Genomic DNA, 72,089 nt, shown 5'->3' on the forward strand with positions numbered 1-72,089 from the left:
GGAAAAAGTTTTTTTTTTTCTTTTTTTTTAAACGTTTGAAATAACTTTTGTGGTAAAAAAAGTCTATAAATTATTTTTTAAAGTTTTTGACTTATATATATATATATATATATATATATATATATATATATATATATATATATATAGATGAGGTGGGTTCAATTGAGAAAATAAAAAAAAAGGTTAAGAATGGGGGAATCATTCTCAGTCACTCATTTAGTTAGCCTCTAAACATAAAGAACACGGTGACAAACTTGTAAATATGATATAATAGCTTTCAATCACAAATACGAATAGTTGAAATTCATTCGTTTTTTTGCTGTTTCAATCAAACATTCAATTCTATTTGAATACGAATATATCTTCAACATCTACGATTAATTATACTCACAACATCATTAGAACAACATCAGTGATAATCAACAAAAAAATCAATTCGTATCATTCATTCAACATCGTTCATCAAATAAAACATCGTAATTAAGGTTAGAAAAAGATCAAATCATTTTTTGTTTGAAATTTTCATATACTTCTCTACCAATCTACTATTTTGTAAGATTTAAGTAGTCAAAGTATCATATTTATCACATTTTAAAAAAAGTTAACTTGTATGCACTCCAACTGTTTGATGAAATACATAAGCTAAATTACCACGTTATATTCACATATAAATATGTTTTCTCACATGAATCAATATGTGATTATTAAAACACAAAACAAGTATGCAAGTCTGTATGTTATTCATATGTGAATAATATATAAAAATTATATATATTTCTGAAAACACATTGTAATATTCATATATGAATATACTGTGCAATATTCACATATGAATATACCAACTATTATTCATAAGTGAATATATGATCTAATATTCACAAGTGAATATACTATGTACTATTCTCATGTAATATACCATGTAATACTATATAATATTCATATATGAAAATATCATATAATATTCAGAAGTGAATATACCATCTAACATTCACAAATGAATATACTATATAATACTCACAAGTGAATGCATCGTCTAATATTTAAATATGAATATACTATGTTTAGTATATGCTATATTCATATATGAATGATACTTAAATTGTAAAAAAAAAAAAATTAATCATAGTTTTTATTCATAAGTGAATAACGAATGTACTGTAGTAAAAACCATATTCATTTTTATTCACTTATTAATAACGATAGCTGAAAATATATAAAAAAATTATTTTATTTTAAAACTATATCAATATGGATGTTTATTTGTAGAGAATAAAAAATCATGAATTTTGATATATTTAAAATCATTTTTCGATAAAAATAGCTTCTTAAAAATTAAAAAAAAAACGAAAAAACTATGTTTTTGTATTATAGTAATGCTTAGCATAGTTTAAGGAAACATATTTTGTTGGAAAACACATGTGCATTCATTTCCAATTTCCGCCGGTACGTTGGAGACTTTTGCGACAAAAATAAATGATTGGCTGAGAATTCCCCATTCTCTGCCTTTTTTTTTTTTTTTTTTTTTTTTCAATTGAACCGTCATATATATATATATATATATATATATATATATATATGTATATATATATATATATATATATATATATATATATATATATATATATATATATATATATATATATATATATATATATATAGGGTATTTTAGTTATATTATAAGAATTTTTGAAAAATTAAAAATCTTCAATTATTTAAATCTTATTTTTAAAGGACCGATGAAAAGTTAATTCAAAAGTAATTTTATATTTTCAAACATTTTTTTTATTTAAATTAATAAGTTAATTTTAAATGAAATTCCAAACACCTTGTTTTTTAGACTTAATTTTTTTTTATGCCGATAAAGTTATTTAATAGAAAGATCCCGTAAAAAAATATATTTAAATTAAAATCTATAGTGGAATTGTAGACTAGAGGTCGTGGGAATGTATCGTGGAGGAGAGGGAGGATGCTGCTTTGATAAGCAATGAGTATATATGGTTGTTTTCAAGAATTTACAGGTCATGCTTTATTCGTATTTAACACATTCTCTCGTTTACATGATTAGTAGAGAGAGATCGAGGCAGAAGCTGTGTTTGGGAGTGTTTTTTAATTAATTTATTGATTTTTTTGAAAAAGTCAAAAAAAAAAAAATTGCTTTTGGAAAAAATCATTATTTACACTAAAAATTTAATATTTACAAAATACTTTTTTAATTTATTGATATAAAAAAAACAAATATATTAATAAGTATTTGAAAAACTAATAAATTAATAAGTAATTTTGGAATGGACTCCACACACGGCAGAGTAAAAGATGGATTCAGCAAGAGGCCATCGGAAGTTGAAAAGTTAGGGTTAGAGTCCGTCGGGAAAGACAAACAATGGGGCGGATCGAAGATAAGGATTTTCGAAATTAAGAAGCCCCGGCAGCTTTCCGTGCTATGTGACGTCGATGTGGCCTTCATTGTATTCTCCGCCGGCGGCAAGCTCTATGAATCCCACAATGGCGGTAACAGGTGTCTTCATCATTCTGTATGTTACATATTCATTATGATTTTCCGATTTTCTGCATAAAATTTATGTTCCGATGTGTTCAACATATACTTGTTTATACGGACATAACCCTCGATCTAGGTATAACTGTACTGATTCATCTGAGGTCATTAACGAGTGAGTTTCTATGCTTAAAAATGCTTAACAATATGCATGGCTTTGGAATTGGTTTTTATACTCTGTAGTTAGATAGGGTTAGTAGGTTTCAGTCATTGGAGTCGTAATAAGCTATTCTCGGGGGCATTGGTTTTAACGTGGTTTGTTGTGAAGATTATGTTGATTTGATTTTCCTTACAGGTTTTTGGCATGTATGGTATTTTTTTAACATGCTAGCTTTGTGCTGATTTTCATTATTTTATGGAGAGGTAAAGTAAGTATTTACATTCATGCATAATATTAATAACACTAGTTCTTGACTGTCTATTGTAGTACTCGCTATTTAGATTTTGTTGGTTTTGTCTTTTGAGTCATGGTTTGAAATCATTTAACAGAATAATGTATATTTTTGGATCAAGGAATGTTCACTTTGATTGAAAAATATAATAATCTCTCTCAGGTTAGCTCATGTTGAGAGGTGTCAATGATTTAGGGAAACAATGTCATATCTATTAGACTAGTGGGAGTGGTGCCTTTTTTCCATGGACGTCTTATTCTTAGCTCCACATAGGATTTACCACAATCGTATGATTGTCTACCATGGCAATTGGCAAGGGAGAAGATAGAGTAGCAATAGTAGGAGAAAGGAGAGAGACGACACATCATCACACATCATCTTTGTTGTGCTTTCATCAGGCCCAATCCAAACAGTCTTGTAAGTTACATGGCTCTCTTCACACTCTTAACTTTTTGACTCAAAACGAAAACAAGAATAAGGAGGAATACTCAAAAAGGATTTATTATAGAATTTCAAGATGTCTATAAAAGGCTTACAAAACCCTTTTATATAGAAGAAGCTAAATTTGTCATGTGTGCCAAACTTTAGAAAACTAAAATTGACACTAACGTCCTCTACTTTAGTTCCTAAATAAAACAGAAAGAAATGAAAACATATATTTTGTCCTTAAAACAGAATAAAATAAAAATCGAAATTGGAAAAATTGGAATTTGAGGGCTTAAATGGCGGAATTAGGGATCAAAAGTTACATTCATTTTAAGTTGGGCCTGTTTGGGTCATGTTTCCCATTTGTCCATAAAGGAATGGGCTTAGTCCTCAATATCGTCATCCACATAACTTTTTTATATACATGTGTATGAAATATGAATGCGAGAGAGAGTCAATTTATGAACATTATAACCTTTGTTGTTGTAGGTGTCAACAAAGATCATTATTCTTTTAAAAATTGTTACAACCTTGTACATTATGGTTGTAACACACGAGTGCAATTTCAAGACATTTTAGAAAATGGTCTCCCACTAACTAACGACATCAACAATTATTTTATATCTTTTAACATGTATCTCATCTCAGTTATTTATTATCAAAAATTATTTGGTAATATATTAACATAAATATCTTTATTAACATAAGTTTGGTTTGGTTATTATTTTTGGTTTAAAAGAAAAAAGCTGAACAAACTAAAATTTTGGTCTGTTGTCATCTGACCTGTTAAATATCTACAAGTGTAAGTGTATGTGTGCTCTATTACAAACTATGATGAATATTGGTTTGAACTAATTAATAGGTAGAGACTAGAGAAATGGGTTTAAGCCAGGTATCTCATGCATGCTTGATGCTTCAGGGAATAAGGATTAGAATGAAGACCGAAAGTTATTACCACACCTGAAATTTAAAATCAAACCAAATGGGTTAAATACTAAAATCTAACTTCTCTCAGGAATCCTCTAAATATACACTTTTAAATACTACCTACCTATATTGTTATTGTGGTATGTAATTATTACATTGAATTATGGAATTTTTCCTGCAGTGAACATGGCTTAGAACACGGAAACAGCTTCTATAGACCACACCAAATCATGGACATCATGTAGACTGTAGAAACAAGGTCAGTGAAATCTGCTTCTTTGGATCAGTGAAATCTGCTTCATAAAACTCACTAACGACATATTATCAAGTATGAACACAAAAAAAAAAAAAGGGGGTCTGGTCCTATGTGGATGGTTGTGACACTCCGTTAGTCTAAACAAACATTCATGTGCATAAATCTGAAAAAAAAAAAAAAAAAAAAATTGTGCAGTTGGTGATAGACGAAATTACTGGATTGATGATAAGGTCGATCTGGTACATGTTGGGGCTAATTCACCCGGTTAATTGCAAGGTCGTTAAGATGACATCATGATATTCCCATAACCTCCTGTTACAAATAACAAATCATATTAACTAGTATTAATTAATTGTTACTTTCTTTCTCAGCTTCCAGGGATAACTATTGCTACAAATTTCTTTTGGGAAGATCTGAAGCTAAAAACTAATTTACTAAATCTTGTATTACAACATGAAAGGATGAAGCTTGGTATGCAAAATATATCATTAAAAGTTAGCATAAACGTCAGATCTCACTTTTCATATATATTTTTTATTATGTTTATGGTAGTTTAATTAGAACATATGCTGCCATTTAAATTGAAGCAAGAGAAACTAAGCAGATGGAGTATTTGCTTAGACTTACATTAGCACAGATTGGTGTAGAGATTCAGATTCAGATTCAGATGGGGTTGGAGGTCTGAACGGCCTTGCAAGTAACCAGATGAATTCGCCCCAACATGTAACACTCCCTCTTTTTAGTCCTTCTGCAAATCAGATCTGTAGAATATAATGGGAAATTTATGCCAACATAGTTTTCCAATGAAAGAAAAGAATAGGGTTCCTAGATCTTAAAGTTTTCCCACTAACTATCAGATGATTTTTTTTTTTTTTTTTGCGAATTTGCTTATCAAATCCCGGATGGTGTGAGTTTATTATGGAGAGTCGATTGCTCTATCCATCCTTTTGAATGCGAGTGGGTTTGGGAAATGGGAGAATAGAGTTGAATAGTTTATAGAGCAATCAATTTTCAATTCAAGTGCTTGAGGATGAAGTTTTTGATGCACAAACCAGATGGCGGTGACACTGTATCGACATTAGTGCAAAGTGCTGTACTATATTATATTCCCATTGGGTAATGTTAGTCTGTTCCTTCCTTCCCATTGGGTTACATAATAACATAAGCGGTTGTATTATTTAATTCCTTTTTTTCTTTTTTCTTTAATAACAGCTACTTAATGTCACAACGTGTTTGTGATAGAATCATATATTTGAGTGAATTACTATATGATAGAATTGTATATTCGAGTATGGTTCGGTCAAAATTCTATGTTTGGTTTACTCATTAAAGATACCATCCTAATACAAAATTTTGGGAAAATGGTTCTTGAGGTAATTAACTTTTGTGTTTGTACTCATTTGGTCACTTTTTTTTTTTTTTTTTTTTTTTTTTTTTTTTTTTTTTGTATTCAATATACTATTGAACTTGTTGGTTGTGTTCACCATAACCCTTTTGACCGGCTTTTGACCAACTTTTGACCTGTGATAGCTGGTCAAAGGGTTATGGTGAACATAAACAACAAGTTCGATGGTATATTGAGTACAAAAAAAAAAGGAAAGTGACCAAATGACAACAAACTCAACCGTTGGTTACCCTTCTGAGTCATTTTCCTCGAAAAGTTAAATGAAATTAAAGTTGCAAAATTATCAAAGACTGCAACCTTTTTTTGGCTATAACGTATATGAAGAGTGTTTCAGAGGGGTAACTTCATTAAAACATGGTCTATGTCATGCTTACTGGAGTTAGCTGTCAACACTTCTCTTCAAAAGGATATGATTATGTATGAAAGATATATTTATCAGCATAAACGTTTACCTCAAGGTATATTGTGGTGATATGTCTGCAAAAGCAGCATGATATTGTACATATTGATGCTGTATCTCATCCAATGAATTCGATCTTAAAGCTAAGTAAACTCAAAAAGCACAACACATGTGATTCCACTTGTTTGTAGACTTGTTTAGAATCCATGATACGATAAATCATTCGATTGGAAATGTAAATGTAGTAATGAAATGTGTCTGTTTAGTCAAGATTCCCTAATAAATATTCAAGTACATTACAATGTTGTACATGTGTGAATAGTGTTTTTTCGTGGGTTATGTTTTAAAGAGAAGCAAAAATGAATCTCATAAAGTCATTAATATGAGTAGAAGTTGACGTGGGATTTGCTGTAAATAAGTAAAAGGAAAATGACTCAGCAGGGTAACCAACTGTTGAGTTTGTTCTCATTTTGTCCCTTTCCTTTTTTTTTTTTTTTTTTTGTACTCAATATACCATCAAACTTGTTGTTTGTGTTCACCATAACCTTTTGACCGACTATTACATGTCAAAAGTCGGTCAAAAAGGTTTTGGTGAACACAAACAACAAGTTCGATGAATACAAAAAAAAGGAAAGGGACCAAATGAGTACAAACGCAAAAGTTAATTACCCCCAAGAGTCATTTTCCTCAAAAATTTTAAAAAAAGTGATACTAATTATAAAAAACAATAAAAAAGTCTGAAAGGATAATTTGATTATTTCATCTTTGGCGGGGATGAAAGATGCAATAAAAAAATTACATTAAGGGACGACTTGAGTGTAAAAAAAAGGTTTGAGGACCAAACATGCAAGTTTGGTCAAGCCATAATGACGATATCACTAATTTAGTCTAGTTAATAAGTATTTTTAATAATTGGATAAAATAAAATATAGTGTTTCAGAAAATGTATGATTTTATATATGGAAAATGACATTGTAGCATAATCAACCCTTATTTTAGTCCGATTTGATTTTTATTAGTTTTTTTTGGGCAATGTTGGTGATTGGTGGTTGTCGAGGCCAACACAAATAATAACCCTAAATATTACACACTAAAATAGTGTATAGTGGTAAAGGGATCGAATTCACGAAGATTGGTTCAATTTGATAACTCTATGAAAAATCTCTTTGTAAAATACTTGGAATATGACAATAAATTAAAAATGGGGGTTTTGATGTTTTCAAAATACTTGAAACAAACTAGAATTAACTATGATTTAAATAGACAATTGCAACAAAAATAAGAATTTGATGTAAAATCAATAAGGGAAAGATGGTTGACTTAAAGTTTTCTCACTTTGACTTTTGATGAACATATCATTAGAATTCAATGGTGCAATACTTGTTTTAAATCCTTAATTTGGCTATAGTAATCCAAGGAGCTTGAGATTACCTAGACTTTTCTTAATTGTTGAAATGGCTAGAGAAGCTCATAACAATTTCCTTAGTCAAAGTCACTAATTCCAAATAGCATGTAATTAGTGAAAGTCAACTAGCATTAAGAACCAAAAAGTCACCAAATCCAAGAGGGGTCAAATGCTTTCACCACCATGTTGGAGGAAATGTTTTTATGATTGTGTGAAGCAAAACCAACACAAAAATCATTTGTTGCTTGCTAATTTGAGGATCCTTTACTTAATCAAGAAATTAGCCAACTAATCACCACAAACACATTTAAACTCATGAACTAAAACATACAAGTAATGATAAGATGTTAAAACACAAAACATTCCCATAAAGATTCAAGAACATGTTCATGGATTCTTCAACATTCAACAAAAGTTCAAAGGATTAACCAAAAGTCAACCAAGATTAGCTTAGCCAAGCATGGCTAAACACAAAGAAACAAAGTTAGAGAAATTTGTACCAAACATTAAGCAAGAATCAAGAGGTAAAAATATGATGTTCTTCAAGGGTTCTTGGCCTTCAAAAGTCTCCAAAACTCCAGAGAGAATCTTCAAAAATCGGATCTCCAAGAGTATGCAAAAGATGGGCACTAACCTTCCTCAAATAGCTCAAAAGAAGAATTTCCGAAACTACCCCTGCAGGGCCTTGCGCGACCCGCGTGCTGCTGCGCGGGTGGGTTGCGCGGGTGGTGCCTGACATGGGCTTCTTTGAGATTTTGGGCCTCTAAAGCATATCCCACTAGCCCAGATCGAATCCAATCACCTCCTAGCCCATTTTCTTCAAGTTTTTCTTCATTTAAAGCCCAATTTGACCTCTCCAAATCCTCCAAAGCTCGTGAACTCGCCCGATAAATAATTTTCATACGCTTGAATGTTCCCCCGCATCTTGCAAATTTAAAGCTTATTTCTCTCCAAGTCTTCAAATAATCATCAAGATCACTCCATGCATCATCTCCACTACCCATCAAGCCCAACGTCATTTTTGTCTACCAAATCTCATCGCCTCCTATACGTCCCGAACACTCCCGCTCCGCTAGACCCGAAAACCTGCAATTATGCTCACAAGATTCGAGAGTACCCGAAATAGTCATAAAATAATAAAAAGGAAAATATGCATGGAAATTATCTAAGTTATGAATGAAATATGCTAAAATAAACTATAAAAAGAAGTAAATAAAATGAAGCTATCAAATCACCCCAAGCTTAAACCTTACTTGTCCTCAAGTAAGACAAGACTAAATGAACTTGGGATGAACTACCCTAGAAATAAAAAGAATGGATAGAACCATGGAACATGTCCGACGTTAGTCAACATGGTCAGAATTGATTTCGCTGCTATCTCACAACTTTTTCATCCGATGACAATGGAACCATAAACCACAGCCATGACAACTCCTTTAGGTGAGTAAGGAGGGATGAGCAGTCGCAGCCTCAATGGAACATGTATACAATGAAGAACATCTGTAGTAGGGAGAAAGCAACTGGATGGGCTCGGGTGGAGCTCTTCTTTAAGTGCACACTCTGATCTCACATCTGCCGGTTTCTCTCATGTGTAACTAGGTTTAATCGCTCGGGCACCGTTGTAGGAATCAGTTCACTTAGTGTTGGCCCAAACCTCCCGTAGTATCCGACTCGACAGTCTCTCTAACATCACCAATTTGTGAGAAAGAAAAAAAAAATAACAACTCGATCTATATACAATAAAACAGATCTATACAAATGAATATCAAACGTCGGGTGACCAAGATGTTGGGAAATTTGTTCAATAATTGAACCGGCCACCTATCTAAGATAGTTGCGACTGAAAATTTGCATGCTTCATTTTGTTTTTGTTTTTTGTTTTTTGTTTTTTGTTTTTTGTTTTTTTTTTTTTTTTTTTTTTTTTGAGAATTTAAAACCCTTTGACTCAAAATTTGGTTCCCAAAGGTGTGTAGGTGGAACCGAAAGGGTAATGATATAATCCGAATGGCCTAAGTGTGCAAATGACCATGTGTGGAGCATAAAGATGTAATGTAAGCTCCTTTTCAAACTTGTGGTTTTTCAAAGATAATGAAAATGTCCAAATGTGGACTAAAAGACTCTCTAAATTCTAAGAAAATCGCAAAAAGATATGGTGATGTAAAGAGACCGGATATGGATTCTACTCGGGGACAAGCACCAATGCTTCATCCTAACAGTTCAAACATGATCAAGTGTGATCCTCTCCGCGGTAGTGACCGCAAGGCTAAGAACACCCATTGCTATAGTATATCCTACAGTTGTTAGTATTGTATGCATAATTCTTCATGAAAACTACCTGTCCATGATCACTTACCCCTTTAAGCTACCAGCATCTGATCCCAAGTATGAAATCCCAAACTGCAGCTAGTGGTCCCGGTTCGATGGGTGAGATAGCAACAAGATCCTGGACCAATAATGATACAATAACTATGAACCTGTTCCATGGCATCCAAGAGAGGTGAGAATAAACAGACAACAAAAATGCATGAATGCTAATGTCTTAAGCTAAATGTTATGCAAAAATAAAAAGTAGAAAAGAAGAAAATAAAATCTTTTTAAAATTTAATAAAAAAAAAAAATGAATGCAAATTAACTTAAACTAATATGTTATGCAACCTAACTAAAAATGCATGAAAAAGAGTAAAAAAAAAAAAGGGAAATGCCCCACCCCAAGCTTAAGAACAAGCATTGTCCTCAATGCTTAAGGAAATGGCAGAAAGGACCTAAATCGGGGGGTCGAGCGGCGGGAAATGCCCGTGGCGATGGTGGTAGTCCCACATATCCTGGAGCTGGCGGGAAGTGTGAGAGGAGGACTGCTCCAATTGATCAACACGGCTTGCCACATCTAGGATGGCTCTCGAATTCTCTTGCGTTTGGGCGTCGATGCGTTGCACCGTGGAGAACATTGTGGCAAATTGGTCAAAGAACGTGGGAGGGAAATATGGTGGGACTTCGTGTCCCTCCTGCTGATGCGGCTGGTCAAAATGATGTGGAGGGGCCTTGAACTGATCATGCTGAAACATCGGCTGCTGCATCGAGGGTTGGTCAAAATGGTCTTGGGTTGTAGCTTCCGTTGGGATTTGGTTTCCAACTTGAATTATATGCATTTTGGTACCCGGATGGTTTGTTGTGGTAGTTTTGGAATTCTCCCGTGGCATTCACATGCTCCGCATCTTCTTGAAGGATGGGACACATATCCGTAGGATGTCCCATGGTTGCACATATTCCACAAACCATCACTTGTGGAGTTTGTTCCATGGCTAGCTTTTGGACGACGGATGTTAGATCTTTTATTTGAGACTCAAGATTCGATGTTCCCACTTCATTAACTTTGTGTTGTGTGTCTCTCTTCATGTCTTGGCGAGGGCCAAAATGTTGTGAATTTGCGGCTATGGTGTTGAAAAGTTGTCTTGTTTGTTGTGGGGTTTTACTAAAGACATCTCCACCACTTGAGGCATCAACTAATCTTTTCTCCATTGGCAACAATCCCTCATAGAAATGTTGAATGAGGAGTTGTTCCGGAATTTGGTGTTGTGGGCAACTATAGCACAAGTTGTTGAACCTCTCCCAATAATCATGGAAAGTCTCATTTTGACCTTGGCGGATTCCACAAATCTCATTTCGAAGACTTGAGACTCTTGAGGCGGGATAAAACTTGTCAAGGAAGGCTCTTGCCATGTCGGTCCATGAGTTGATCGACCCCGGTGGAAGATAGAATAACCAATCTTTTGCTCTATCGGCCAATGAAAAGGGGAATGCCCTTAGCTTGATTTGGTCATCGGTTGACCCTTGTGGCTTCATGCTAGTGCAAATAATGTGGAACATCTTCAAATGCTTATGAGGGTCTTCATTCTCCACTCCATGGAAAGTCGGTAGGTGATGGACTAAACTTGACTTCAACTCCGAGCCTCCTTCCAAAACCGGGTAATTGATACCGGTTGGAGTTTGTGTAACATCGGTCTCCATCATTTGCCTCAAAGTTCTTTCGGGAACTTCTCCTCCGTCCGCCATTTCAATTGGTTCAATAATGGGTGGATTTTGTTGTAGGGGTGGTGTTTCGGGAATTTCTTGGCGAAGGTCGGGACTAGAATCGGACTCTATGTCGCTTAGTGAAGCGGTTTCGACCTCCGGATCCCCGTGGGGATTAGAAGTTTGACCACGTTCAATTCGCTTTTCCTTTGCCAAACGCCTTGCTTCTTTTTCGATTTCTGGATTGTAAATCAAGTCACCTGTACGCTGAGATCTGGGCATAGAGAAACAAATTGATTAAAAATAAACCAATCCCCGGCAACGGCGCCAAAAATTTGGTGGTTGTCGAGGCCAACACAAATAATAATCCTAAATATTACACACTAAAATAGTGTATAGTGGTAAAGGGATCGAATCCACGGAGATTGGTTCAATTTGATAACTCTATGAAAAATCTCTTTGTAAAATACTTGGAATATGACAATAAATTAAAAATGGGGGTTTTGATGTTTTCAAAATACTTGAAACAAACTAGAATTAACTATGATTTAAATAGACAATTGCAACAAAAATAAGAATTTGATGTAAAATCAATAAGGGAAAGATGGTTGACTTAAAGTTTTCTCACTTTGACTTTTGATGAACATATCATTAGAATTCAATGGTGCAATACTTGTTTTAAATCCTTAATTTGGCTATAGTAATCCAAGGAGCTTGAGATTACCTAGACTTTTCTTAATTGTTGAAATGGCTAGAGAAGCTCATAACAATTTCCTTAGTCAAAGTCACTAATTCCAAATAGCATGTAATTAGTGAAAGTCAACTAGCATTAAGAACCAAAAAGTCACCAAATCCAAGAGGGGTCAAATGCTTTCACCACCATGTTGGAGGAAATGTTTTTATGATTGTGTGAAGCAAAAACAACACAAAAATCATTTGTTGCTTGCTAATTTGAGGATCCTTTACTTAATCAAGAAATTAGCCAACTAATCACCACAAACACATTTAAACTCATGAACTAAAACATACAAGTAATGATAAGATGTTAAAACACAAAACATTCCCATAAAGATTCAAGAACATGTTCATGGATTCTTCAACATTCAACAAAAGTTCAAAGGATTAACCAAAAGTCAACCAAAGATTAGCTTAGCCAAGCATGGCTAAACACAAAGAAACAAAGTTAGAGAAATTTGTACCAAACATTAAGCAAGAATCAAGAGGTAAAAATATGATGTTCTTCAAGGGTTCTTGGCCTTCAAAAGTCTCCAAAACTCCAGAGAGAATCTTCAAAAATCGGATCTCCAAGAGTATGCAAAAGATGGGCACTAACCTTCCTCAAATAGCTCAAAAGAAGAATTTCCGAAACTACCCCTGCAGGGCCTTGCGCGACCCGCGTGCTGCTGCGCGGGTGGGTTGCGCGGGTGGTGCCTGACATGGGCTTCTTTGCGATTTTGGGCCTCTAAAGCATATCCCACTAGCCCAGATCGAATCCAATCACCTCCTAGCCCATTTTCTTCAAGTTTTTCTTCATTTAAAGCCCAATTTGACCTCTCCAAATCCTCCAAAGCTCGTGAACTCGCCCGATTAATAATTTTCATACGCTTGAATGTTCCCCCGCATCTTGCAAATTTAAAGCTTATTTCTCTCCAAGTCTTCAAATAATCATCAAGATCACTCCATGCATCATCTCCACTACCCATCAAGCCCAACGTCATTTTTGTCTACCAAATCTCATCGCCTCCTATACGTCCCGAACACTCCCGCTCCGCTAGACCCGAAAACCTGCAATTATGCTCACAAGATTCGAGAGTACCCGAAATAGTCATAAAATAATAAAAAGGAAAATATGCATGGAAATTATCTAAGTTATGAATGAAATATGCTAAAATAAACTATAAAAAGAAGTAAATAAAATGAAGCTATCAGTGACTTTGGTATTATCAACATATTTTAGTATTATTATTACTATTACTATCGAGACAAATTGAGTTCAAGTTTACAATCTGAGACTAGAGGTGTAAAGTGTATACTCAGATTGATAAATGTGGACTCGAGAATATTAGGACCTAGTGGTAGCGCCTAACTGCCCCTGGGGACATGTTCCAAGGGGTTGCGCCCCTAGGGACAATGTTCCAAGGGGAAACATCTTTAGCGGGTTCAACGGGCAGCGCATCGAAACAAAAATGATTTTTTATAAAAGAAATGACCCGAAAAAAGTATTTTCCCTTGTGACTACCTTTAACTTCCATGTTTAGTTGGCACCATTTTTTCTTGTAACTACCACTAACTATAATCTTCCATTTATTTAAGGAAGATCGAAGTGGCGGGCAACACATTTAAGAATGAAAACATGCACAATTATTTTGTAGAATTTTGTCTCGAACTTCACAAATTACAACAAGTATTATGTGTTTATAGCTTTGATTAGGCCTGTAATCAGAATTGAAGTTCTTGGATTATTCCACTTCAAAATTCGTGTACCTTAGATAATAGGAATGAATCACAAAATTTGGAAAGTCCTTGAAACATTCAATTAAAGTGTTATTTTAAATCCCTAAACTCTAACACACAATAGGTCATTAAAGTTTGTACTTATGTGTCAATTACACTATTTAACGTGGGGTGAAGTGGTTAGCCAATAAACGATGCTAGCCGACTTGACTTTTATTTAATAAGACAATTATTTAGGTATTATCACATAAGAAATTCTACATAATTATAAATGAGGTGCATGATATAAAGTAGGTCTTCTTCTTCTCTATTGTTCCATAATTTTAATAACAAGGAACAAAGAAAAAAGCCAGGGTTTTTGAATTCAAGAATCATCGAAGTAGATTAAATGTCAACTCCTAGATCACGATGACCTTTATTTGATAGTAGAGCTCAACTATCAAAGGGGTATTTCGTGGACATCCCTTCTCTTGTACTAATGATGTGTAATTGCTGACCATGATTTTGCTGGTATGATCTACGCCGAATTTTTTTTCTTACTCGAACATTTCACGCTAAAAGAATATAAAAAACTTTACTGCTATGAACCAAATAGACTCTTATTGGATGGGGTTCACCCTGTTGCTGTTGCAAATGATGGGGGTTATGAAGGTTCCTTTTTTATGCTTATCGGACAAATGGTAAAATATTTGTTTATGTTGACCATATTGGTAAAATATTTCACTTCGGAACATTGTATATTCTACAATATAAGATGACCGTCAATAATGTACCTTCTTCTTATAATACATATTCTGAATTATATTTATGTCAAGTCTCACCAGATTCTATGATTTCCCGGACAAAATAGTAATTTTTCAAAACTTACAAACATTTTATCATTATTGTTAACAAACTTTTTAGAATATCCCTTTAATCCCTACCGTTAAACACTAGACAAATTAATGGTTGACCCCTAGTGATACTCCACATGTCAAGCTATGTTTGTTGAACATATAATTGTGCGGATGTGATTATTAAGAACCTGCATTGTTCGGTAATGTCAGTAGTGACAAGGCTTCGAACAAATTTATATTAAAATAAACAGTACTTTTAGTTAATATTTATAGTATAGTTATATTTATTTTAGAGTAAATTACACGAATGGTCCCTATGGTTTAGGGTAATTTGCCTGTTTGGTCCCTAATTTATTTTTTTAACTCGGAAGGTCCATACTGTTTGTTTTATTACGCGTCTGGTCCTTGTCTCACCTAAAAAGACTATTTTGCCTTTGATTTTTTAACTTATTTAAATGAACACACCCTCAACCCCAACCCCCTCACATTACCCTATCTGCCATACCATTTTTCTCTATTGAAATAATAGTCTTTTTAGGTAAGACAAGGACCAAACACAAAACATAAACAAAAAGTAAGGACCAAGCGTGTAACAAAAACAAACATTAGAGACCTTCCGAGTTAAAAAAATAAGTTAGGGATCAAATGCGCAAATTACCCCAAACCATAGGGACCAAATGCGCAAATTACCCCAAACCATAGGGACCAAATGCGCAAATTACCCCAAACCATAGGGACAAATGCTCATCTCTCAAAGCATTTTTTCCAAGATTTAACTGAAATTTAGTTGGTTCCTTTAAATGTGTATCATACCTCATTGGACATGTTCATTATTTAAATAAGAAATTTTACAACAAATAAAGTCATTGACATATATAACATTTTATTGTGCAAATAAAGTCAAATACCTACATTATTCGTCATAGATCAGATATAGATTAGATGATAGCGAAATAAAAAATCATTACTTTAAAGAAAACTAGATTATAGCCCGCGTTAAACGAGAGAAATGCGTAAAAAAACATATAATCGTTATAGATATTGTATAATGATTATAAAAAAAATATATGGTTATTGGTATTATTGAAATATGTAGAAAATACATTGAAAACGATAAATATATATATAATCATTGAAAGATCTCTTTGTAGATATCATTTTTTGTTTTATTAGTTGAAAGATTTTCCTCGTCTTATATAGTTATGATATTTATATATTTATAAGCATTTTAATTGGACGTTCATTTGATAATAATGTTACCTAATTTAAACATATATTGACAATCAATATACCGTTTTTTCTATTGCATTAAATATTAACAACTATTTCATTTATTCAAATAAAGTTATGTAATATAATTTATAAAATGTTAAATGCTATATAGGTTTAATTTTAGTATATCATCAATGGAGATTCTTTTCTAAATCATGATGGGTTTATTTTAAATTGATTATAAATATAAATGCTAGCTTTTATGTTTGTTCTTATTTATTTAGGGTTCGCAAAAATTTTGCATTAGTTTTAGCGCAACTTTGAATAATTTTAGTATATCAATTTAATTTGATATATCTGTCAATTATATGAAATATCAAATAATGACATTTCATTACTATTGTGATAATTTAGTTAATATATTGTATTTTCACTAATCTTAACGGTCTTATTTTTTCTAATAATCGTAATGCTTTTACTAAATGTACTTTTTATAAATCTCCTAATATCTTATAATTTCAATCTTACTTTATAATTTTTCATAACTATGTTATTTTCAAGATTGACTGCTTTAATAATGTTTTTTTTTCAGTCTATTCAATTTTATATTTCATTGTACAACATTATCGTTTGTATGTACTCTGAAATTTCACTTTAAAAATGTTTAATATTTACACCTTGATATTAATTTTTTTAATAAACTCATTTAATAATTATGGAATATATATCTCATTTTAATTAACACTTACTTCCTTTATTATATAAAATTCCTCATTAAACGGATATACTTTTGGAAAATAATAATTATAATAGGACAGTATTATCTAAAACGTAAATGTTTGATATACTTTTGGAGAAAAAAAAAACATGATCATTAAAAAAAATTATATAAAGAAAATACAAATTTAAATTTGTTGAAATTATGGATGAAATTACTGATGAAAATTTATTTTGGAAGGAGTTGTATTTTGTAAGGTATAATAATATTACAAATTTTGAAATATCTATATTTGTTGTGTAAATTAATAAATTTTATTGTTACTATACGAAGATAAAAAAAGTAGGTTGATATGATATATAAAAACATAATAATTTCAATGATATTTTAAAATAATGCCAAAATTAACCGGATTCTTATGAAATAAAAATTAAAAAAAAATCATAATCATCTCTAATATATAAAAGTAACATTTTCGTAATTAATGTCAATTCTCAGGATAGTTAATTTTTGTTTTGTTAAAGGTACCTAATACATTTTCATGTTTATTTGAAAAGTTTCAGAAAAGTAGTTAACTGATTTTATGTAATTTGTGACAAAGAAAATTGAAATATATGAATACATACATTTGATATAGGAACAAAAAATGATCAAAAAAAAATATATAAAAAGCGAAAGAAGGTACTGACCTTCTAGCGCACAAGAGCGGATGTTGATAGCAGAGAATGATGATTGAAGCTATAAGCAATATTAACGATGTTGTAGAAGAAAAGAAACGATTGAAAATAAATGTGAGTCGCGGATTCAATGGTAAATCGTATATGTATGTGATAATTTGAATATGATTTTTCGGTATTAATGATTTCCTAATAAAAAAGATTTTATATTACTGGTTTACTAATATAAATGAATTTATATTAATGGTTGATATTAATGCCTTGATTGAAATGATTTGTTAGTAATATATTTTTAAAATTGAGCATATTAAAATCTTCATAACTGAAAATTCAAGATGTAAAATATGAAAAACTTTTATTGGAATTAAATACATTCAATTTCAACGAATGTAAATTATTGATTGATGATTGAAAAGCATTTATTGGAATTAAATACATTCCATATGGGGAAGATGATGTAATCAATTTGATCTAAGGGTGGAAAAAATAAGATTGAAATACAATTAATGATCCAGATTATTTAAGATGATGTCATAAAGTTTCTCTTTTAGTAATATTTAAGATTTAGGCTTTTATACCTACTATTTAAGTAATTCAGGAATGGGCAATTTGGAAATTAAGTCGTATAAAATAACTCATATAATTTGTGATATTTTTGTTAATATCCCTAAAATATCATATCTTTCTTATAACGTTTCGTTTCGTTTCTTTATAATTCAAAAATACTAGTTTAATAGTAGTAGTTCTTAATTATACCGTTTCGTTGTTTCCTTTCTTTCAAGCAGAAAAAAAAAATAATAATAATGATATAGTTACATAACGACACATGGACCAACTAGCCTAAACAAACAAAGGGTCCTACTAATTGGACCCCCGATTTTCTTAACGGATCCTCTCATTAATGATTTTTTAGGTATAAATTTCCGTGTATTTATAATATCAATAGCTTGTTTGATTCCTAAAAGCTATTTTTTTGAAACTCGTACCTATCATTTAATTAATATCAATTTTTGATTTATTATATATTTTATTTTTGTATAATCAAATAATAATACAATGTGTCAACATTTCCTATACATTTTAATATTTTTATAAACCAAGAAATAAAAATAAAATGATATTCTCTCCGTCCCAAAATTATTGTCCACTTTACTATTTTAGTTTGTCCCAAAATTATTATCCACTACCAAAAGTAGATATACACTTTTACCATATTACCCCTAACATTTAATAAAGCAAACTAAAATAATTGCAAATGCACAATTCTCATTGCTTTCAGAAAAGGACAAGAGGGTCATTTTATTCAAAAAGACAAAACTAATTATTATTTTTCTTAATATGTGTGTTTTTTATCTGTGAACAATAATTTTGGGATGTAGGGAGTATCAAATATTTAAATGAAAACTAAGTATTATTAATAGAAAATGTAGTGACGGTACATATATTTATAGCGACCATTGTTTTATATGTGTACACAACCATACACTAATCTGAAATGTACACACACCAAAAATCTGATTCTTCTCTTTTATTTAAAAACATAAAAAATAATTAATTTTTTTTATTTAAAATATTTTATGATTTGAAAAAAATAAATATATTTTTATTTTAATACTTTTTTTTTTATAAAAGTGATATATATATATATATATATATATATATATATATATATATATATATATATATATATATATATAAACAAATCTTTATATTGAACCATTTTATTATGTAATTATTAGTTTTATTTAAAGTAAAATATAAATAATCATGAGGGGTCTAATATTATGTTTTTTTTTTTTGAACCAACAAATAGAAGATAATCCGATCCGATAGATCAGGAATGTCTGGTGAACCACAAAAATGGGCACCACTCGCCATCAAAGAGAACCAACAAGGCAACAATCGAACCCACGCAAATCTAGGAAAAATCCCAAAAATGTGTTCAGCCAAGAGTAGAACTCTTGACCTCACCCATTAAAACCTATAATTAATAAAATATAATTATTTTGTAATAATTACTTTATTTTAGGAAAAAAATTAAAATAATTATTTAAGGGTAGAATATAAAAATGATCCAATAACCGGATTATTATTATTATTATTATTATTATTATTATTATTATTTTTTTATTTATTTATTTATTTTTTTTTTTTTGTATGATAGTTATCGTACGTACGTAGGCAGCAAGTAGTAGCTTTCTTTCTTCTTTCTAAAAGACAAAGACGCACGCCTAACTGAAGGAGCTTCATTCAATTCGTCGACAATTAAAGATAAACCTTATTAATTATTGCTGAAAAAAATGTGCTTCAACAACAGCCTACACAAGAGTCTGATCTGGTGATGAATCGATATTAGGATATTTATAATTCCCATTAATTAATTCTAAACATATTTATATTGATTTGTAGGGAAGTAATTGTTAATCCTTGAAGAGAGGGAGTGTTAGAAGTTGTTGGAGTGGATCTGTGGTCTGGTGGCAACAATACTGGTTAGCTGCAGTCTCCCCGAGACCACCTCCTCCACCACCGTCCTCAACATCATCTGTCTGGTTTGCCACCTGCAACTGTAAGTCAACAGCATTTCATCACTTTTTTTTTCTTCAAATAACATAACCTCCAACTATATATACGCTCTTTTAGACATAAACAAGTGAGGAAAATCTTTGCAATTTTCATGTTAATAAGATATTTACGTACGTACGTACCTGCTGCTTCAGTTGTTTCTTTTCCTCGCTTAATTTCCTTTCCTGCATTTTGTCAAGCTTGCTTCATAAGACACGTATTTAATCGTATTTTTATTTTATTTGAGACAAAAAAAAAAAGGAGTCACGAAGGTCATAAAAAAGAAAAACCGACCTTCATTAAAGATAATCAACAATTTCCATATGCATACCTGTTCATGAAAGCTTGATATATATGCGCTCCATCATTACCTGTGTCTGTGCAAACAAAGATTATTGTCAATCCTCAATCAATAAGAATAGATATATAAGAAACATCTATCAGTTCTGTTTTCATTAACTTTCCAATATTATATGGAACAGAGCATCATACCACAAAATAATAAAAAACAAAAAACTACAATTCAGGAGATCCAGATGGATTGAATAAAATGGGAGCCAGATGAGAAAGATGACACCTTTCTAGAACGTGTATGCATAAGAGCAGCATTAAATATGTAGCTAGTGTAGTGCAAGCATGATATGTATACCTTCTTACTGACTGTAGAAGCTCATTGCATGTTTGGAATCTTGTACACGTGTTGTTAATTTCCTGTGTATTGGATTGGAAGATTTAGTGTTATATATGATCAAAGACTGAATACAAAATTTAAATGATAGATCACAAATTACATACTTACTTACCATATTATCTTGAAGGGTGCTTCTCTCTTCTGCCTGAAGGCAGCTTTTATGATACCTGGAAACCATAACCTCCACACTGAACAATAGCTAGTCAGATAATCAACCATTTTAAGTCCATTGATTAGTTGCCACCTTAATAAAAAAAAAAAAGGCAAATAGCATATACAGAAAGGTAACCAACTTTGGCTGTGTTCCAAAATTGTTCAATTTAAGTTAAACTTGCAGTTTTTTTATTTTGGTGAGAAGTTAATATATGATATATCTCATCCGGATAATAAGGAGACTGGTAGGCCCATTATATATATATCCGGATTTCTGGAATATCAATCAGAATGGATCATTTCAATACAAATGGAACCAAGGCCTAAAGAAACATAATGTGATGTGGGAAGTGGAACAACTTAACGGATTTCTTCTGCTGATAGAGCATATCATGAGTCAACCAAAGTACAGTGAGCTGGAAGTTTGGTACTTACATTTTTTGTTTTCAAAGTTGGTCAGATTTTTCTGCAAATGAATTAGCCCGAAAAATATATAAACAGCTGTATTATTCAGCTTTTCTGGTGCCAAGGAAGGATAAGCCCCACACTAAAGACTAAAGACTGAACCATAGCCAGTAATTAGATTGCAACCATAATGACATTGGTGGGGTAACAAAAGTTGGCCCAAAACCAAAGTGTGGCCCATCAACTATAAAGCCCACGACATTACTTGAACAAGATGTGTTGTTGATTCCTAAAACTATAAATGATAAAGGATGAACAGGCACCCTTGAGTACCAGGTTGAAAGAAAAACCAAACTTTGGTGCAGGTGCTCATATCGAATTTATTCCCCAGTAGGTAATGTTAATGTACAAACACAAACAACAAATTCAATAACAATATAGAGAAACTAACTAGGAAAAAATTCATCTTGTATTTCATGTCTTCAATTACAATGAACTAAAAGAGAATATAAAGTTATTAGACCAAAGAGAATGACACTAAGGGTGTGCTTGTTTGCATGTTGGAATTGGAATTCTATTATTCATGCGAAGATGGGGACATCACCAAAGGCCCGCTAGTAGATAGGAGTTGGTTCATGTTGATGTATCATCAATAGGAAGATCGCACTACTATGTTACTTTCACAGTTGATTCCATCACATAATGGTATAGGTTTATTTTCAACAAGATAAATATGATGTCTTCACTACCATTAACAGGTGGAAAAGAGTTGTTGAGAACGAGACAAATATAATTAAAGTGTGTAGTTTGATAATGAAGGCAAATACATCATCAAAATTTTTTGTTGCCTAACATATTACAAACATCTTATTTGATTATTTGGGGACCTTTAGAGCTAATAGGGTTCAAGATTCCTGAGGTAGAATGACAAGGTAGGGCAATAAATCTTTCTTGGTTGTTTTGTTTGACTTAATGTCAAGCTTGAGGTAAAAAGCCAATAAATAAGGATGAAAGTGGGTCTAAACCCGGACTGGATGGACCCGGACCCGGAAAACCCAGAACCGTTTAATGGAATTTTGTAGAACCGGAAATCGGATCGGTATATAGGAAACAGTTCCGGTTCGGTTCCAGGTACGGTACCGGGTAAAGTGGGTCTAGAACCGGAAAACCCGGAAACATAAAAGTGGGTAGGTTGGAACCGGATAAAGTGGGTTTAGAACCGGAAAACCCAAAAATACCGGAATTTTTTTGCAATTACTTACTACTTAGTGTGTTAAACTTTGAAAATTTTCATATTGATATTCCAACTTCGGAGGACTGTAAGTCATTGAATATGAATACAAAATTGACAAAATTATAGTTTAAACTCATGTACAAAGTCTAAACTATACTCCAGAAAAAACTCATGTTAACCCGACTTTAAACGAATGATATATGCATGTATTAATGTTTTCACATAATAAAAAGTATAAAAACAAATAGCTGAAAAGTTAAAAAAATTTCAGCTTTGATATCCCAACTTTGGAGAACTTTAAATCATTGAATATTAAACAAAAAATAACAAAATTATAGTCTAAAATCATGAACAAACTCTAAGCTATAAGATGAAAAAAACCGCATGTCAATCTGACTTCAACCGAATAAGATATGTACGTTTTAAAACTTTCACAGAATACAAAAAAGTTGAAAAAGTAAAAACTTCCAACTTTGATATCTCGACTTTGGGGGACTGTAAATCAATGAATACAAAACTAAAAATAACAAATTTATAGTATGAAATCATCTACAAACTCTAAAGTACACAATTGAAAAAGCTGTATCTCAATCCGACTTAAAACGAATGAGATATGCATTTTTAAACGTTTCACAAAAACTGGTTCCAATCCCTAAAAGTGGTTCCGGTTCCTAACACCGGTTCCGGTTCTTAGACCCCGTTTACCCGGACTCGATGGACCAAAACCCGGATTCCTCGGAACCCAAATAAAGCCAATTTTTAAACGCGGAACCAGAACCAGTTTTATATATTCCGGTTCAGGTTCGGTCCGATTCCGGTTCCGGTTTTAAATCTCATCTCTACTGTCTACCTTGTAGTCCAAACTTTGAGAGTATCTATAGGGGATTTATGTAGAAAAGTCTCATTATTTTAGGAAATTTTTTAATAAAGTCCTAAAAGTTTTTTTTTGAATGGAAATGTACTGATTTTTTTTAACATTTTGTCCAAATTAACGAAAAATTCATTTTTTATATTTTAATAGGAAAATACAGATTATATGCTTTTCCCAAAATAATGGAACTTTTTTGTTCAAATTTTTTTTTTAGGACTTTATCAATTTTTTTCTCAAAATAATGGGACTTTTCCGCATAAAACCCCATTTATAACTATTTTATTCCTTTATTATAGGTGTGAAGAATTTTGTAAAAGGTCTTTGACCCTTGGAGAGTTTTCCACCTCTCGAACGTGGAAGAATCATTAATATCATCTTTTAGAAATTTTCAGTAACTTGTTGTTCTTATTCTTGTTGTTGTATCTTAGGTAAGGTCCTATTAAGGTCTCATCAATTGGTATCATAACATGGCTAGTGTTGGGAAGAACATATGCGCGGCAGAAAAAAAGACCTCGAACCATTGAAGACGCCAGAGTCATTCAGAATGAGATGTTGAGAAAGATGGGTCTAATACTATAGAAGATGGATAAGGGTTAAAGCTCGGAGGTCAATAACTCTGGTTTGGTAACACCTAACTCAAACCCCTAAAGGAAGAACCCTGAATTCGAGGGAGGTCCAACAGGGTCGATGGATGGAGGTTTTGGATTGGTTTTTGGTTCCTTTGATGGAACATACATATGGAGGGGGAGATTTGATTACAAACATCATAAGGTCGATATGTCTCTATTTGATGGTACAAACCCTGATGGGTGGATCGTGCAAGTTAAGAGATACTTTGCAATCTATTAACTCATCAACGAGGAACAAGTGGAGGCCACCATTTTCAGCCTTAGCAGAGACACCCTATCCTGGTTCTGATGGTCCAACAAGCAAAAAATGATCGACACTTGGGAAGGTATGAAATCTCTTTTTCTCCACAATTTTTTGGTCTATTCATGGAGGAACCTATATGAACAATGGGTTTTGCTTGAGCAAATTAGGACAATGAGTGACTATATTCGTCAATTCATAACCATGGAGACATTCATCACAAGACTCAAGCCCAAAATAAGGGCTGGAATACGAACGTGGATTCCAAGAGATTTGGACCAAGCTATGGGCTTAGCCTAAAAATCGAGGAAAAGAACAAGTCCATTAGAAGCTTTGGTTTTGGATCCTTGGGCACCCGATAGATATATCAACTATCAAGTTGTGACACGACCTAGTGGTGGAATGTATCATTCTTCTAACACCATCGGAATGGGAAGAAAACCTAATCCCTTCTGATATTTAACGGAATCACAGATCAATGAGAAGTGAACCAAGGGCCTCTATTACAAGTACAATGAAAAATGACACATCAACCATAAGTGCAAAACACAAATGAATGTCATCTTGCTCGATGAAGATAACCTGGAGATCCTACCACTGACAATAACGAAGAACTGGAAGCCCAAATCGAAACCACAAAGGTTGTCGATCCTGTGGAAGTGTCCCTCAATTTAGTGGTGACCCTTATTGATCCATGTGAAACACATAATTTCATTTCCTCTCGAGTAGTTTAACTTTTGGGAATCCCGATCAGTGATACCGAACCTTATGGGGTCAAAATGGGAACCAATGATGATGAAGCCGGAATAGGAGTATGTCAGGGGATCTTATTACAACTCCAAGGGATTGGTATCACACAAGAATTCTTACATCTAAGACTAGGCAGTATTGATGCCATTTTGGGAATGAAATGTTTACAAACTCTTGGATCCACTTAAACCAATTGGATGATACAAACAATTGAGTTCAATCAGGGAGATCAACAGGTGAAATTACACGAAGAACAAACTTTGGGAAAAACTCTTGCATCTCCAAGAGAAGTTCCTACATTCATAAAACAGGTCTTAGATTGTAACGCCCGGGTTTCAGGGCTAAGCATTTTTGTCAATGTAATAGTCTAGGTCAACTCTTGTAACTCTTTTTGAAGTAATAAAAATGAAATATTTGAGTATTATGTGAATTATGTGTGTTTATGGGTTTATTATTTAATTATAAATGTATAATTAATAAAGAATAAAAATGAGCGTCAAAATTAAAGTGTGAGATAATCCCGATATCTCTACATAAAGTTGTAGAATATGTCTCAAGGTTTCCGTGCATATAAGGAACGCCTAAATCCGAGTTATAACGAAGAAGTTATGACCCGTCGAAGTTTCACGACAGAACCGACACGATACCGGGAAGCGTGAATAGTGAATTTACGATAGAGTGAGATTTAGCCTTAGCGATCTAAACGAAACTCGTAGAATATGTTAAACTAAGAACATCGATAAAAAGAACGCCCAAATCTGGCTTCGTATTAAGAAGTTATGATTTTTCGAAGTTTCGGAATAATAGTGTACAGCCCGAAATTCGAGTATTAGATCGAGCGGTTTTTAGCCGACACGACCTAAACGAGAATCGAAGATCTCGTTAAGAGTAGCGTAACAAGAAAAAGATGGGCGAAAACGGATGTCGGAAGAAGAAGTTATGAGGATTTAACGGACCAATCGTGTCCCGGCCCGTTAATAATATAAATTTTAAAATGGAGCCAAAATTAGCCAACGAAGTCTAAACGAAAGTTGTAGAATACGTTCCCACTTTCGCGTGGATATAAAGAACGTCGAAAACGGAGCTCGTATGCAAAAGTTATGATTTTTAGAAGTCGAGAAGGAAATTCGCGAAATCTGTTGCGAAATTGATGACGTGGCGCAATCTGGACCCTCCATTGCTGACTCAGTACCCGCCTCGGATAAGTGACACATCGTCCATCACTATGCCCAACATCCGAGCTCAAAACGCGCCGCGTACGAAGGGTCTTCATGTGGTCCGAGATCAGGCCGCGTAGCACCATGCGAAGCTTGACACCTGGAGGTCTGATCCGAAGCTACGCCCCGCGTAGCTGCTGAACGCCCTGCGTACCACCGAGGCTTTGCACCTATAAAAGGAGGCCGAGACTACCCTCATTTTTCACACCAAAATCCTTTCTCTCTCTAAATTCTTTCTCTCTCTACAACCCCAAACCACCCCTAAGCCCTAGAAAAACCCCCTAGCACCCTAGGGAAGCCCCGATGCTCCCGGAGTCCCGAGAAAAGGAGTCTTTCGGTTTCAAAACACTGCTCCAATTAAGTCCCGGTTCTCGATAAAATTCGCTGTAAGTAGGCTACGCTTACGCAATTTTTAATATAGCTTTCAAATAATTATAGGAATGTTATTAGGTCCTTAAAATAATTATTTGGGCTATTATTAAGAGTTATATCGAGTAATTATTAACGCTTAATAATACTCGGACTAATTAATTTGTCGTGGTTATTGTTAAACTAAACCCTAGTGGTATCGATACTAGGTTTTATCGAAGGAATATCATTTTGAGAGTATCGAAGCGTTGTCCGAGTGCTGAGTCACCACCTAATCAGGTGAGTGCATAGTTACTTTCAGCTTACACATAGATATGAAGTATTTAATATAAATTACGTGCTATGTGTGCATATTATCTGAATACTTGCTATCTATGCTGGATGAACGTTTTATACATGTTTTCAAAGATTTAAACTGTATATGTATTTTATATCTACAAAATGTGTTGGGTAAAACATGGATAGATGTAATAGTTGCTGTGTGACAAAATAAAATAATGAGAGGCCTCGTTATAGATGTTATTGATGATCCAGTCATCTAGCGGAGTATAGATGACGACCACAGACTATTCTAGATAGTCCAGTGGAACACTAGCAGGCTCGTAACCTGTAGGTGTTTATTCGAACTGTGTGTTTATTTAAACTGTGTGCTCACCAGATGTATTCCATCCCCCACATGGTTGCCTTTAGGACATCTAATGCTGAGGAATCCCCTTAGCAGTAGTGTCCGTCCCGATGATGATCCTTAGGCTAGGTCCCTTATGATAGGTGTTTAGGGACGTAAAGTGAGGATAATGGGAACGGGTAATCGGGTTATTGTTGATTGATGAAATTAATAAACTTATTTATTGTGGGTTGAAAACCCTATGTGCTCACCAGGCTCCCAAGCCTGACCCACTCAGTTTTATGTATTACAGGTAGTGGAGCTTGAGCATAGATATGATGTTTGGACGAAGGATTACGGATATAGGCCTGTAGATATGAAATAATGTAGTAAGGCTTGTATTGTACTGTTTATGCTTTTGATCTATACGAACATGACATCCTGAGTCTTTTAATGAAATACATTTCTATGGAAATGCTTTTGATAAATCTTTATCATATTTTGTTTTGGGACAAATTCCGCAATACTTTTATTTAAAAATGTTACTCTGATTTTTAAACAAAGCATAAACAAACCGGTCTTTTCTGGCCGTGATTTTGGGGATGTCACAGTTGGTATCAGAGCATTAGTTTAAGCGAACTAGGAATTTGTAGGATTTCTAGACTTAAACTTAGAATGCTAAGCGATGATTGTGAGGTGTGAACACTAGATTATTTTAGGAATTGTGCCTAAAATGCTTTTATGTGCTAAATGCTTTGTGCAGGTTCTCCTAGAACGTCCTCGGAAGCATGGTCGGTTGACTCTCCCAACAAATACGCTCCATTGCTTCGCCAAATCATTTCTGATTCAGCAGCAATGAGCATGTAGGTTAGGTCAATGAGGTTGTCGTCATGATCCATCATATAATACTTTCTTTTGAACTCATTATATGATTCAGGAAGTGACTGCAAAACCCAATTTACAGCCAACTTATCTGGGAATGACACACCCAAAATTATCAACCTATCAATGTGTGATTTCATTCCTAGAACGTGGGCACACACGGGCTTACCATCTTCATGTTTCATTTCCAATAGGGATTTAGTGATATTGAACCTTTCAATTCTTCTATCTTGTGGGTTAGGGAGAACAATTGGAGGAGGAGGAGGAAGTGAAGTATGATTTCTTGTTCCTCGATCGAATCGTGGAATATCATCTTCATGTGGAATGCTTGTTCCACGGGATTTGGGAAGACCATAGTTGTCGAACTTTGACATCTACAAAACGGGAGAAAACAAATTCAAGTTAGTTGATCGATTGAGTCCTTAGTAAATCACCCAAATGAGATACTAAGGCTAGAACCCAACACAATACGCTACAACCTAGAAAAGGGATGTCGTAATCTAGTTGCAGAATATTTGAAGGTAAGTGAATGACGATTCACTAATTTCCACCACGAAAAACGAAAAAAGAAATTTAAGTTTTAAATTTATGAAAACTCCTAGATCCTTTGAGATTCATTGAACTTTCAATGGCATGTTTAAATCTCGATATGCCCCTCTTGTTTGTGACTGGGATGCCGAGGATCACAAAGCGGGTGTGAATAACCATGCAAACTTACATGGTGGCCTCACATGTTACAATCACCTATTCGATGTGTCGGTAAACCACAGACGCTCCACCGAACTATGACAAACATTGAGTCACCCTTTGCTACCTTTTCTTAGAACCATTTAGTGTGCCGGTAAACCACACACGCTCAACTAACGTCTTCACAAGGGCACAAAGTGTAATTTCATGGAATTGCATCAATTCACTTTTGCCTAAGTAACTAAGATTGGGAATTTGCAAAACATTTAGTTACTATGTATTTCATTATACTTATAATGGAAGGTTTTGTCCTATCCTACCCGTTCGGCTAACGACCCTCCACTAGTCAAGAGTGCGGTGGGTAAGAGTGGATAACCATTCAATCGCCATTTTATAGGCAATTTCCTTAAACACCCCTTATAGACCAGCTTCGTGAATGAGGCCTACTAACGGTAAGACTGACTTTTACTCATACATATATATAATGTTAGACCTTTAATGTTATATATAGTATAGGGTGCATTTTATACTTTTAAAATACTATGTGGTTAACTTTAACAATTACACTTTTAATTCAATTAAATGGTTAACCTAAACTTTTATGGATTTATTAAATCTCTTTTAATTATACTCCTTAATTAATTAATAAAACCATAAGGGTGTATTTGAACTTTTCAAAACATTTCTAGGGTTTTAGAATTTAACATTCCTAATTAACTTTTAATCAACTTTTTAAATTCCAAAACTTGAGGGCAAGTTTTGAAACCTTTTTCAAAACATTAGGGTTTTAACTATTTAAATTTCAAAACTTCAAAACTTTTGGGTTCAAATTTAAACTATAAACCTAAAGGGGAAAATATGAAACTTTTCATAACAACAAGGATCAAATAACAAATAATTTTAAATTAACATTTAATCACATAATTATTTATATTTGATTTATTTAATGATTTCTTGCAAAACAATTTATCAATTTACTCAAAATAATTAATCAATTATCTTATAAGGAAACAATTATCTTATTAATTGATAAATATCTTCATTTAAATCGAAAATATAGTCAAATATATCATATAATCGGATTAATATTGATCTAACATGATAAGGTAACTATCCATATGCAAAAACAGCAAGAAATCCCGAGATAAGCATTATCTGACGAGTTGACTCGTCGAGTCAAGCCTGGACTCGTCGAGTCACCCTGGACTCGGCGAGTTCAACTATGGACTCGGCGAGTCCAGCCTCTAAAACATCAAAAATTGAATTTTTTAGATATACAATGCATCAATACAATTGAAACCATCCTAAGCTCTGATACCACTGATGGGTTTTGGTCATAAGACATCCTGTGTGCTCATACAAACCCTAATGCTTGGATCTAGGTTTCTCTATTGTACATGCTTTGAATCCAAGACTATAAACCCTAATTCTAGTATATGAAATCGATATTAACATATGAATGGGTTTAAGAACATACCTTGATTGTTATAGAGTAATAACAATCCTAATTCCTCCTTGAATTGACTTTGGAATGCTTAGAGTCACAAGTGTCACTCCTCTAATGGCTTACAAACACCAAGAGCAAATGGAGAAGGTATAAAGAGAGAGAAGAGAGAGTTTAGAATTTGTCCTTAGGACTTCTTGGGAAGGCTTACACGAATTCATGAGCCTTGGGGTCTTTATATAGGTGTAGAGATAGGGTTTCAGTCATTATCCTTATCTAGTTGCTTATCCACAAAGCAACCCATAAGATAATCCTTGAATCCTTATCATAGTCGTATTCTAAGGCCTTATCACCTTAAATTCGTCCAACCTAATAATAAGATAATCCTTACCTTATTTTGTAACTATCACATAATTACAAATCAACCCCTCTAGTTTAATTAATTACACTTGATCACAAAATTAATTCCTAAATAATTATTGACCAATATTAATTAAACAAATATGATTTGTCCTTTAATATATTATTCTTATAACATATTAATATATCATAGTAACCTCTCTCTCTATTTATTTCTCCAATTAAGTTGCTTTGGTGAAGGCAACCCAAAAGGACCATGCACCATCGGGTCAAGTACATACCAAAATAGTTATGGACTTAGACACTAATCCAACAATAAGGAACGCCGAAATCCGATTTATAACGAAGAAGTTATGACCCGTCGAAGATTCACAACAGAACCGACACGATACCGGGAAGCGTGAATAGTGAATTTACGATAGAGCGAGATTTAGCCTTAGCGATCTAAATGAAAGTCGTAGAATATGTTAAACTAAGAACATCGATAAAAAGAACGCCCAAATCTGACTTCATATGAAGAAGTTATGATTTTTCGAAGTTTCGGAATAGCAGTGTACAACCCGAAATTCGAGTATTAGATCGAGCGGTTTTTAGCCGACACGACCTAAACAAGAATCGAAGATCTCGTTAAGAGTAGCGTAAAAAGAAAAAGATGGGCGAAAACGGATGTCGGAAGAAGAAGTTATGAGGATTTAACGGACCAATCGTGTCCCGGCCTGTTAATAATATAAAATTTAAAATCGAACCAAAATTAGCCGACAAAGTCTAAACAAAAGTTGTAGAGTACATTCTCACCTTCGCGTAGATATAAAGAACGTTGAAAACGGAGCTCGTATGCGAAAGTTATGATTTTTAGAAGTCGAGAAGGAAATTTGCGAAGTCTGTTGCGAGATTAATGACGTGGCACAATCTGGACCCTCCATTGCTGACTCAGTACCCGCCTCGGATAAGTGACGCGTCGCCCCTCGCTACGCCCAGCGTCCGAGCTCAAAACGCGTCGCGTACGAAGGGTCTTCATGTGGTCCGAGATCAGGCCGCGTAGCACCATGCGAAGCTTGACACCTGGAGGTTTGATCCGAAGCTACGCCCCGCGTAGCTGCTGAACGCCCTGCGTACCACCGAGGCTTCGCACCTATAAAAGGAGGCTGAGGCTGCCCTCATTTTTCACACCAAAATCCTTTCTCTCTCTCTACAACCCCAAACCACCCCTAAGCCCTAGAAAAATCCCCTAGCACCCTAGGGAAGCCCCGAGGTTCCCGGAGTCCCGAGAAAAAGGAGTCTTTCAGTTTCAAAACGCTGCTCCAATTAAGTCCCGGTTCTCGATAAAATTCGCTGTAAGTATGCTACGCTTACGCAATTTTTAATATAGCTTTCAAATAATTATAGGAATGTTATTAGGTCCTTAAAATAATTATTTGGGCTATTATTAAGAGTTATATCGAGTAATTATTAACGCTTAATAATACTCGGACTAATTAATTTGTCGCGGTTATCGTTAAACTAAACCCTAGTGGTATCGATACTAGGTTTTATCGAAGGAATATCATTTTGAGAGTATCGAAGCGCTGTCCGAGTGCTGAGTCACCACCTAATCAGGTGAGTGCACAGTTACTTTCAGCTTACACATAGATATGAAGTATTTAATATAAATTACGTGCTATGTGTGCATATTATCTGAATACTTGCTATCTATGTGGTATGAACGTTTTATACATGTTTTCAAAGATTTAAACTGTATATGTATTTTATATCTATAAAATGTGTTGGGTAAAACATAGGTAGATGTAATAGTTGTTGTGTGACAAAATAAAATAATGAGAGGCCTCGTTATAGATGTTATTGATGATCCAGTCATCTAGCGGAGTATAGATGACGACCACGGACTATTCTAGACAGTCCAGTGGAACACTAGCAGGCTCGCAACCTGTAGGTGTTTATTCGAACTGTGTGTTTTTTTGAACTGTGTGCTCACCAGATGTACTCCATCCCCTACATGGTTGCCTTTAGGACATCTAATGCTGAGGAATCCCCTTAGAAGTAGTGTCCATCCCAATGATGATCCTTGGGCTAGGTCCCTTATGATAGGTGTTTAGCGACGTAAAGTGAGGATAGTGGGAACGGGTAATCGGGTTATTGTTGATTGATGAAATTAATAAACTTATTTATTGTGGGTTGAAAACCCTATGTGCTCACCAGGTTCCCAAGCCTGACCCACTCAGTTTTATGTATTACAGGTAGTGGAGCTTGAGCATAGATATGATGTTTGGACGAGGGATTACGGATATAGACTTGTAGATATGAAATAATGTAGTAAGGTTTGTATTGTACTGTTTATGCTTTTGATCTGTACGAACATGACATCCCGAGTCTTTTAATGAAATACATTTCTATGGAAATGCTTTTAATAAATCTTTATCATATTTTGTTTTGGGATAAATTCCGCAACACTTTTATTTAAAAATGTTACTCTGATTTTTAAACAAAGCATAAACAAACCGGTCTTTTCTGGCCGTGATTTTGGGGATGTCACAGTGATATATTAAAGGGTATTTTTCAAGTTGCCACATCATTTTGAAAGAAGGAACATCTCCCATCAGTGTGCAATCGTATAGATACCCCACTTCTAAAAAGGAGAGAATGAGAAAATGATCAAAGACATGCTAACTGCAAAAATCATTCAGCTGAGTAACAATCCCTACTCTAGCCTAGTCATTTTAGTGAAAAAGAAAGGCATATCATGGTGGTTATATGTTGATTATAGGGCTCTCAATAGGGAGACAATTCCCGACAAGTTTCATATTCTGGTCATTGATGAATTACTTAACGAGTTACATGGGTCGGTAATTTATAACAAGTTGGATCTTAGATCGTGTTACCATCAAATCCGAGTTCGGGTGCAAGACATCCCTGAAACCACCTTTAGAACTCACTATGGTCCTTACGAGTTCAAAGTCATTCCCTTCGTGCTCACGAATGCCTCAGTTATATTCCACTCTTTTGATGAACGGTGTTTTCCACCCTTATATTTTCTAAAATCAAACTCGTGTTTTTTGATGACATTCTCATATATAGTAATAGTAATGAGCTACGTGAGTCCCACCTCACAAAAACCTTAGAAATCCTCTAAGAAAACATCTTACTTCTTAATCTCAAAAAGTGAGAATGGGGAGAACCCAATGTGTCATACTTGGAACATGAAATCTCAACTCCTGGAGTATCAGCAGAGGGGTCCAAAGTAAGGGCAACGATAGGTGACCGAATCTAAAGAACATAAAGGAATTGATGTGTTTTTAGGCCTCACGAGTTACTACCGCAAATTTATGAAGGGCTATGCAGGAATTGCTACACCCTTGGCGGACAAGCATTTCAACACCTCAAAACTGCTATGATAAATGTCCGTGTTTTAACCATGTCGGATTTCAAGAAGACTTTTGTGGCGGAAACGAATGCTTCGGGCTTCGGTCTCAGGGAAGCTTTGGCATATGAAAACCACCTAATAAAATATTACATCAGTAGCCTTGGGACATGCTAGAATGAAATCAATTTATGAAAAATAATTGATGGCGATCGTTAAAGTTGTGCTTAAATGGAGAACATAACTTTTTGGGAGTAGATCCACGGTGCAAACCGATCAATTGAGTCTCAAGTACATCCTTAAGCAGTGCGTTATCGGGAGTGAGTATCAAAGGTAGGTGACCAAATTAATAGGATTCGTGTTTGACATTCTTTATAGGTGTGAAGAATTTTGTAAAAGGTCTCCGACCGTTGAAGAGTTTTCCACATCTCAAATGTGGAAGAATCATAAATATCATCTTTTAGAAATTATTAGTAACTTCTTGTTCTTATTCTTATTGTTGTATTTGAGTGAGGTCCTATCAAGGTCTCATCATTAACCTACATTCAAGTATAACAATCGTATTAGAAGCTTGAAGTCCTAAAAAGATAGGATCACAACAGTTTATATGCAAGAATCCAATAAAATAATGCAAAATGAGACAATATATTAGAAATAGTGTCAAACATGTCCTATGTATTATATTATTGTAGATATTATATTTAGACGTGTTATGATAAATTGGAGGTAAAATGGTGCAAAACGTTTAGTGCTTGGACATGAATATGAAAAAATAGCAAAGTAGGTTGCTATATTGGAAAAAGATACATAGTAATTAACTATGGTGTGAAATTGTGGAATAAATGAGCATATGATAGAATTATGGTTGGGACTTGGAAGTAATACATGGAAACTATCAAGAAACATTACACGAGCATTAGATAAGACTTGGAAAGCATAAGGAAATCAAAAATAAAAAATCTCATTGATGTATTTGGCTTGTATAGTATACCCCTTGGATTTTGATACTGAATTTCAATCTTCAGTACTCCCTATTAGTTGTTTCTTGATTCTAATGTGTAGCTAAGATAAATATGAAGAAGTAGCAAAAAGCATAAACTAATTTGGAGTTACGTACAAAAGAAGATGAGATTGTTTTTTCCTCAGTCTAAGTTACCAGGTTTTGCCAATAGCTTAGCTCGGTTCATGCCCATTTATACTTAGACCTACTCGATTTGCTCTAGTCAACCAACCATAATCTTTGACTATGAGATTATAGCTCATTACATCCCATTTTCACTAGAACTTTGGAAGACTTGTATGTTTGACCAAAGTTGTAATTTTAGATTTCTGCTTTGAGGCAAAAAAGGAGGTTAGAAGAATGGAAACGAAGTCAAGATTTTTCATAAAAAAAGATCAAATGCAAATGATCTTAGACTCTCTATTAACATGTTTGGTTGTAACTTGTAATGATAACATATCATTCGAGCTTAAATTAGTGATTTATAGCACTTGGTCAAGAACCATTAAATCATCAAGAATGGAGATTGAATCATGAAAATTGATGAAATGAGCATTATAACATTAACCATAGTTTTGGACAATTGTTCGGAATGTTGGAATGGATATAAATAGCGATGCATTAGGTAAAATAAACATGTAATACAACTGTTCTAAACATGTAACGAATAGTATTTGGTATTCAATATAATGATGTAGGAAATGGTCATTGATAAATGGAAGTTAAACTTGAATTATGGATTAAATGATTGTTATTAGAGTTAGCTTATCATGAGTTAAATTTAATGTGTAAATCACATTAGCACTTAGAATATGCAATTATAACATTGCAAAGCGATGTTATGGAAGCGAGGGATAATAATGGGAAAGTATGAGAATAATTATAGTATTGTTGGAACAAACTTGTGAATTACTAAACAAGTATCTTGCATTTATCGAATAAAGATCAAATGAAGGTTGGAACAAAGGCACAAGGCAAGGACAAGGGAAATAGTAGTAGTTAGTTGAGACTAACTATAAAAGGTGAGTACATGTGGATGTTTTCCTTTTGGGATATATGACACAAGTAGAAGTACTTGTCATAAATTGCTTTATAAAGTTATAAAGTATTTGAGAAAAGTAATATATTTTAATACTTTGGAATAGTATTTGATAAAAGCAAAGTATTTTTGATACTTTTGAAATATTTTTGGTATAAATAAAGTATTTTAATACTTTTGAATAGTTTTAGTATAGAGTGAAGTATTTTGATACTTTTAGATAGTATTTGATAAAAAGAAAGTATTGTGATACTCTTGAATAGTAGTTGAAAAAAGTAAAGTATTTTGATAATCTTGAATGATATTTGATAAAAGAAAAGTATTTTGATACTCTTGAATAGTAGCATATAAAAAGAAAATATTTTGATACTCTTAAATTGTATTTGATGAAAATATAATTTGTTTATACACTTGAATATTATAGGTAGAAGTTTGAATATGTTTTAGATTAATTTTATGTTATTTGTAGATCATGTCTTCCATTATTAGATTGAGACATTATGAATAATTCTTATAAAGTATAATTTGTTGATACACTTGAGTATTATAGGTAAAAGTTGGAATATGTTTTAAATTATTTTGATATTATTTGCAGATCATGTCTTCCATTATTAGATTGAGACTTTATGAATGTTTCTAATGTTATGAAAAATCTTATCATAATAACTTTATTCATGGCATCACATGTTGTGTGATTGAAATTTGCATGAAATTTGCATAAAACAACATATGTGCTTATACATACAATAGATTGCATTTAGCTTGATAATTTGGTCTAGATACATGATTTTCCAAGAATGGACCTTGAAGATTCTATCGCTGTTGTACCACCCTTCATGAGGAATATGTCTATAGTATGATATCAATGATAGATTGATCCCATCTTTTTATTAGTGACGAGTAGGCATAAAGTATCAAAATTATGGTTAGACTTTATGCATAAAAATAGAATCTACATATAGCCGAGTTGAATAAGAGTTGGTACATAACCGAGTGGAAATAAATAAAACTAATGAAGTCGGGAAGGCCTGGATTTCGATATTAATTATACCTAATATTGCATTTGGTTTGTGGTTATGCATTGCATTAGGCATTTCACTGGATAGCAAGTAAAGATTTTCATTACTAAAAGTAAGATTTCTCATTATGTTTTGATGAAGATACATGTGTCTAAACCCATTGCAGTTGTTTTTAAATCGGCATGTATTCCATCTTCAAGTACCTAAGATTTGAAAAATGTATTCCTAATAGGTGGACTTTTTGATGCTTAGTTGAAGATGGACCTTTGGAAGTTTAAAAGAGTGAAGCTTAATTAGACAATTACATATTTTATACTTAGACATTTGTAATTGTAATATGATTCACTATGATTGTTGATATTGGCTGTAACCCCCTTTGTAGACCTAATGTTCAAAATATTTTTGGTGGGACCAAGTTTTGTGATGCTAAAAGACATTATTACAAATGTTGTCTACCTAGATGAACGACCTCATTGGCATTGTGCAGTTTGAGAAAAATCATTAATGAAGTTTTGAAATAAATGGAGAAGATGATGATGGGACACCTAGGATCTTACGAGAAACTCATCCAACCTAATACCATAGATGAATCACATTTCTCTGATATTGTAATTGATGAACTCCACTCCTGGTGGGTAATTAGCTAGAAAAACTTCTGGTCTTTGACTCATTCAGTTCCTCATGGTTGATCACTTTCGAGGATGACATGTTCTCCATGTCGAAGGTGAAGTTTCCAATATTCGATGGTGTAGACCCATGTGGATGGTAAAGCCATTTGTACTTCCAGGTACATCAAATTCCTCTCTCGTAGAAAAAAACCCACTTTAATTTGTATGGATGGGGCTATGCTTAACTAGTTTACCAAAATCCTAATCAAGCATCCCTAAATTGTCTGCGATAAATTGTAGAATAAACTAATAAAAAGGTTCAAAATAACAAAGTTAAGGAACGCTAATGATGCGTTAGGCTCCATATTCCATGAAAGTGATATCAAAGAATACATAAAGGAATTCAAAGCACTCTTTGCAGTAATCCCGAATCATTAATAAAAACAGGAAATCAAAATAATTCAAAGGGGATTGAAAACTAAGGTACAAAATTTGGTTGAAGCATTGAACCCATATTCTATTGACAAAACTATGGACTATGCAACCTTAACTAGGGAGAAATCAGATCATAATATGACAAAGTTCAAGGACACTAATGATGTGTTAGGCTCCATATTCCATGAATGTTATATTGAAGAATACATAAAGGAATTTGAAGCACTATTTGCATTAATACCAGATCATTGAAGGGATTAAAAACTAAGGTATAAAATTTGGTTGAAGCATTGACCTTATATTCCTTTGACAAAACTATGGACTATGTAACTTCAGCTAGGAGAAAATCAGATCATAAGGGAAATCCAATTTCAAATTTTGGGTCGAGTAATTTCATTCGTCGAGTAGAAGGGAAATAATCAAAATGAAAAATCTTGAATCGTATCCGGTCTATATACATCGAACCCCATACTCTAATAACCCACTACAGGCCCAAGAAGATATTTTCTATCATAGTTCGATACAATATGAAACCCACACTCTGTTTGACTCGGGAATCCCCATACTCTAATAACCCCTAGGATTAAAACTAAATAAAAAATTGCCTCAAATGCCAATAAACAACTTCACTTGGAGCATACTTAGAGATGATAAAAAAAACCCATACCTGATGGGGAACCTAAACCCGCACTCTGTTTGACTCGGGAATCCCCAAGTTGACCCAGGATGGAGACGAGGATGGGGAATCCCCAAATAAAAAAGCAGGGGTGAGGATGAGGATAGCCACAGTCCCTGACCTTGGACCTATCCTCCGTGTGTGTGTGTGTGTGTGTGTGTGTATATATATATATATATATATATATATATATCAAATCATATATTTATAGTAAAATTTACAATACCTAAAATTTGATTAAAGTAACCTACTCATTAGTAATTACATAGTTGAAATTATACTTTTTCTTCTTCGTTTATCTAATTGACCTCATGTATAACCTTTTCTTATTGGTTTATCTATTGTTACATCAAATATTACTCTGATAACTTTTTTCCACTTGATTTTCCATGTATCTATTTAAATTTGGTAGCAAATTTGTTTATAGGTTTTATGCAATCTTATGATATTTTTATGTTTTGTAATAATCTTTAAACTTGTGTTGCTAAAATTGAAATTTATAGTTTCTCTTTACATGAAGTATTCGAGTTAAAATAGAAAAAAAAATCCCCGATTCCCTGTTGGGATCCCCGGGTCCGTATTTGGTTGGGGACGGGGATTCATTTATATTCCCCAATGGGGATGAGGATTGGAATAAGAATTTGGGGATTGGGATTGGGGTCCCCAGTATTCTATGGCCCCGTTTCCATCTCTAAGCATACTAGTCATATTCTGCTCTGAAACCCTCACAACAAAACCACCTCAACGGTCTACTAGTTGAATTTGCTTCACTATTCCAAAAGCTGCACAAATTACCACTAAAACAAACTATTGTACTAACTATCAACCTTTGAGAGGGTTAAGGACCGGTTTGTATAAGGCCTTTAAGCGAAGATTCGAATCTAGAATGGTAAGCAAGACTAGAAGACACGAACAAAATTAAAATGAACATTGTCAAAACATAAGGTAGAATAAATGTTAAGTAAATTTGAGCATATGATTCGAGGTTAGTTATATTTTAGCATAGGTTCATCAATATAAGTTCGTTAACTTTCTTGAGTTAAAGGAAGTGTTTGTGGTGATGATTTACACTACATAGTCCACATTTTGGTTGTGACCTACTTAAGATTAATTGGTTGAAGATGTTGACTTACTTTCTCAATTAGATAACAACATACTTCTCGCATTTTATGATTTTGATATAGAACACAATTCTTCATTATCAATGATATCGGAGACATTTGAATTTTCAATATAAGGCGATATGGTGGAAACCGAAAACACGCTTGTTTACCATTGACAATTTTGACGAGGACTAAATGTCCCTATTTGATAAGATGATTTTTGTTCAAGTGTTTGCTAACTACACTTTTGCTGATGTGCTGTACAAATGAAAAGTGAAGTGACAGTATGAGCATTGGACGAGACGATAGAACATGCAAGACTTTTAAATTAGATATAACAATAGCTACCAATGTGAACCTTACCTCTCATCAGTATTGATATGTTCTCTCATATAAACTTCTTTTAACAGCATAATTATGTTAAAAGTATGAGTACTTTGGAAATTCAATGTATAAAAGGTGTTTATCTATTAAAAAAAATCTTTAAATGGTTATTTCAACTAGCACATATCATGGGTGTTACATTATTTAATTATGTGTATCTTAACTATTTAGTATTTTGATTATAGTCTTTAATTAACATTTTACTTATGCACTTTTTTGAAATCAAAATTAATAAAGTTAATAGTTTTTAACATTAAAAAAAAGAGTTATTTGCAAGAACAAAGAACCAACATATCATTTTTTTTCTTTAAACAACATTACAACTTTTTATGAGATATTGACCTCAACAACTACAAAAAGAAAGCCTATCTCACATAATAACCATGTTTCAATAATTTGCATGATATGACCATGTTATTCAAAAATAAAGGTGCTCGAATTTTTGAATGTATATTTTTTAAATGAAACATTTCGAAGAACCCTTATTTTCAAAATGGTGTCTTCTATTTAAGGTTTGCTATTTTCTTCAAAAATTTGTGAAGAAACATAAGTATGTTTTTGTTCTAAAAATCATTTAAATTATTCTAAAAATCATTTAGATTATATCTTTGCAAATATCGATCTCGTTTAGAAAATCATGAAATTTTTCGAAAATTTTAAGCTTCTTCGAAAATCTCTTTTTTCTTTCGCCAATCTTTTGTATTTTTTTTAAATAATTTCAAATTCTTTTTGTTAGAGATATTGTCAAAACAAGATAAATAAAGCAACAGACTTCCATCAACAATTTACACAAATCTTGGCGTCGGTATTGTCTTTCAGTAAGAGATCGTCTCATCCTACCTATAACCGTCTTCCGTAAAGATGTGGCTACTCATATGTACATATTGGAGGGCTCTAAATATCATTTGATAATCTCTCAGTCTTCCGTAAAGATGTGGCTACTCAACCACGAACTCCGACACCTGCATAGCAACAACTGCCCTCACAGCCATCAGTTGCTACCACCGTCGCCACTATTAACGGCTACTACATATCCCAACCAGCACACAACAGGAACGTCATTTGTTCATCTCTGCCAAATAAAAAACTACCACCAACACCTCTATAGCGTTCTTGTGACAGTCATAGCTACATCTCTACCATCCAGCCTCTCCATCAACACCACCTTTCATAACAAGTGTCATTGGATCTGATTCATATCCTTGTAGAGTTGTTTAGATCGGAGTTTGTAGTTAATTGAGTGTAATTTTTTAGATCTGTTTTTGTTGTTCAGCCTTTTGTAAAGATCTCTTTTAGTGGTGTTAATATTTTAGGAACTTTAAATAAAGTGTTAAATATATATATACTTTTGATTTTATTTGTGGTGTTTATATCGGTCTTGTCCAACAACTGCGTGCAAGAAAAAAAAATATGCAGGAAGATTCTTTATGGGATATCTAAGGGCCTGTTTGATAAGCCTTCTAACTAGGTCCAAAGTTAGGACCCGGTCCTTAATCCCCAATCAGCTTGTTTGTTTTGACTTTAGCATCTTTGGACTCGGTCCCCAATTTTAATCTGATTCGGTCCTCCAACAAAAAGAAGCCGACTCGATCCTTTTTTTTCCTTTCACGTATTTGCCCTTCACTTTTGTTCCTCCTATACGCCTTCGCTTCTTCCTCTTATCTGAAACAACAGGAACGATATTCACCATCGCTCCTTCCCTTACTCGTGCATTCTCTCTTCATCTCCGCTTCGCTAGTAGACAACAACCACATGAACGGATCTCGACTTCGGAAGATGACATCGATTGGGTGAAGACCCAGATCGAAGTGAATGGACTGCATATCCAGGATAATGTGCTCCGCAAAGGTATCAATCTTCGTACTCGCTCCCAACAACTTCAGCATTTGATCCAGTAAATTACTCAACTATTTGTCTTGTTTTTCATCTCGCTTTGCAATTGCTGCAATTTTAAAACCGAATTGAACAATTGTATACTATAACAAATTGAAATTAGTGGTGCTTAATCTTATGACACGATGATATGAATTAATAGATCTATCCTTGACTTGTTTCATCACAATTACATGTACAAAGGGATATCACATTATGAACAAAAGGAAGAAGCAAAGAACTTCGCAGCCTTTCCAGTCCAAGTGAACTCCTAGTAGAACAACACCAGAGTAACTATGGAGAACCCTAGGCTGGTGGGAAAGATGTATTCGAATTCCTTGCAGAATCCTCTCACTTAATTCCAGAATCATGTGCTCTTGAAATCGGATGTGGTGCACTTCGAGTACATGGGAAAACATACACATAGTTTATTGTTCAATCATTATGAGATATGGTTTGAGTTTAGAAGATTTAGAATGTAAATATTTTGTAACTGGTTTCTTTTGTTTGTGGAAACCATGTAAACTTTTAAGTTTTAACCTCCTTAGGCTTCTCATACATATTTTGATGTCATTTTAAATTCTTTGAAGGAGGAAAACAAAGGTGCAGTTATATAATGTAACCCACATTAGTGAAATGAACAATCCATTTGTTTGTATTTGTTATTACTTAACAATTTAACATGCATCCATTAAAAAAAACTCAATCATATCTGGTCATAAGGGTAATATAGTTATTTTTTCATCATTCACCATACTGGATCAGAAAAATAATCAAACAACATAAACTCAGTCAGATGTAGACTCAGTTAGAATTTCTAACTCAGCCTGCTTCTAACCCAATCAGCTCTAATTCAATCAGCAACTATCAAACGACCCCTAAGTTTGATTTATAGTTTTTTAGTCTAAAAAAGCAATATTTTTATATATTCAAACTCCAGTAAATATTAATATATTCAAACACAAATAAATCCAATTGTAAAAAAAAAATAAAAAAAAAAAAAATAATTGACGTTGAGTTTAGTTTAATTTTTTGATGAAAATATGTCTATCACTCATCAAATTACGAAAAATGATAGGTTTGTAAAAAAAAGCTACAACTCATAAAAATTCAATTGGTATAATTTTAACTTTTGTAGCTTTAACTTTTATAAAAATGACTTCCCAGTTCCCTGCCATTTGATGTTCTCTCGGCAATAATAAATTTTCTTTCTCGGTACTATTATTTAAAAGAAAAAAGAAATCTCGGTAATATCAAGAAATCACCTATATTGATTTTTTGTTTTAAAGAGTAAATTTCATAAATGATCTTAGGTTTTTTTTTTTTCACATGTCTTGTTCTCTTTCATTTGAGCACATATCATTTTCTAAAATTTTTGAATTTTTTATTTTTTAATTGTTATTTTATTGTATTTTTTATTTTATGAAATTAAAATTTCACATTTAATATGTAAGATATTTATTAGAAATGATTTATATATGTAATGTATTCAATGTATTAAAATCTCATTAATTTTAATAATTAAAATTTTTTTCTTATTTTTTTTATAAATTTAAACCTCTTAAATTGTTAAAATTTCATATTTAATTTTTTAAAAATAAACTCATGTAATACATGAGTCTCACACCTAGTAAAATAATAAAAAGAAACTTTTGATTCCATGGTTATACATGCATTTTTTCTTTGTGCAATTAAATCATGATTTTTTTTTTTAAATACATATAACATCCTTTTATATGTATATACTGTTTATACTTTTGTGATGGAGTGGAGTGTGGCCCTATTTATTTATTTATTTATTTTTATTTTTATTTTTTAATCCGATAATCTCAACATTTTTATCCAACACCTGCAACAACCAATAAAAAATTAATTTTTTTTTTTTTTAATCAAAATCTTGATGTGTGTGTTTTTTTTGGCTAAATTAATAAATTAATTTTTTGACTGTTGATTTTTTCATATATTATGACTAGCATTAAAATGTTTAACTGTTTTTTTAATACATCGATTTTATTTGTTATAACATAAACGAATTAAAGAACTGCAATTAATGCTTGAATAAATTTCAATATCATTATTTAAGCTTTCATAATAGATATGTGATTTTTTAAATTATTTCAATTGGCACAAATTGCAAATTGTACTTATTTTAGAAAGAATTACAAATTGTTTATTTTAGAAAGAATGGTTTTAGGCCTTATATTTATTATAGTTTATGTTGATAAAATAAAAAATAGAGTGAACTATTAAAACAAGTTGTGCAACACTTCATTAAATAGAATAAAATTTTTATTTATATTATTTAAGTATATTTAAAACTATCATTTGATGTAAAATAAATATTTTAAATAATTGAATATAAAATATATTTAATATTTTAATATACCGATCAATAATAGGGAGAGAACATTTAAGATCACGAGGACAGAGAGCGCATTTATTTACTCAGAAGTTGTTTGGCTTAGCTTTTAAAATGATGTTTAACTTTATCTTTTACAAAAGTCTCAAAAAATGTTTGGCAAAGGAAAAAGGACTTTTGTAAATGATTATTCCTATAGAGTAATTTGAGTTTTTTTGAAAAGTCACAATTACCTGATTTTTCTCAATTTTTCATCAGCTAAAAATATTAAATTACCAATATACCCCTCATCTACCCTAAACATGTTTTTTTTTTGTCATTTTACATGTAAAAGTTAAACCAAACACTTTAATTTTTGATTTTTTCCGTTCAAAAGCCGATGCAAACACATTTTAATAAAAATAACTTTTTTAAAAAGTTCTTTTACAAAAAGGACTTTTACCTTACAAAAGCTAAGCCAAACACCCCCTCAATCACACATTTTTACAAAGGTTTAATTTTTTTAATTAATTCGTCGTTTATAACATCTTTTCGGAAACATTTTTCCTCTAAAAATGACTTTTCTCCTCCGGTGGGAATGTTGATTTAAAAGATAATTGGTTTTAAAAAAAAAATTAAGCATAGGTAAGTATTACTGTAATTTTCATTGAATCCTTAGATTGTTTTTTGAGAAAATAACAAAAATAACCATTTACACTAATTATATTACAAAAATAGCAAAAAAAAAAAAAAACCAAAGTTGCAAAAATAACCATGAATTTCGCAGATGGAATAGTCTCATCTGCGAAATGGGCTTTCCATTTGCGAATGTACAAGCAGCTAAAGCACAACTGTGTTTTAGCTGCTTGTACATTCGCAGGTGGTTTATTTTTTTTCTCTATATATATTGAAATTGTAGGGTAAAATCACATATGGAATAGCCCCATCTGCGATTTACTCTGATTCCATCTGTGAAATTGCGATTATTTTTTAATTTTAATTTCTTTTTAGTTTGACTATGAAATCAATTGGTTTGTAGCTCGGTTATATCTAAACGTACATCACCAATATCAATATAATGCCCATAAACATGTTTTTTTTTTTTTTTTTTTTTTTTTTTTTATTCATTTTTTGACTTGAATTTTTTTTTTTAGTTGTATCTACCACACGCCTATTCATAACTTTAACTTCTTGTTCGGCAACATTATTTCGTAGTCAAACCAATTGATTTCATAATCAAACTAAAAAAAATTAAAAAATAACCGCAATCAGAGTAAATCGCAGATGGAGCTATTCCATCTGCGATTTTACCATACAATTTCAATATATATAGAGAAAAAAATAATAATAATAAACCACATGCGAATGTATAAGCAGATAAAGCACAGTTGTGCTTTAGCTGCTTGTATATTTGCAGATGGAAAACCCATTTCGCAGATGAGACTATTCCATCTGCGAAATTCGTGTTTATTTTTGCAAATTCGGTTTTTTTTTATTATTTTTGTAATGTAATTAGTGTAAATGATTATTTTTGTCATTTTCTCTTGTTTTTTTCCCCATAATTAGTTGTCTACTCCTACTTTATAGAGAGGTCACTAATTTTTTTTTAGCTATTACGCCATTCACAGTGTTTTCGTTTCCAGTCCTTGCAATTCCTTTATTAATATTTTTTTTTCTTTTTTTTTTTCATTTAGGTTTTTAACGCTTCTTATCTCCAATTATTTTAGACTCTTTACTTTATTATTTGTTTTATTGTAAGTTTATAACCATTCCATAAATATTTTAAAAACATATACTATATATTTAGTTGTTTTATTATAACAAAACATTTTTTAAATAGATCGGTAACTTAAAAGTACAACCTTTTTAATATATTTTGTTATGAATTAAAAGTTACCCAAGATAAATATATTCTCTATGTTCACAAAATATATCAAGTTTTTCATCTATTAATATACAATATATAATTAAAAATTCCTTATATGTTTTGAATAATGATATACATCACTAACTTGAAAATACAATCAAAACAACCAAAACAAACTTTGGTAACATTTGACCCCAAAGTAATATATAAATTAATGTCTAAAAATGTAAGAATTTTTAAACTATATTTTTATTATTAACCCAAATTATTGACCGAAAGAAAACTAAACAAATCGTTACAATAATAAATGAAATTATTTGTTTAAAAGGAATACAATTGTACATACCATGTAAATATATTTGAATGTAACTGATATTTGTCGATATTTTGGAAAGTTTTTGAAATATGATATATTGCCAAAATTAAAAGAATCATTGAAAGAATACTAATTGTCGAAAAAACATTCATCGCCGCTATATTAATGGTCGCTGCATCGCGCGGGTACCCCACTCGTGTGTATATATATATATATATATATATATATATATATATATATATATATATATATATATATATATATATATATATATATATATATATATGGTTCAAATTAGAACAAAAAAAGATTAAGAACTTAAGAACCAATTAATTTTAGTTTATAATTAACAACCATAAGAAACTTTTATCTATAAGGCAATATTAGGTTTTTTATTATATTAACTAAACATGTTATTTTTGTCAATTTTAAATTTTTCATTATCTTGTCTGTAAGGGTATTTCCGTAATTAACAAAATCAAGCAAAAAACAAATTTTTTCCACAGTACATCAAGATTCTTTCGTTCAGATTCCTCAAACATTATTGGTTATTCATATTTCGTGACCTTCGATTTATATAGAATCGATTGATTCTGTTCGATTTTCATATATATAACGAGTTTGTATGGAATTGTTACCTGAAGAATCATCGTCTTCTAAGTTGGATCTGATGTTTGTTCAAAGCATATCAGGAACAGATGAATTGCATGTTCAATCTTTAGCTCAATCTGATGACGATATTGCAACGGAAGGTGAATCAAAAGCAGGTATCTCGTTTCCTTCTGCCTGTTATTAATTTAATCCGTTTTTAATTCTTATACATTAAAAACTACTTACGTAGCTGAATATGATGTTCTATCCGTTATTAAGATGTGAATTGGTTTTCTTTTGTGAATTTTCAATTATTTTTTATTTATAATATTTGTATTTTTACATATACTGTGAAATAGAGTTTAGTTATGTACTTGTTTTCACATGTAAATGTCTGAAATAGAGTTTTTATTTGTTAATTTTATTTATTATTTCCAATTAAACTGTGAATTCTTTTTTTTTTTATTTATAATATTTGTAATTTTTGTTGATAAATGTTTTTTTTTAAGTATAATTACAATCTTCCAACTGTTATTAACCTGTGAATGTATTTGGTTATGTATAATATAAATGTAATTATACTGTGAATTTTCAATTGTTTTTGTTCATATATTACAATATGTGTCTTCTAATATGATAAATAGTTTTTTAACTGTAAATATGGTGTTGTAACTATTATTATAATCTGATTTTTTTTTATTTATGTACTTGTTTTCACATGTAAATGTTTGAAATAAAGTTTTTATTTGTTAATTTTATTTATTATTTCTAATTAAATTGTGAATTCTTCTTCTTTTTTTTTTCTGTTTTTTATTTATAATATTTGTATTTTTTGTTGATAAATGTTTTTTTAAGTATAATTACAATCTTCTAATTGTTATTAACCTGTGAATGTATTTGGTTATGTATAATATAAATGTAATTATACTGTGAATTTTCAATTGTTTTTGTTCATATATTACAATATGTGTCTTCTAATATGATAAATAGTTTTTTAACTGTAAATATGGTGTTGTAACTGTTATTATAATATGATTTTGTTTATTTGTGTACTTGTTTTCACATGTAAATGTTTGAAATAGAGTTTTTATTTGTTAATTTTATTTATTATTTCCAATTAAACTGTGAATTCTTATTTTTTTTTTTGTTTTTTATTTATAATATTTGTATTTTTTGTTGATAAATGTTTTTTTAAGTATAATTACAATCTTCTAACTGTTATTAATCTGTGAATGTATTTGGTTATGTATAATATAAATGTAATTATACTATGAATCTTCAATTGTTTTTGTTCATATATTAAAATATGTGTCTTCTAATATGATAAATAGTTTTTTAATTGTAAATATGGTATTGTAACTGTACTTGTTTTCACATGTAATTGTCTGAACTAGAGTTTTTATTTGTTAATTTTATTTTTTATTTCCAATTAAACTGTGAATTCTCCTTTTTTTATTATTTATAATATTTGTATTTTTTGTTGATAAATATTTCTTTAAGTATAATTACAATCTTCTAACTGTTATTAACCTATTAATGTATTTGGTTATGTATAATATAAATGTAATTATACTGTGAATTTTTCAATTGTTTTTGTTCATATATTATAATATGTGTCTTTTAAGCTGATATATATCTTTAAAACTGATCTCAAGCCTAAGTTTTCTACATACGCTATCTGTTCACTGCTCAATATCTTTACAGCTTTCCATTAGCTTTGTGTTGCAACCCTTGTTCTTAATGGTTGAAACTGCTCATCATCTTCTCCATGATCTGTTTTAGCTTTTCTGTTTTTCTTTTTTATTGTTTGGTTTTCTTTCCATTCCTTTCCTTTTTTCTCTGTAAAAAATTTCATTACGTAATGATAAGGAACTATTAAAATAATTAATCAATTATTTGCATATGGTTTTAAAATGTACCTTAGTCTCATTTTGGGCCTTGAGTGTTGGGCCTAGAGTTTGGACTTGTTACAATATAGTCTTGGACCAGAGGATTATATATATGTGCTTTGGGCCCTTTAGTTGGGCTTGTCGTTAGATGTGAGAGAGTTGGGCCTCAGGAGAGCCCATTTATTATTGGGCCTTGGTGGGTCAATGGGTTTTAGGTCGTTGATGGGCTGGATAGTGGACTACCTTTAGACCTAATGAGCGAGAGTTGGGAATTAGTTCCTAATTGGGATAATTGTGGGTTTGGTACAGAGTTAGAGGCTGGTGCGTAGCAACAACGTTTATAGGGGTTGTTCATCATTCGAGGTGAGTCTTCTCACTATACCTTACCTGGAATGGTAATTATGTGTATATATGATACTTTATGTGATATGTGACCGGAAGGTCTTATGTATTGATATGAATTATGTGACTTTATGTGTTATGTATATGTCGTATGTTTGGGACCGGAAGGTCAACAGAGTTAAGGCCGAAAGGCAATCAGAGTTAAGGTCGGAAGCTAATCAGAGTTTGGGGCCGGAAGGAAAGTCATGGTAGGTCCGGAAGGTCTACTAGAGTTGTGGGATCAGAAGGTCCCACCGAGACACATTGACTGGAAGGTCGTATAGAGCTATAGCCTCGAGTGGCTAATATATGTATGTGGTATTTTGGGGAACTCACTAAGCTTTGTACTTACCGTGTTATATGTTTCAGGTTTTATCAGGATCGCGGGAAAACGGTGGCTTGATTGTACACACAAGAGAAAAGAGACACAAATGGGGATCCTGGATTTTGATAATTACTTTTGAAAACAATTTTTGAAATATGTTATGACATCGACACTTGAGATTTTGAAAATTATTATATGTGATGTTGGTAATTTAAAATTGAAAATTTTGTTTGAAAATTTACGGTGTTACAGTAGACTTGTTGTTCTAAAAAAAATTCTCTTTTTTTTTTTAACAGTAAATTACATGAACGTCCACCGTGCTGGTCCCAAAATGCACGTTCAGTCATTATTTTCAAAAATTAACTCGATTCATCTTTTATATCGTAAAAAGTTGCATGCTTCATCCATCATTAGTTTAAATTTGTACTTTTTTATCCCTTGTGAAACATGAAAGGACTATATTGCCATTTTCTATTTCTTTTTCATTTATTTTATAATTTATCTATTATTTGTTTATTTATTATATACATTTTAAAAGAAATAGCCCAAATCCTCCCTGACCATCATCCTTCTCTCTTTCTCTTTTGTTTCTCTCCTTCATAACCCAGATCAAGAAAAAAAAATTCAAGAACTTTTCATATTTTATTTTCACTTATCTCACCATTGCTCTTTTCAAAACGAAGAACACAAGATGAACCCATAAACCTTTCTTTTTCTGAACAAAGTCCAAAAAAATTAAAAGTTTTTTCTTGAGTCGAGAAAGAAACACACGCAAACATTTATGGAAATCGTTTTTTTTTTCCTTTCATGGTTCGACATTTATACAGACCGTTTTTCTTGTTCTTTCTTTCATAAAAACCAGGCAGATGATGAAACCATCACTAATTTATTATCTTGGTATTGTCTTTGATTACCGCCATTATTGCCAACCCCGTTATTTTCTTAGCCATTACGATCACCTGCGATTATGACGCGTAGTTCTATGAGTTGGGCTGTGAGAGCATCAACTGTCTGCCAAAGATCCTCAACCGTGCGACCCCCACCATTAGGGTTTGGTTGTGGACCACCTTCAACGCCATTTGCCATCAAGATGCAAACATGCTCTCATACCAATTGACGCAAAAGAAAAACAAATAATATAGAGAAACTCAAAGTATTTTATTACTGAAATTCAAGATGGTTTAAAGGCTTACAAGAACCCTTTATAAAGGGTGATGCTAAATTTGGCAGACACTACCAATTTTGGAAAACTGAAATCGGAAATTAATTCTAATAATTAACCTTCTAAATAAGAAAGAGAATTTCAGAAGTTAAGGGAAACGGATAATCTATCATTAAAACATAATAAAATAAAAATGAGAATCATTCAAAAATTAAGGAAAACGGAGATTTAGGTGCCTAAACAGTGGAATTTGAGATGAGGCCTCTTTTGGTCCCGTTGATACATTTCCGTTGATATATCGCATGCTTCAAAATTCTTTATGGATCAACAATTATGCTTGTTTTAAGTTGGGCCTCATTTGATCCCGTTTGTCTTTCTCCCACTTGTTTATAAATGTTTATGTCAGATCTTCTATGTGCTCCGCTTCAGAGAAACATGCAAAATCAAACTACAAATTTTAATTATAAACTTTCTTAATGTAACATGCAAAATCAAACTACAAATTTTAATTATAAACTTTCTTAATGTAGCTTTTTAATGGTTTGTTGTCCTTAGTTTATTTGAATCTAGGTTTCATTCAATATTGTAATATTTGATCGATACATCATAGTAAAAAATATATTATCCAATTAGCATCTAATAAAAGCATTGGGAGACCAAGGAACAAAGCTAAAAGGTCAACAGTCAACATAACTTATACTCCTATAAATCATTCCCTAACCTTCATATTTGAACATTCACAACAAAAACACAACAATTAAATGGAGACAAACTCTAAGCAAAGAGCTGCAGGGTTCGTGAAGAATAAGCTAGTTAGTACCTTCTACAAAACCACCAAGCCACCAGCTCCGCTGCCAATCACCGCTCCATATGGTGGTGGTGCTGCCATCATCAACAAGACAAGTTACCCACCTTCCTCCATGAAAAAGGTTCCATCATTAACGAAGCTCACAAATTTATTCAGTGGATCTGACGACTATGTTCATGGACCTAGTGGCGGCGGTGGCGATGCTAAGGTTGATATAAGGGCTTCCAATTATATCTCATCTTTCAAAGAGCGGCTTATTCTCGAAGAACGTAACGCCACTAACGAAAGAGTCGAGATGTTTAGAAGAAATTAAACGATAAGTACTGCCTAATTATAAATAAAGTGTTTTTTAATTGGCTTTTGTGTGTTTGTGTGTTGGTGTGTAACTATTCGCTGCATTCCAAGCTAAGTAACCGAAATAGAGCTTGGTGTGAAGTACGATTAACCGACCTTATCACGAAACGATATACTTGTTTGTATTTCGCCCTATGAATGAAAAGATACATTAATTGTATGTAATATCATGGGAGTTTATGATGATTGTAAATTATGTGCTTAAAAAAGTATCCGCAATGTAACTTTTTTTTTTTTTTTTTTTTTTTTTTTTTTTAAATTTTAAAATAGATAAGGCGGTAACCCAAATTCTATATTTCATTTTGCATTACTTTTAAAAGAACTAATGCATACTTTAAAATTTCTTTGTTTCAATGGCATAATAGTTTTAAAAGAACTAATGCGTACTTTACTTATTATAATCGTGTGAAGGATATCATTTATACTTATCCATTTTAAATAAAATTTTCAAATCTAAGTATACAATTAAATAATTGTGTTCATGTTTTTGTTTTGTTATAACTTCAAAAATCTCAGAGCTCAAAGTTAATGAAAATATTTTAAACCGCAGATGGGATATTTTAATCCTTTGTTATTGGAAATGCAGGTGTGAATAGGAAAAGGGTGATGAAGTGTTAAACCTTAAAAAAAAAACGGCCTTAATCAATATATAAAGTATAAACTATTGTCCCATTTTATAATAAACTCACACAAACAAACAAACAAACAGAGAATATTATATAAACTCACACAAATACAATCCGGGTTTGTAAGTCTTATTAACAGCCACATAGAATCAGGTTCAAATGGCAAAACCATGCGTTGGATCGATCATACTTAGTGTTGTAAAACCTCAAGATTTTGGAATCTTGATTGGATTATTATTATTATTATTATTATTGGATTTATATTTCCCATCTGATGAAATTGAAATTGAGATTGTTGGTGGAAGAGGATGGGATTAGGTAATAAAAAGAGGGAGAGTCACATGTTGATGTTGGGGCAAATCCATCAGGTTAAGTAAAAGGTCGTTCAAATAAATCTGTAAGTCCGTCTATATTTCTACTTTAATTTTACAATTTCATTATACTTTCAACTCTCAATTCATATGATATTTACAATGAAAGAATACTTGTAAAAGAAGATTGAAAACGACTAATAATTTATTAGTCATCAATGGTAACCAAATAATTGACAAATTTCTCCCCTTTAATTTTAAAAGGTAAAACAAGGCCAAAGCATTGAGTTCTTTTAAATTCTAGCAACTTAGATTATTTCACCTTCAAATCTTAAAAGGAAAAAAAAAAAAAATCCTCAAATGAAAGTTGAATCAATTTCTAAAGAAAATCTGGCAATAGATTTACTTGTTGTATGAGTTCTTCCTTTTCTTTGATTAAACTCATTTCCTGTTCACAATCACAATGATAAATTTTGGTTAGATTGATATTGTGTTTATCCAGGTTCTTAATTAGTTCTTATGATTAGGAAGTATGGCCTAAACAATTAAACATACATAAACAGGATAAGGGGTGTAGATATATGTTTATGATTTTACTTTGTAGCACAAAAAATGTAAGCGGTGATAACCCATTTAGTTAATGCAAATTCCCCAAAAATGGTCTTTATCATGAATAGACACTCAAATTTTCTTCATGTAGAACAGATCACAATAAAAATAAATTTTAGATGTGTATGTCAAATTGTTGCATCTTAGTGTGGTGTTGTAAATTATACATGAACCTATGTGATGGACATCTATGTTCATGTATGAAAAAAAAATCAAAGTAGTATATATTTACATACCGCTTGTTGGAGGGTGGATAGGTACACCATCATCAACTGTGTCTGCATCAACCAAAATCACAATCAATATGGACTTTAAAAGGCGACCTCTTAAGTCTCACCTTTTTCTCACTATCATAATAAGATTGTAATGATCAGTGACTAATGCAAAACATATAAAGTACTATATGAAAGTAATTCAAAAACTAAAATACAATAGTAACTTTCTAGGTAGGTAAATGAATCACCTTTATTGATCTTATTTGCATAAGAGCAGCAACAACTTCTTCTAGTTGTGTCATCTCAAGCGTAGAGAGCTTTTCCCTATTATTCTCTTCAACAAGTCTGTGCTAAGTTAGGTATCATTAATCATTATGTTCTTAATTAACATTATTTGGTTCATGTTTACCTATCCACTGTCTGTAGGAGCTCTTTACATGCATCTCATTAAGTCACTAACTCATTAGATAAATAATTAATCATTTAAACTAACTCTGTATATCTTGAGAAGACAAAGAAAGTCAAGTAGCTCATTAAGAAGTTGAAGCTTACTAAATCTTGGCTATCTCCTTTCATGGTCCTGCCTTCTGCTTTATACTTAGCAAGAATATACTCCACACTGGAACATGCATAGGTATACAACATTTAAACAAGTAACAAGCATGCAATGTAGAAAGCAAAGGAATTCAAAGATCCTTAGAGGATTATATACATTGATCAGAAGGCAACATATTTCAGAAATCTTGATTAGGTCCTATAAATTAGGTGTTTGGTTAATACTTAATATACACACGAGAAAGTGAACATGTGGATGCCTTGTACAAAGCATGAACAATTTAATGATCTATAATTTATATATGTTATATACATAATAAATTTGCTTTGGTAATATCTAATTTCAAAGGCTACATGCCAAAAATTATCAATACATACATAATACATTAAGCAAAAGTTATGATATCGTCTTAAAATTTGATGTAAATTTATGAAAAATGTTTATAAAAAATATTTGATATAGATGCATAAGTATTTGATATAAATAATGCAATAAAAAAATAGCTTATATAAACAAGGATGTCGATATGTATAATGTATGAACCAATATAATAGAAAGTAAAAGATAAGAATAACTAACTAAGATAATGTTTTACTAACATCTATTAAATATTAGATTAGTAAATATTAATCATGAGTATATGTAATATTGAAACATGTATTTTTTGGCATTCATTACAGTTTTATCCCTCTAATTTTTAGTGACACATTCAATGGGATCCAACAGATCAATTTTCAGGTTGAATTGCCCCCGGACCCATAAGATAAATTGTCCGACTGGTCACCTATTTTCCTTTTTGGGTTAAATGCAAGAGATAACAATGTTTTTCGTTGACTTCTTTATAATAGCATCCCAATTTTCTTTCTTTATATTACAATAATGTAGTTTGACAAATATACCTAAATTCACTGGTGTGATAAGAAAAAATCTAAAGTAGAATGCTATAATTCTGATAAAGTTTCCAAAGTATAATGTCCTAATAAGGATAGAGAATCAAAAGTACAATGATATGAAAGTACATTGCTATTTCTAACATACAAAAATATATGAAAGTAGATTGCATATTTCGGTGCTATAATAAGAAAATAATTGAAAGTGCAATCCTATAATTAATTTGGTAGATTTTTAAGGTACCATTTTGTAATTGAATGCAAATTGATTTATTTGTTCGATTTTATTAACATATTCTTATGGAAACAAGAGAAAACAAAGCAATAATTGGTGAAAATTTCATAATCAGAAAAAAAAAAAAAATTGAAGTTACACTGCTATTAATGGGTATATTTTTCAGAGTACAACGTTGTAATAGAAAGAAACAAAAGTAGGATGCTATAGTACAAAAATAAATAAAGTTTGTTGCTATTTTATTACTTTTTCTCCCTATTTAGGTCGATATATCTAATTTGCCTTTTTCATAGAGGCATCATGTTATAGATTTCTTTCGTTAATTTAAGATTTTGATTTTTACTTATGCTGGCTGAATTGATTTTCGACATAATATTTTCATGTCCTATATACATTTAGTATGTTAACGGTTGGTTGTGTGGGTATGATAATTAAGGAATATTATCATATTAATATCGTGGGATTGAAATCCCTATGTACCTCACCAGGTTTCCCAAACATAACCCACTTAGTTTATATGCAGTACAAGTATCAAGGTTTAAGTTAGTGGAACTTGATTAGGATGTTGAGAGATTAAGAGATAACCCACAATAGTATTCAGGACCTTCAGGTCTTTACGTTGTAACTTATGTAACTGTATTGATTATGACATCCTTAGGATTTTAACATTTTGGAAACAAACATTTGTATTCAAAATGATATTTTGTACTGGGATTTTCCGCAAATATAAATAAAAGATTTTTAAAGCATAAAGAAAATATTTAATTGGTTTTGAAAATTAGAGGACGTCACACATACCACCACCCTTCCCTTCCCAGTTATCCGTTTCAAAGAAGAAAGAGGAAGAAAATGAATTCTTTGAAACTTTCCGCAATGTCCAAATCAACATTCCATTATTGAATGTTATTAAGCAAATTCCAAGTTATGCAAAATTTCTCATGGATTTATGCACCAAGAAGAGGAAATTAAAGGCAAATGAAAAGTTTCAAGTAAGTGCAAACGTTTCTATGGTTATCCAAAAGAACCTACCTCCTAAATGCAAACATCCTGAAATTTTTGCTATCCTTTGAAATATTGGTCAGTTTCATGTTGAAAGTGTCATCTTAAACCTTGGAGCCTGAATCAATGTGATGCCATATTCAATCTTTAAATATCTTAATGTTGGAGCTTTGGAAGAAACCAGAGTAATCATTCAACTAGCAGACAAGTCAAGTGTATTTCTAAGAGGAGTGTTGGAGGATGTGCTATTACAAGTAAATCAACTTGTCTTTCCTGCAGATTTCTATATCATTGATCCTGAAGAGAAGACTCCTTCCAAATTATCTATGATGCTCCTTGGAATACCTTACATGAATACCGCTCACAAGAAACGAGGTACTCTAGTGATATTTCTCCATTATATCGGGTTGATGTGATTGAACCAATAACCCAAGAAATGTTTGATTTATCTCATGGGGATATTTTGAAGATGGTACTTAACATGGGTCTTGATTATGAGTGTTTGAAAGAAATATTATACATGTATTCATTGGAATCTGACATTAAAGAGATTATGAAGACTTTGGAAGTCAACAAGAACAAAGAAATAGGTCTCTCAAGTTTCCTTGTCTCATTCGCCCAACAGGATGCCCCCTTCCATTGTCCACCCACCCACACATGAATTGAAATTTTTACCTAGCCATTTGAAGTATGCTTACTGAGGTAAAGATGAGATTCTTTTAGTGATCATATCTTCTCAATTAAAAGATTTTAAAGAAGACCACTTGGTTACGATTTTGAAATATCACAAAGAGGACATGGGTGGACAATAGCGGATATCAAGGGGATAAGCCCTAATATATGCACACACAAGATTTTCATGGAAGATGATTGCAAGCCTAGGAGATAGGCTCAAAGAAGACTGAATCCTCCAATGATAGAAATGGTCAAGAAGAAGATAATTAGAATGTTCAAAAGGTGCACAGAGAAGAAAATGGCATTTCATGACAAATGCATAAACCAAAAACACTTTGTTCCGAGTCAAAAGGCTTTACTTTATCACTCACTCTTAAAGTTATTCCCATGAAAACTGTGATCTCGATGGCACGAACCTTTATTGTTATCAAAGTGTTTGATCGAGGTGCGGTTGCAATAAAAAGTTTGGAAACAAATCAAATATTCAACGTGAATGGATACCATCAGAAACAATTTTATGAAGCATTTGACATGGGAAAATTCAACAACGAAACATTGGAAACCCCAGTTTATGAAGGTTAAAGGAAGCGAGACTAAGTCTTGTAAAAGACATTAAATAAATGCGTTGTGAACAAATAATCTTTGATTGAAGTTTGGATGTTTCTAGGCTTGAAGTTGGTAAAAAAGCATCTCGAGGTTAAAAATGATTTTGGTGAAATTTGGATGAAAATTGGGGTTTTTGGAGTGAAAAAGAATGAAAAATATTAAAAATCAGCAACTTACACCGCTGGGGTGCTCACCCGTGCAAATTTGCACGACCTACAGGCCACCCGTGCAATCTACAGGCACAAAATGCTCCAACCTGGGTTTCTCTCTGATGTCTGCGAGTGGCTCAACCCCTACCCACATAGGTTATGCGAGACTCAACCCCTACCAGTGCAGATCTGCGAGGGTACCCTTGCAAAATTGCGTAGCCAGCTCCCCTATCGACAAAAACTTATGTGGCCATCCCTCCCACCCTCACAAACTTGCGCGACCAACTTTCTAACTCTCACAACCGTGTGTGGCCAATACTTGATGCTTCTATGTCTTGCGCGACCCGATGAAGTCTTACCTGTGTCTAATTAGACCTAACGACTCTACCCAAACCTGATGAAACCCAACTCGTCCTCGCGGGCCACCACCACTTTGGTCTTGGTATGATCCTTCCTTACTCTTATCCTTAGCATTGAGGACAATGCTTAATTTATGCTTGGGTTGAGGTATTGTTTATTTTATTTGTATTTAGGTTGTGTATAGTTGCGTTTAGAGTAATTAATTTAGGGAATTTATAAAAATTGCATAATTTTTTTCAAAATTATAGTATTTTTTGTTTCTTTCTTTTCTAATTTTCTTACTTTTTAGTTGCATTCTAGCTTAGGTTTTCATGTATTTTTGTTCTCTATTATCTTCACATCCCTACAGGTACCATAGTGTTGAAAGACCCACAATTTCATATTTGACTATTGTTACTCCAAACATGCTGCATGCATTTTCATAAAAACAATATTTTACATTGAATAAGCGATTACAAACGAATGGATACAAACTGACTATTACAAAGTGTTATATATTACACAACTAACCAGGATACTATACTTTTATACATATATGATTACTAAATATAATAGTTTAAAACTATTCAAAATCTTCTATCAGTATATAACTATACTGGTTGCTTATTTTCTGCAATTGTTAAACATGCCATATATATATATATATATATATATATATATATATATATATATATATATATATATATATATATATATATATATATATATATATATATATATATATATATATATATATATATATATATATATATATATATATATATATAGCAGACGCAAAGAGAAACAAGGAACAACAAAGACATATGTGAATCATATGACAAGCTTTCCATATCAATCAATGATTTGATTCAAAGATATACAGTTAATGAGATATAACAATTTCCATACTTGATATACATCAATAAAGATTCGGCCCAAATGAAACAAAATACATACACTTTCTGATTAAACATTTTGATAGATTTCAAGCTTTCAGCCCTATTTAACCTTCTGCCAATGCCATATAATAGAAGTCATTCTCTTACGAGACACGCTCTACATGGCCATAGGCTACATACTAGTATCACCATGAATCTAAGTCCTTCCACTGATCACATGGTCAAAGGTATAACCTTGCTATCAAAATAGCAGAAATACCAACATGGAAAAACACATAGCACATATAACACATAACATACACTTTTTCCTAGATATTGAACTCACTATGAATTAATCACTTCATTATAATAGATAGTTTTCTTCGTTGAAAACCAGGAGCTTTATTGAAAACTGGGCCCTACGAGTGTTGAGCTTCAAACCAAAAGGATAAATTTATGGGGCTCTTCGGCACTTTGGGGCGTGTTTCAGGTGTTGGGAATGATCCCGGGGCTTCGAGGAAAGTTGAAATAGTAAAAATATGAGTTTAGGGGTGAAAATGCCAAATTTCCAAAATTACCCGGGAGGTTTCGCACCTCCTATATATAGATGCGAGCCTCAGATCTGAAGCAAGGAGAAGCAAGCACGTGGCTCACATGCGAGGGGGGGGCAGATGGTGGTGCGAGAGCAAGACATGGGGAAGGCACGCTTCAGATTCTGGTTGGCCGAGCCTTCGGTGCGAGGAGGGTGCGACATGCGTCGGGCAGATGGCCTCGGATGACTCACCAATTCGGACACCCGCCGCTTCACGGGTGAGGGTGACTTGGCCAAACCTGTGCCATGCAAAATTCCTCGGTTTTGGTGATTTTTCTCGTTTTTGTGCCTCGAACTTCAAAAATCCATAACTTTCGCATACGAGCTCCGTTTTTTACGTTCTTTATATGCACGCGTAGGTGAAATTATGCCCTACAACTTTCGGTTAGACTTCATCGGATAACTTTGACTTTATTTTTAATATTATTATTTTTAATAGACTGGGACAGGAAAATCCGTTAAAAATTCATAACTTCTTCATCTGATGTCTGTTTTCGTCAGTCTTTTTACCGTTGTACTACTATTGATGAGACCTTTGATTCTCGTTTAGGTTGCGTTGGTTAAAAATTATTCGGTCTTTATTTCGAGTTTTTAGCTATCTACTATTATTCCGAAATTTAGAAAAATCATAATTTCCTCATATGAAGTTAGATTTGGACGTTTTTTTTATGAAAATTATTGGTTTATAAAATTCTATGACTTTTATTTAGATCACCAAGGCTAAAAATTAGTTTATAAAGAAAACTCACTTTTTACGTCATTCGGGTCGTGCCGGTTTTGTTGCAGATCTTTTATTGGTCATAAATTCTTCGTTATAACTCGGATTTCGATGAGGTTTTTGCCTAAATGTTTCTAACGAGATTCTTTACAAGTTTCAATAATAAAATTCTACTTATTTCAAATTTTATATTTTCGTTAAATTTCAATATTTGCCTTTTGATTGGAATCTCATTGGAATCTCATAAGACTTTCAATATTTTCCGAGTGATTCTAAACATAGTTTTACTTCATTTCTAGTAAAAATTATCCGTTAGAACTCAATACTCATAATTATATAGTGTTTCATAATATTATTCACTTTTAAAATTTAAAAAACACGATTTCAAAACGTGTATGTTACAAATACCTCCTCATTTTGAGGATTCTGTTCCCAAAATTACATCGATTAAAATAAATAGGGATATTTCGGTCTTATCTCATTCTTATTTTCCCATGTATAATTTGGGCCTTGATGGTGTTTCCACTTGACAAGCACCAACTCTACTTCTTTATTTTGTAGCTCAGTCGCTCTTTCGTTTACGATCTCTTCAGACTCTTCTACATAAGTTAACTTATTATCTAGTTTCACCTCGGATAACAGAACTGCGTAATCATATATGCTTAAACATTTGCGCAGATAGCTCACATGAAACACATCATGAATACCTGCAAAATATTTTGGCAATTCCAAATGGTATGCTTGTTTACCAATTCTCTGGATGATTTTGAAAGGTCCAACAAATTTGGGACTCAACTTTCATTTCTTCCCAAATCGCATAAGGCCTTTCCATGGGGACACCTTTAGCATTACGAAATCACCCACCTGGAATTCTATGGGTCGTCTCATCTTTTCTAGATAGGACTTATGTCGATCCTAGGCCGCTTTCATTCTTTCTCGTACAATTTGAATCTTATCGGTGATGTTTTGAATCATTTCAAGGCTTCCAAGGATCTTTTGTCCTACATCACGCCAACATAATGTCGTATGGAATTTGCGACCATATAATGCATCATATGGTGGCATTTTGATTGAAGCGTGGTAACTGTTATTATACGAAAATTCAACAAGAAGTAAGTATTTATCCCAGTTACCACCGAACTCCAAGACGTATGCACAAAGCATATCTTATATTGTTTGGATTGTTCTCTCTATCTGACCGTCTGTCTAGGGATGACAAGTTGTGCTAAAAGTAACTCGAGATCCGAATCCACATTGCATACTTGCCCAAAAGTGAGAAGTGAAGTGAGTATCACGATTAAAAATGATCTTTAGTGGCATCCCATGTCTTGCAACAGTTTCATCAAAGTATACTTATGCGTATTTCTCCATTGCATTCGTTTCACGCATGGCGAGAAAATGTGCACTCTTAGTCAGGCAGTCGATGATTACCCAAATGCTATCATGCTGTTTAGCAGTCTTTGGTAATTTGGTAATAAAATCCATGGACAGTTCTTCCCGTTTCCATGCAGAAACACTAAGACATTCTGGAGTTCTGTATGGCTTTTGGTGCCCTGTTTTGACTTGTAAGCATAATAGCCACTCTTGCACATATCTCCCAATGTCTCTTTTTAATCTAATCCACCAATAATCAACTCTTACATCATAGTACATTTTGCTTGTACCAGGATGTATTGTCAGTTTAGATTTATGGGCCTCATCCTAAATCTTCTGTCTTAATCCACTAATCTTTGGAATCCATAGTTGATTCTTAAATACCTTTAATCCTCGTGGATCATCAGGTAAAGCATCGATATAATATATCATCACTTCCTTCTTCACATTTTCTGGATTTAAGGCCTCTACTTGCCATTTCTCTAGTTCATCAAGAATAGTGAACTATACAGTAGTGTGAGTAATAGTATAACACACACTATTATGATAAACCTTTCTGCTAAGTGCATCGGCAACTACATTGGCTTTTCAAGGATGATACAAGATTTCACAATCATAATCATTGATCAGCTCCATGGCTCGTTGTTGTCTCATATTCAAAGTTTGTTGCCTGAATATATACTTGAGACTTTTGTGGTCGGTAAACAATTGACATTTTGTACCAAAAAGATAATGCCTCCAAAGTTTTAGGGAAAATACCACTACAGCGAGTTCGAGATCATGAGTGGGATAATTCTTTTCATAATATTTTAGTTGTCTTGAGGCATAGGCTATCACTTTACCACGTTGCATCAACACACAACCGCTTCCCAATCTTGAAGCATCGCTATATATGGAGAAATCATCATCACCTTCTGTAAGTGATAAGATTGGAGCATGAGTCAAAATATATTTTAGAGTTGAGAAAGCTTTTTCTTGGGCTTCACCCCATTCGAACTTCACTACCATCTGTGTAAGACTCGTGAGAGGTATGACTATACGAGAAAAGTATTTAATGAATCTCCGGTAATATCCTGTGAGACCCAAGAAACTGCAAATTTCCCAAGCATTACATGGCACTTCCCAATTTTGAATGGCTTCGATTTTGGTAGGATTTATCGATACACCATCATTAGAAATAACATGGCCGAGAAATTGAACTTGGCGAAGCCAAAATTTACATTTTGAGAATTTAGCATATAGTTTCTTCTTTCGAAGAAGTTCTAATATCGCACGAATATGAATGGCATGATCAGCGAGTAGATTCGAATATCGTCAATGAATACGATGACATATTTATCGAGCATTGGTTGGCATACCCGATTCATCATATCCATGAATATAGCAGGAGCATTTGTCAAACCGAATGGCATGACAAGGAATTCATAATGTCCATATTGAGTACGAAAAAGCAGTCTTCAGTACATCCTACTCATGAGCTTTCAACTGATGATAGCCAGATCTCACATCAATCTTTGAGAAATAGCTAACACTGTGACATCCCAATTTTCATGGTCAGAAAAGACCGATTTTGTTTATGCTTTATAAAAACCAGAGTATCTCTTTTAATAAAAATGTTGCGGAATTTTTTCCAAAAAAAAACATGATAATTTCATTATCAAAGCATTTCCGAAGAAATGTATTTTTATTCATTTTAAAACATTTGGGATGTCATCGTCAATATAGAAACATAAGCGTAAACAGAACTTACATTCATTTACACTAGTGATCTATATCTCCTTAATCTCTCAATGTAATGTAACTTCACATTGTCACCTGTGATACAAGTAAACTGAGTGGGTCAGGTTGGGAAACCTGGTGAGTATATAGGGTTTTCAACCTACAATAATATAATTATTATGTTTAATCATCAAAAAATTAACCCAGTTACCCATCCCCATTATCTTCTTTATTCCTAAGTACCTTCCATAAGGATTTATCCTAAGGGTCGTCTCTTACATCATATTTACCTCTCATATCCTTGCATCGCATTTCCTTATATTTTTGTTCCTACGGACTCTCCCTAAGGATCATTGCCTACATCGCATAGACAATATTGATTCAGGGATTACTCCCTTAATATGTGCCCAACAAGGGTTAGGGCATCATCACATGAATACGTAGTTACAGCATCACCTGAACTCATATCTCATAGTAAGGGGTTAGAGTATCATCGCATGAATACGTAGTTACAACATCGTCTGAACTCGTAATTCATCACCTACAGGTTATGAGCCTGCTTGTGTTTCCATGGGGTAGTCTATAATAGTCTGTGTTCGCCATCTATACTTTGGTACATGACTACATCTCCAAATTGTCGGACAAGGTTATACTATCTTTCATCATACATCACCGATTCATCATCACCTATCTATCCTCGCCTAATTATCATCACCTTCCTATCATCACCTATCTCTCATCATTTTATTTCATCACACATCAACTATTTCATCTACCCATGTTTTATCCCAACATATTTGTAGATATAAAATAAATATATAGTTTAAATCATTTAAAACATGTATAAAATCATTCATCCAACATAGACAGCAAGTATCCAGATAATATGCACACATGGCACGTAAATTATATAAAATACTTCATATCTATTTCTAAGATGAAAGGGACCATGCACTCACCTAATAAGGTGGTGATTCTGAATTCAGACAGCGCTTTGTTACTTCTTAAAACAATTTCCTTCGGCAAAAACCTAGTATCATTACCACTAGGGTTTAGTTTAATATTCACCGAGACTAATTAATAGTCTAGCTATTATTACTATTATATAAGCATTAAACAATACTTATATAACCCATAATAATAGCCCAAGTAGTTAATAACATTACTATATTAAAACATAAGCTATACTAAAGATAGGTTAGGCGTAGTTACTTACAACGGGTTTTTCTCAAAACCGGGCTTCGCTGGAGCAACGTTTCCGAGCCGAAAGGCTCTTCTTCTCGGGGCCATCGGGAACTCTGGGGCTTCCACCTCGTGCTAGGGGGGGTTACCTAGGCTTTTGGGGGGGGGGGGGGAGGGGGTTAGGGCTTAGAGAGAGAGAGAGAGAGAGAGAGAGAGAGAGTATAGAGAGAGGAATGAAGGGTTAAGGTGTGAAGAATGAAGGAGAGGGGCGTCTCTATTTATAAGAGGCTGAAGAGGCTCCCACACCATGTCCATTGACGCCCACATCGTGGCTAGCTGGGTACAGCCAGGCACAGCCTGGTGCTGACACGTAGCATTGCACACAGGTTGGAAATCAGCTGATTTTCAAATATTCATAACTTTTGCATACAAACTCCGTTTTTGATGAAGGTTATATCCAAGCGTAGGTAAAAACAAGATCTACAACTTTCATTTAGACTCCGTCGGCTAATTCTCGACCGATCTTAAATTTAACAGTAGAAGGAGTTTAGGTTGTTAAATGACCGCGAATAATTCGTAACTCCTTCACACGGACTCTGTTTTCGTCTGTGTTTTTACTATTGAGTTCCTATTAATGAGATATTCAACTCTCATTTAGGTCGCGTAGGCCAAAAACCGCTCGAACTAAAATTCGAGTTTCGGGTCGTAAACTGCTAAGCTAAAACTTCGAAAAATCATAACTTCCTCATACAAAGTCAGATTTAGGCATTCTTTTTATGGATGCTCTCATATTAACATATTCTACGACTCTCATTTATATTACTAAGGCTAAAAGTCTCTCTATCATAAACTCACTATTTACGTCTTCCCGGTGTCGTGTCGGTTCCGTCGCGAAACTTCGACGGGTCATAACTTCTTCGTTATAACTCGGATTTTGGCGCTCTTTATATGTACTGAACCCTTGAGACATATTCTAAAACTTGGTTAAGATTATTTATTCTAAATAATAATTTGTCGAAAATTCGTTTTCAATCCATATTATCTCTAAATTGATTAGCCTGGATCTACGGGCGTTACAAACACCCTGAAGTTGATCGAATAAATCGTCAATGTGAGGTAGTGGGTACTTTTTCTCTATAGTCACCTTATTTAGGTCACGATAATGAATACACATCCGCATCGATCTGTGCTTCTTCTTGACAAACAATATTGGAGCACCCCAAGGAGAGGTACTCAGTCGAATAAAGCCTTTGTAAAGTAATTCCTGCAGTTGGATCATCATTTCTTTCATCTTAGCTGGCATAAGATGATAAGGAGTATTTGCAATCGGAGCAGCGCCTGACACAAGGTCAATTCGGCATTCTACTTGCCTGTCCGGAGGAAGTCCAGGGAAAACATCAAGATATTCGTTAATTAACAACGGGAACATCATTTACTATTCTCCTCTTTTGAGACATCAATTGTGTAGGCCAGATAGATAGAACACCCTTTTGATATGAATTTACGAGCTTTGAGGAAAAAGATTATTTTTAACATTCTTTGTTCACTGTAGACATAAATAGGATTCTCCCCTTCAATAGGAATACATACTATCTTTTCATAGCACAAGAGTTTTGTGTGGTTCTTTGACAACCAATCCATGATGAGAATAATATCAAAGTTGGGCAAGGAGATAGGGATTAGGTTAGCAAGAAAATTATAGCCTTCAACTTCTATGACACAATCCCTATAGACTTTATCAGCAAGTAATGATATGCTTCCCGCAATATCTACGTAAAATGGTTACGCGAGTGCATAGCAAGTAGTTTGAAAAGATTGCGCAAATTCATAAGACACAAAAGAATCTGTGGCACCAGAATCAAATAGGATATGAGCAGGTCTAGAGTTGGCAAGAAATATACCCATCACAACATTCGGGTCCTCGCGTGCCTCCTCTGTGGTAATCTAGAATGCACGTACCTTAGATTTTGGCACCTCCTCCTTTTCAGTTGTAGTACCCTTTGATTGTTAAATAGAAGCTTGAATTCTCACCGGTTGTTGAATAGAAGCTTGACTTCCCGTCATCTGATAGTAAGAGTAGGGAAAAAACGCTTCTTGAGAGCTTCATATGATTCTTCCCACCAAACTAAGGCTTCTCCGATGAGCATTTCAGAAGCATAAATAACCTTGTCTTCTTTATCCACATGAGAAATACGAAACACTTTCTCTGTGTTCTGGATCCAGGTAAGAACAACAATGGGATTAAGAACACTTGAAAACTCCGTAGCACCACTACTCTTGAAATCTTTGAATGAGGGACGCTTCACATCCCCTTTTGAAGATTCTCCGGTGGCTTTCTCTTTTTCTTTATCACCATTCTTTTTGTGTTCTTCAAGAGCCTGTCGAATAACACCAGTAAGTTTACCCAATAGTCGCTCCTCACGAGGAGATACTGGTGTATTTACTTCAACAGGTTGAGGACCTTCACCCACCTCAGGGGTATGGCTACTCACCTGTTCATCCATTGCTTTGCAATATGGAGTAACATTGTATTTTAGAATATTAGGGTTTATCATTACCTAATAGTCTACTTAAGTCATTCCTAAGGGTTGTATCCATATAATTACAATGAATCGGTTCATATATTGAACTTCCAATAGTTTAAGTCTAAATACCAATCCGTGACATTTAGTTCGCTTAAACTACTGCTCTGATACCATGATTGAAAGACCCACACAGCCACACTTTCATATTTGACTATTGTTACTCAAAAACATGTTACATACACATTCATAAAAACAATATTTTATATTGAATAAGCGATTACTAACAACTGGACACAAACCGACTATTACAAAGTGTTATATATTACACAACTACCCGGGATACTATTGAAGATGATGGAATCAGAATCGATTGATACCTTTGCTGGAAAGTTGCCCGGAATTGCGTCTCAATTAGCAACACATGGCTAAACAATTGAAGAATCGAAGATGGTTAAGAAATTTCTTAAATTCTTACCGAAGAGGTTCATCCATATTGTAGCCTCCCTCGAACAAGTTCTTAACTTGAAAACTGTTGGATACGAGGATGTTGTTGGTCGCCTGAAAGCATACGAGGAAAGAGTAAAGGAAGAGGATGTCGATGGGAGTGATCAATCGAAGGTGCTATTTGTAAAATCGACTGGAGATAGAGATGGGTCGTCGTCTGGTGGTGCAGGCGCGTCGAGGTTACACAGTGGAGCGAAAGGAAAGTTGAAAGGGGCAGGTGGATCCGGTGGATATAATCAAAACAATAGATCCGGATTTGGGTCAGCTGGATCGAGTGGGCCCAAAAAAAATCGTAGCCCACAAGGAAGTAAATACAATAACTCATCACAAGCCCAAGGTGGGGAGCCCAATTCTAATTCTAATTGCAAAAATTGTAATTGTTGTTGTGACAAGAATCGGAAAAATATGGAAAAAGACCGATCTAAGGTGATTTGTTTTCGGTGTGAGAAACTGGGTCATTTTGCGTCTGAATGTCTGAACGTGGCGACATCGATGAGTCCGTGTTCTAAAACCGGATCGGAATTGAAGAATTCTCTAGAAGGACTTAAAGATTTGGGGGTGATTGTTGGAATCCTAAGTCGAGTAGGACTTGGAGACCAACGTAGTTTTCTGGAAATCATAAACAAGTCGGTTTGTAGTTTCCTAATTATAATCTAATTACAAGTCGGTAGTTAGGATTATATTTACATTGTTTTAGGTCGAGCTATGATTATTGGAAAACATTGTAAACACCGTGAGTTTTTTAGTGATATTCTCACAATAATCAAAGAGTTATTTTGATTAATATAACTGTGTTTACATATTCTGATCTTTAGAACCGGTCTACTAGCTTCGTCCTTCTTCACTACCATAGCCAGTGATGTCGCCAACATGTGCCACCACACATCTACTTTTGTCGGAGTTCACCACAACTTCCATCAATCTTCTTCTATCTTACAATTCTTGCCTCCGTGGACCACTTGAACCATCGCCTGAAACATGCTCGTCCATTAGAAACAATATGTTCTCCAACGTAAAGCTCTAGCCTCCATCTTTGATGAAAAGCAATAACCTTATGACGATCTGGTTTTCCGGTGAAGCTGAAGTAGAAGGGCACCCCATCAGACTCTTTGGTTTTATCAAAGATTTCCTTCAGATCTGGTGGTGGTTTAATTTTTCGACTTGACTTGGTCCTGATTTGATTTTCCTTCATATTTGCTTTAGATATGGTTTGTTATGATTTCAAGTCCGGTTTGCTTTAGATGAATGATGTGGTTGTTGTTTGTCGGTGTTGTTTGTGGAGAAGATGAAGTGTTTGTTCACCGAAGGATGACTAGAAAAAAATGGTGAGAGGGAAGATGGTTGGAGGGTGGGTGGAGAGGGACCTACATCTTGGTATCATTTTTTAATAATAATCATTAATAACATGAATCAAAATAATAAAAAGATTTAGAAAAATAACATAAAAGGTAAATAGTCTTTTTAAAAGTGGTAGAGACCATAAACACAATAAAACCAAAATATAGGAACCGAATGAGTTAAAAAAACTATTAGGAATCAAATACACAAATCGCCCCAAACCACACAACCCATTTGTATAATTTACCCTATTAAAAATAAACTACACTTAATTATACATTATACCTGGACAATCTTTGATATCATATTTAATCATATAAAACTATTTATTACAATACATATATGCTGAGACTAGAATAAGCGATCTTATCTAAACAAACTCTAAACAATTAATCGAACAAAATCGAGGTTTGTTTCATAATTAATGCTTGAAACGAATCAATGGAACCCAATAATGAGTGGATGGGCGGTTAGCCCGTAATTGGGGCCTATAAGAAAAAAGATCGATGCCCAATAAATGAAAGAAGGGCATATTCGTTTTTACTTAAATACCAAATTATTCACTTTTAAGTCTTCACTTTATATGGATCATCAAGAACATTGTTTACCGAAGCAATTCAACCTTTTCTCTAAAAAAAATGATCTCCGTGGAACGGAGGGGCATTTTGTATCCAACCACAAAAGCAACTTTCAATTATAAAATGACACATGATACGAAAGTAACAATGCGTATCGTCCAATTATTGATATAAAACCTTGTTGTATTGGATCATATATGACTCACATTATTCTATGCTCTTTACTTTAGGGGATCCTGAAAGTGATATTCCATACATTTCGCCATTTTGGAATCATTGATCTTTTTCCTATATTCTTTCAACCTTTTTCGATTTTTATTAGTTGTAACATAATGGTGAGATGTTCTTAGATTATGAAAAAGGAATATTAATAGACCTTTAAAACACTAAGGCCTTGTTCTTTTCCATTAATATTTTGGAAATTTCCAGGATAGCCTTTATATTTTTTTTGCAACTTATTATTGACATGTCGTACTTGTTTTTTTTCAAAACACACATTCGTATTTATAAAAGTTTTCTAGAAAAATTCATTTGTATTTATAACAGTTTTTAAAATTCTTTTTTATCTATTAAAGAGCTTTTTTTTACAAGTTTACATTAACAAAATTTATTGTTGTGACATCTATTTAGTAAGTATATGTTCTTGTAAGAAAAATGGTTGTATTAGTTAAGTTTCCCTTTCATTTTTTACTTACGGATTGGCCTTTTTCCTATCATGATGTCTTTATCAGATTCAACCACAAGATTTTGGAACCCTAAAAATATAGTTATGGAGTTCAAGTAAGAATGGACAGAAGCGGACCCATATAATTTTTTTTATAGGTTTCCTAATTATCAGGTAAAAGTTCATTATGAATGAAATCAATTTCCGGGTTAAAATTCTCATGTATTATTTTCCTTAAAAAAAATAACGAACATTGAAAAAAAATACTAATATTCTCATAATATTTACCGCGAGGAGGGAGAGAGACATGAATGACAACATAAAGTTGGTCAAATCGTAACAAAAAGTATGGTTATTTCTAGAGAATTCTGAAAAATTCGAGAGATATCACAAATATGATGTTATGGTTTGAATGGCAATTATATTGAAAAGAATTCCATAATATAGAACTTAATTGGATATACGAGGGGAGAACCAGAAAACTATATGATAGTATAACCAAAAGAGTGGTGTAGTGGAAGTTCATATTTTAAGGAATTTACATATTTCTATTGAGAATCATCAAGGTTTGAGACTATGCAAAAAAAAAAAAAAAAAAAAAAATCATTTTTATTACGACGATCACCCAAATCACCGCATTTTTTTGAAATATGTACAGGCCCGGTCTGCTCATTTTAAGGGCATTATGAGAAAACTAAAAAATGGGCCCACTTTTTTTTTTTTTTTTTTTTTTTTTTTATTATTATTTATAACTAAAATTCAATAAAACCAATGTTTTAAAAACCGTTTTTTTAATTGAACCGGTCGAGTGACGTTTTCCAGTTCAACCGGTTTAACCGGATGGTTAAATAGGTTATACTTTTTTTTATATGTTTTTAATTATCCTACATACATTGATTACAAAACTTGTCATCTTTTTAGTATTACAAACGTAAATAGAATGCAATGTATAAAAACAATCATTATAGAAACCAAAATCAAACAAAGAAACCCAAAACAAACACAAAAATCCAAGACTGTTCGGTTCAATCCGATTCAATTCAGCCGGTTGAACCGGTTTTTTACCAAAACCGGCCGGTTCAATCTGGTTAGGAAATCATTATAAAACCGATCCAAATCGAACCGTCCTTACCTCCGGTTTCCGGTTCAATCGGTTCGAACCGATTTTTAAAACACCGAATTAAACTACAATAATTGTTATAACAATGGAAAATGAAATGGGCTGTTTAAATTAGGAAGTGACCTGTAGCTTTGACTTAGAAGGAGAAGGCAACTTAAAAAAACACAACAGCATTTCCCATTAGGCCAACTCATTACTTTTTTTAGTTTATTCAGAAAGTTATTATATAAATATATAATACAGTATAAGTATTTAAAAACCGAGCCCCTGAACGACACGTGCCATGTGCAATCGTACACCCATCACGTGCTTAAGGCCGACCTTGCATATTTATGTGCAAAATTTTCCTTTTGAGTATTAATAGAAATCGTAAGCATCTTAAATGTTTGATATGCG

The 72,089-nt window shown here is 32.9% G+C and overlaps 3 long non-coding RNA genes across 5 annotated transcripts; 2 read left to right on the forward strand and 1 right to left on the reverse strand.

The window, feature by feature from the left end:
* Positions 1 to 2,291: 2,291 nt before the first annotated feature.
* Positions 2,292 to 5,839, forward strand: LOC145041046 (uncharacterized). 3 transcript variants are annotated; one of them, XR_013679933.1, is made up of 3 exons: positions 2,292 to 2,531; positions 3,109 to 3,363; positions 4,481 to 5,839. It is a non-coding gene; the product is annotated as an uncharacterized LOC145041046 (long non-coding RNA). The 3 variants fall into 3 exon arrangements; XR_013679932.1 differs by having other exon boundaries at positions 2,292 to 2,515; XR_013679934.1 differs by lacking the exon at positions 3,109 to 3,363 and having other exon boundaries at positions 2,292 to 2,515.
* LOC145041045 (uncharacterized) lies at positions 4,120 to 5,321 on the reverse strand. Its single transcript, XR_013679931.1, has 3 exons — positions 5,183 to 5,321; positions 4,424 to 4,867; positions 4,120 to 4,332 (listed from the first exon to the last, which is right to left on the reverse strand). It is a non-coding gene; the product is annotated as an uncharacterized LOC145041045 (long non-coding RNA).
* Positions 5,840 to 19,869: 14,030 nt separating the features above from the next.
* Positions 19,870 to 21,005, forward strand: LOC145044286 (uncharacterized). Its single transcript, XR_013681262.1, has 3 exons — positions 19,870 to 20,008; positions 20,080 to 20,236; positions 20,715 to 21,005. It is a non-coding gene; the product is annotated as an uncharacterized LOC145044286 (long non-coding RNA).
* The last annotated feature ends 51,084 nt before the right edge of the window (positions 21,006 to 72,089 follow it).

Source organism: Lactuca saligna, chromosome 4 (assembly GCF_052625555.1).
Source record: "Lactuca saligna cultivar CGN05327 chromosome 4, ASM5262555v1, whole genome shotgun sequence".
NCBI lineage: Eukaryota > Viridiplantae > Streptophyta > Magnoliopsida > Asterales > Asteraceae > Lactuca > Lactuca saligna.